The sequence below is a fragment of the Hippopotamus amphibius genome, chromosome 11 (genome assembly GCF_030028045.1).
Source record: "Hippopotamus amphibius kiboko isolate mHipAmp2 chromosome 11, mHipAmp2.hap2, whole genome shotgun sequence".
Taxonomy (NCBI): domain Eukaryota; kingdom Metazoa; phylum Chordata; class Mammalia; order Artiodactyla; family Hippopotamidae; genus Hippopotamus; species Hippopotamus amphibius.
In genome coordinates, this window is record NC_080196.1 from 66871991 (window position 1) to 66944079 (window position 72089).

General features: G+C 41.2%; 1 protein-coding gene across 1 annotated transcript; it reads right to left on the minus strand.

Annotated features, from left to right (window-relative positions):
- Positions 1–223: 223 nt before the first annotated feature.
- On the minus strand, positions 224–48718 carry RNF125 (ring finger protein 125). Its single transcript, XM_057700544.1, has 6 exons — positions 48346–48718; positions 28083–28236; positions 17009–17103; positions 13874–13964; positions 6665–6772; positions 224–4174 (listed from the first exon to the last, which is right to left on the minus strand). The coding sequence occupies exons 1-6, from the start codon at positions 48507–48509 to the stop codon at positions 4088–4090; spliced, it is 699 nt and encodes a 232-aa protein (XP_057556527.1). The 5' UTR covers positions 48510–48718; the 3' UTR covers positions 224–4087.
- Between the last annotated feature and the right edge of the window lie 23371 nt (positions 48719–72089).

Here is a 72089-nt window from a genome sequence, read left to right on the forward strand (position 1 = left end):
CAACCCAAAATATCTTGACATTGTCAAATGTCCCATGGGAGGCAAAACTGCCCCCAATCGAGAACTACTGGCCTAAGTGAAGGTATATTTTCACGACAGATATTGCTGAATAATGACAATTTAAAAAACATATTAGGTTTAAAAACATAAAAAAGGGTATTACATGTAAAAAATTATCAAGATCCATATTTAGGAACAGACACAGTAGACACTTTAAGGAAAGCAATGGTCCAGCCATTCTTTATTTCTCACAATCATACATATTTACAGAAGAAAAAGAATTGTACATTTTAAATTCTGCTCATTATACAGATTTATTTTTTGCAGTTGAATAACAAAAGGATGAATCTCTTAGTGACCTTCTAAAATAACTTCAGTGCCACTTGTAGTTACTAATTATATGTTAAACATGTTCAATAACTGTTGTAAACTCATTTGAAAACAAAAGACACTTAGCACCCAGTAAAAGGAATAAAGTAACATCATTAGAGCAAGGATTTTTTAGAAGAGCTGAGTTGGAACTATCTTGACTATAGATTCCCAATCCAATTTCTCAATATACATTTTAGAAACTTGGGTGAAAAAACACATAAAAGGAAAATCTCCATAGGTTTTTGTAGGATTAGAAGAACTACGCTTTTAAAGAATAATGTGAATCAGCTTTTTCCTCATAAGGCCTTGAAAAATTGGCATCTTGAGGTGCTATTTAAAAAAAGGAGTGAAATTTTTTATTAGTCAACAGGTTCAAATATTGGTGTTTGTTTTTTAAAACAATGAATTATAAATTCCTTTTTATAAAAGGTCAAAGGCACGGTGAAACAATGAATAATGGTTGCACTTCACTATTTTAGAACTCAAAATAATTCAAAAGGCAAAATAATTCAGGCGGCCAGCACCAAATTTGTCCTGTAGGGGGCAAAATTATCATAAGAGGAATCTAGGGACAGGATGTAGAATTGCTGCACAGAGGTTTAGCAGTGGCAGGTGACTTAAAGCTTTACTCAAAATACAGTTTTTAAATTTTGAGGTTTTTTTCAAGTTTTACAGATTTAAAGATGCCTTTTGTATTGCTCAGAATTAGCAAAAAATTATTTCCTGGATAGTGAGTACTAATATTCAGAAATATATTCTTTTATTTTTCCAGGACTAGATTTTCAATCTAATGATTACCTCTTAAAGTTCCTCTCCTTTTGCCCTTGTTGTCCAATAGGTTTTGCTTTATTGGATGAGCCATCCAAAATGCAGGAAGGGAGGTGGTGAAACTAAAATCTGTTGTTACTTGTTAGCAGCTGTGAAAAGCAAGCTTGAAAGCAGTATCTAAAAGGCAGGGAATAAATATCACCCAGCTTTACATTTTCCTAATCACCTTGTGGTGAATGGAAGAACTGTAAGGAAGGCTTTTAAGAAGTAATAGATAATTTACTATAGAAAATTTGGGGGAACATGACTAGGACTACATTTACATGTAAGGAACAAAGAAGTTTATAAACGATTACAATTAAGAAGTTAACCACAACCAAATAATGTTTTATCCTCATGAGTTGAAATCACTGGTCTCCATAGCTTCTTTGCTTGCTTTCAAGATGGAAATATTAATCTATGTCCTGGATTTGTCATTAAAGAGCCAAATATGAAAAACAGAGTCATCAAACAAAGAGTGGTGGCAAGCACTGGATATACAGTTATTTGAAGAACTAAGGCTAAATGGGGGATAGAAGGGAGAGAGTATTGTATGTTACACCAATAGGTTCTGGAAAAAAATCTCTTTTTTGTTCTGGCCATGCTGTGTAGCTTGCAGAATCTTAGTTTCCCCACCAGGGGTCAAACCCAGGCCCTCAGCAGTGAAAGCACAGAGTCTTAATCACTGGAGTGCCAGGGAGTTCCTTGAAAATGTTGATATAGTACAACTTCAAAAAACAGAAGACTGGGGCGAACAAATGAAAAACATTTTTAGTTGTACCAGCTATCATATTGGTGGTGGTTTATTAGTATTATTCTGAGATTGTTGCATGTGTAAAGCAGACGAAGGAAACGAGTAATTGTGGGATATTCCTGTGTCCTTGAAGACCAGGATTCTCAGTAAAGAAAAACAAAAGACACAAATGTAATAGAAAAGATTAAGCAAAAACTCTGTAGTACTTAATTTGATTTGAAAGTATCAAAATAAACTCATGAAGTGTTTTATTTAAAAAAAAAAAAGATATTTCCTAGCTCTCTCCTAGAAACAATGACCAATCTAGCCGCAATGAATTTAACAGTTACAACTATGGTTTTGAAGTGCTATTTCTCACTGAAAGAAACCAGGCTTCTTAAGAGAAATGGCTGATTCCAGGTCTGCTGCAGGAAACATACAAGTTGAGCCTGGAATATCTTGCCATATGAGACTACAAGAAAGCCATTATAAAGACAGCTAGAGCAGTGTCAAAAGGACTCAGAGTCAACTTGATAAAGCTCCCAGTGACCAAAGATAGGACAATTTGAGCTTTAATAAGGCAATATTCGAAATGGATTAAAGCCTATCAAATATGTTTGAATCCATGAGTTCACAACACTTAAAAAAAGTGATCTATAGATGATAGAAAACAAGTTTTGTTTATCTTGAAAACTGGTAAATAAAGGGGAAAATTCAAGTATTTATTCTCCCTTTCCTATATGAACTTGACCACTGGTTAACCAAATAGTAGATGTGGGGAAACACCTCTTTATAAAAATAGTCCAACTAATAAATGAAAAAGAAATGACAGAATATTCTCCAATCCATGACAAATCAAAGGCACTGAGTATCAACTTCAGCTGACAACACAAAAAGAGAGAACCAGACATTCTGGAAGAGTATACCATGATCTATATAGGCTGGCCAAAAGGCTGAACCTGAGTTTGCTCAGATCTCTGGATCCATGTGTCAATAACCAGAGGACAGAAGGACACGCTGAATTGTGCCATGAGTATGCAATTAACAAAATACAGACAGTGAGAAACTTATACGACCAGGTTCTTTAATAGGTAAATTTTAAGGAAAAAAAGAAGAGGGAGCCCATAGATTAAAAAGAGATGTTAAGATATATATCTAATAAAGTAATTTTAAATGGATACGATTAAAAGCTAGTGTGTGGAGATACACACTTGGGGGATAAACTAAGAAAGAAATGCAAGGAAGTGAGTACTATTAAAATCAATGTAGTGGTTACTTTCGTGGGGTTGGGGAAGAGGGTTGTTTACTGTGACAGGACACAGAGGACATTCAAGGTGACTGGCAGAGTTCTAAAAGAGTGTTTCCTTATAAGAATGTAATAAGCTATACATTTTCTGTTTGCTTTTCAGTATTTCGGTTTATTTTATAATTTTCCTAAAAGATAAAATTAAAAAAAAAATCAAAGCCCTTAGGATTTTTCACTAAAACATGGATGTGAATACTTCTACTGTAAATATCAGCTGATGGTTCTTAAGAAGTTGCCTGTATTAAAAATATAATATTAAATTCTTATGTGTGCATAGTTATAAAAAGTCAAAGCATTAAGTATACATTCCTAACATGAAATTTATTTTGTTACAGTTATGCTATACAATTTGGTTAAATGAAGGTTGTTGATTTCCAAAATTTTCCTTTCCTACTGCCATACAAGGTTATTCATGTTATTCCATTGGCAGTTAGAATGTGCGTACTGGAACAGATTTCACATTACCTTGAATGTCCACACATTGTTTCACTCTCCACAGAACAAAGATTAGTTATCTTGTCCAATAATGAGGGTAGTTATCAATATGTAGCATTACACACAATGTCATCCAATTTGCAAACAAAGATCCTTCACCCACATACTCAGCCTTGTTTCTCTTCGATTTACTAATGGCTGATGGAGACTTTTTTGCTGTTAGGTGTCTAAGAAACTCAAGAATGTAAAACAGACCTAAACCATCAAAATGAAAGCAGTTTTAAAATGCAATATAACAATAAACATGGACAAACATAACTGTGTTGTATACTTTTTTGCCCATCAAACATTGACAGTTTCCCTCCAATTCTTCAAGCAGCATCTTAAAAAAACAGTGCAATTGTACGGTCTCCTTCCCTTTTCTTTTAAAATAATTACGTGCTGTTCGAATGATTCACATATTCCAGAAGCGACCGGTCTAAGACCCTTTGAATAAGAGCTTCCTCAATTATATTAAAATCCTACAATAAAGAAAAATAATTAGAAACATACAATCAGAGATGACAGTTTTCAGAAACTGGAGCATGAGAGTTAAGACAATGCCTCATTTTTGCAAAGTAAAGCCCTGAATTTAGTCCACGTTTCCACAAAAACTCATAGAACCCAGGAGTTTTGCTTTGGGCCCTGTGCATTTTCTATTTCATTTTTACTGCCTATCAATTAACTAGCTATTGTCATAGTAAAACAGTCTTGATCTGGAATTTAAAGTTTTTATCTGATCTAACTAGTAGTTTTTAGTCAAAATTACAAATCCTGGTCAGAGTGGTATGCTCCACATAAACATGTAAAGTTAAGACATTCCCATAGGATTCACCAATCCTAGCAGTACTACTGAATATCTAGCTCTGAAAAAAAAATGCTGAAAACAAAACGCTCTTTCTCCTTGCTTCCCAATGGTCAAAATGGAATTTAAAACTTTAGGTCAGCACATTCTATAAATAAAGCAAAAACTATTAAGAGCCCCATCTTCTGCAATCCACCTCCTCTTCGCCAATAAACTAAAAAAATAAAATCTTTATTGGAAGTCCACTCTAAAACATAAAAGCAAATAAATAAAATCCAAAGAAAGCTATAAAGCACAGCAGAGCACAAGATCTGGACTCAATGCTAGGTTGTTCTGAGGCAATTTATTAACATCTGAGCATCAGATAGTTCATAGCTAAGTAAGGATAATGATATAGTACTCACTTCACAGAAGCTGCTTCAAGGAATAAAATGAGATAATTTGCATAAAATGCCTAGCATAGTACTTGGTAGTTTAGGAAGCAAAAAATCAAAACAAAGAACATTGTTTCAACCTCACTTCCACATCCAAGAATATGGTTTTGAGTGGGTAGAAAGTATTCTCATCAAAGTGACTTCTTCCTGACCAGCCCTGGGTCATATTTTTGAACGATCTTGAGAAGAAGGGACTGAACATGAACAGCCAGAACAGGTATGGAATCAACCTGGCTTTTAGAACGTGTATGAAGCTAAGATAAAGAGGAACCCCTCTGTGTTATAAAAAGTGAGAACACGTGGCCTGCTGAGGGCATGTGTGCCTTAGTGGCCAGAAAAAACATTACTTGAGAGATGGAGGAGAGAATATGAAGCCTCTGTAGTGTGGTTTGTTCAATTCTTCGAGTGGTCCTGATATTCCCATTTACCCTCTCTCCCCATCTCCAATTTGCCTGACATCCACGCCCTACCTGTGCAAATCTCTCTTCATGCATTATCTCATTGAATCCCCATGAGAGCTTTTGGAAGCCGTATGTAAATACTTTTCTTTCCTCACTTAAATGAACAGAGGCTCCAGTGTTAAATACCTTGCCCAAGGTCACAGAGCTGTGATAGGACTGTTACTGAAACCCAGGTCAGAACCCAGGTTCCTTGTGCTGACTCTGGATAATCATAGAGGGCAGATCAGAATGCATGGAGAAAAATTTCAAATGACAATCTTCAACAGTTATTAAATTCCAGCTTGAACTTGCATAAAAAGAAAATAGTCAAAATCATGTGAAAATTATATGCAAATTCAAATTTAACCTTTAACATTTCACGTATTTAGATAAACGCAACAATAAAACGTACTATTTCAGAACATGGCTATGAGTAATTCCTCCCCTCCCTCCCATGACAGGCAATACCCCTTTGCTGAAAGGGACTCGGGACAAAGCATTACTCTCACATGGCAATGCATGGACCAAAGTATCAATACAACAAAGGCTGTGTTAACCTTTTGCTTGTCATTATTATTTCTGATAACAGGAACTACAGTCATAAGTATTAGAACTATTCATACTATACCAGATTTTTCTTTCATCTTAAAAAAATTCTTAATATACTGAGATTGGCCATGAGTTGGTAATTATTGATGCGTAGTTAATGGGTATACAGGGTTCATTATATTATCCTGCCTATTTCTGTATACGTTTAAATTTTTTTCATGATAAATTTTTTAAGTTTAAAAAGTTTAATAAACATGAGATTTGTGTTTTACAGAATTTAAATTAAAAATAGAGCCCGTGTGTCTCACTACACTGATAATGTCATATCTGTTATTAGCCATTCAATGTATTATAAAATGAACACAAATTCTCTGAGCCATTTCATTACTGATAATGCTTTTCTCTCAGCTATATGTTTTTTACTTCATAAAAATTATAACTACTAATATATATTGGGAGGCACTAGAGTAGAAGTTAAAATAATTTCAAAGTGAAATCTAGGTCTTTATACAGTGGCTAATTATTTACATCACAGAGAAGAACTTTGTCTAAGGCAGGTAACTACTGTACTATTAACAGTCAATTTATAAAACACTATATTTTTATATGATTTCCTTTAATGTAATATTAATTTCAATACAATTTTACCTTTAATTCTTTTAATGCTGTGTTAAGCTTACCTTTCATAAAGGTAAGCTTAACACAGCATAAAAGCATAATGTAAAAGTAAGAAAATATACTTACAAGGAAATCATCATAAAACAAAGTGTGACTGACTTGCAAATGTCTTATTAAGCTGCCATTGAAGCTGCTTGGATTCTCATTAGGTACTAAACGGCAAAGTGGACAGAACTGGAAATAAACAAGATCAAGAGTTCAAGAAAGAATTTTAAATAATCATTATTGTCAGAATTAAAAAATTAAATAACCATTGCATAAAACGAAATTTTAATTTTATGACTCTATTGGCCATACCTTGGTATTATGTTTTAGAATTATATAAATATTAAAGCAACATAAACAAATAAAATTGCATTTATTTCTTCATATGCATTTCTTGTATATACAAGTATATATTTATCACTTTATTATTTCCACAATATTACAGTCAGTAGGTGTGCCATAATTTAATTAGTTACCTACCTCTAGGAATACTGAAGTTTTCTTAGTATGTGCATATTCTGTTATTACAAATTACATCATCTATACTGTTTACTTTCAAGGGGATTATTTTCTTAGGATACATGGCCATAAATGGAGATTAGAAGGTCAAAGTTATGAACATTCACAGTTCATAATATATAATGCTCTATAGTTTTATATTGCCACCAGCAATATAGATTACAATACACCAGCATCAGGTATTAGTATTTACACATATTTCCTAATTTAATAGCCATTAATGGCTCTCTAAAAAAACTGTTTCATTTCAAAATATTTATAAGCTCACAAGAAATTGCAAAAATAACGCAGAGAGGTACCATGTCACCATCACCCAGCTTCCCCAAATGGTAACTTCTTACATCACTATGGTACATTATTGAAACCAGGAAACTGGCAATTAACTAGACAACATCTGACATAGATTTCACTAGTTTTCATATGAACTCATTTTTTGGGGTGTGTATGTATAGCTCTATGAAATTTTATCACACATATTGATATTCGTATAACTACCAACACAATCAAGATACAAAACTGTTCTCTCACTACAAAGAACTCCCTTATGCTACGCCTTAACTTCTCTCCTGAACCCTGGCAACCACGGATCTCTTCTCCAGAACTTTGGAGACTAGCTTGGGATTCATCCAAACTTTTGTGTGCATCAATAGTTCCTTCCTTTTTACTCCTGAGTAGCATTCCATGGTATGGATGTACCACGGTTTATCCATTTACTTTTGAAGGACATCTGTTGTTTCAGGCTGCTACAAATAAAACTGCAATGAACATTTGTGTATAGGTGTTTTGCATAAACATGTTTTCATTTCTCTAGGATGAATTTCCAGGAGTGTGATTGCTGGGTTAGTGTTATAGTTAACTTTGTAAAAACCTGCCAAACTATTTTGCTTGTAAATGGCTGGACCATTTTATACTCCCACCAGCAAAGGGTGAATTACCTAGCTTTTCCTCATTCTCATCAGCATTAGGCACTGTCAACATTTTTCTATTTTAGTTGTTTTGATAGTTGTTTGATACCACTACAAGTGGTATCTCATCATGGTTTTAATTTACAATTATCAAATGGCTAATATAAATGATTCTTTCTTTTAATATATACTACTTCATTACATCTTAATATAGGTTTTTTTAAATTGTATTTCTTCATGTATTCATTTTTAAAAATATGAAATGCAGAATCATTACTGAGTGCCAAGTATACGTTAGGCAATAAATGAGGTGGTATTCTCATTTGATTTTCATAGAAACCCAGTGAATTATCATCTTTATTTTGTTGATGAACCCAATTTCAGAGAGGAAAAAAATTAGCTTAAATTTACACCATCTGAAGTATCAGAATTGGAATCTAGGCCTCTACTAGACAATCCAATGTCCTTTTCATATTATAACAGTATCTAATTTATCAGCTTGGATGATGCTTTTCTTTAAATTTAAATGAGATCTTTGTATAATTCCTTTCTTTCTTATTTTATGGGGGTCCCAGTTTAAATATGCTCAATTTCTATAAATATAGTCCACATTAAAATTTTGCTCTACTCTATTAATCTTGATGTCTTATTTTAAATAAAACTACATCATTTAAATTATTATTGCTTTACAATAATTAATGATTCCCTAATGTTCTAGCTATCTCAATTAATTGACAACATGGCTATCCCAAAATAGCACTCTATCTACCCTGTGACCCCTACATAGTGAGAACAGAGCTGAGACCAAGAAATATTTTAATAATAGAAACAGCCTAAGTGTCCATCAACAGATGAATGGATAAAGAAGATATGGTATATAAATATAAATACACACACACACACACACACACACACACACACACACAATGGAATACTATTCAGCCATAAAAAAGAAAACTTGCCATTTGCAACAACATAGATGAACTTGGAGGGTATTAAGCTAAGAGAAATAAGTCAGACAAAGAAAGACAAATTCCGTATGATATCACTTTTATGTGGAATCTAAAAAAAATACAACACACTAGCGAATATAACAAAAAAGAAGCAGACTCACAGATACAGAGAACAAACTAGTGGTTACCAGTGGAGGAAGGGAAGGGGTAATATAGGGGTAGGGGATTAAGAGGTAGGGGATTAAGGGGTACAAACTATTATGTATAAAATATGCTACAAGGATATACTTTACAATGCAGGGATTATGGCCAATATTTTATAATAGTTATAAATGGAGTATAACCTTTAAAAATTGCGAATGGCTATATTGTATACCTATACCTGTAACATATAATATAATATTATACATCATCTATATTTCAATTAAAAAAAAAGATGTTGGCCCCACCTCAGTATGGACTTTACATGGCAGTGAATGCAATGGGTATATAATAGCCACCATATTAGAAGCTACCACCAACTTCAACCCTTTGGAACATCTATTACAATGGACACCCAGCTCTATCTGTGGTTTAGATTAACCCCTACTGCAACTCAGCCAATTACAGAACACTTTCTATATAGTGGCAAATACCATTTGGGGAAGAAATTAAAGATAACTGAATTAATACCAAAAGAAGAGAAATGAGACATGCACCAAAAATAATCACAGGCAAATATCCAGCCAAAATTAAGGTACCACATTAAACACCTAATTTAATGGGAGCTTGGAAGCAAATCTAATGAAGATTTTCTTGCTTCCAAAACATTTATGCGTATACACTCACACTGCCCAGTCAAGCCACATGTATTCTGAATACCCACAGAAATAAACTGCTGTGGGGACAAGGATTCAGGCTCTTGCCACCAGTTTTTAATTCCAAACCAACTGAAGTGCTGTCCCTTCCCATAAGGAATGAATCTCAGGATTAAGGCAGAAAATAAAAAACCTCTGAACCTGTATGAAAATATCCTATTTTTCATTTCACTACATCCTACTAGGTGCTAGGTTCTCTGCCAAGAGCTGGGCATGCAGTGTTGAACAAAGAAATTAAGTTCTATGGCTTCATGAACCTAATAGCTTGGAGGGAGAGACAGACAAAAAATAAATACGCAATTAACGAATTGTGATAAATGAGAAAAAAAAGGGGAGAAAAGCAAGAACTGAAATTCAGGTGTCAGGGAAGTGAGATTTAAGCTGAGTTCTAAAGGATAAATAAGAACCAATCAGTGGGGACTTCCCTAGAGGTCCAGTGGTTAGGACCCGCCACTTTCACTGCAGGGGATAGGGGTTCATTCCCTGGTTCAATCTCACAGGCCGAGCACTGCAGCAGAGGCAGGGTGGGGGTAGGGGAGGTTGGGGGGTGGGGTAGGGAATGCACACACGAAAAAGAACCAATCAGTGAAAGAAAATACTGGACAGAGAGAACAGCCAGAAAGTGTGGTTCCTACTGAAACATCTTCCTTTTATATAAAATACTAAATTTCTCTCGCGTGGTCTCATAATTCAATCTGAAGCATGCTGTATGTGTCATTTGCCTTTTTTGACTCCACTCTTCCATAGGTATAATTTTTTAAAAATGGTAGAATATAATCACTGTGTGACAAAAAGGAGCTGTTCTGAAGGCTGCACGTGAGAAAAGTCAGAATTCCTTCATGTTCATAACCTACTACCCTGCTTTGCTTGAGCAACTCAGAAAGAAAAGATTAGTTGCTTGTGGTTTGATCTCTGAATTATCTAATTCTGTGTGGAAGGCAGAATCATTTGCCCAAATCTCTAACTGCCATGAAACTTCTTACATCTGGTAAGTCAGATGATGCCACTGATCTTATCTGCCAGCAAACAAACCCAGCAATTCAGTCCTTTAAAGCAATAATTCCTTGTTAACTTACACACCAATCCGAAAGCAGCCTTGGACTCAGCCCTCCTCACCCAAGGGTTCCACCAGGGTGTTTTCACCTAACGTGTTCCCACTGGGGATCCCTAAGCACGTGACCCCAGCTCTGCCACAGTGTCTGCCTCCAGCCTTTGGGGTTTATCCTGACTTCTAGTGGCACGTGATCCTTCAGAGTGCAGGTGTCTTAAGCTTCTACAACTTAAGCGTGAAACACGAACACAGGAAACCTGAAGGTCTTCTCTCCCAGCGACCACCTTTACACAGCCCTGGTGTATTACAGAACCGTGGGTTTTCTGAACAATCTGCTCCTGGCTCAAGGCCTGGATAGCACCCTGGTCTTGTGGTAAAACTTACTTCAGCTCCTCCAACCCCTTCCAGCTTGGGTTCCCCAACTGTGAGACTACATGGCTTCCTCTGAGAAATCTGCTCTAGCCTTGATCTAACTGCGAAAATGGTAGTAACCCAGCATCATCGCCTGACTCATTTACTAGTACCCTGTGGAGAAGGCATCATCATCATCCTCACCTCCACTTTACAGATGATGAGAAAGAGGCAAAGAGGTTAATGGGATTTTCTGGGATTTGCACCAAAGTTCATCTTCTCCAAAGCCTAGGCTTTTTTTTTTTTTTTTTAATTTTTATGTATTTATTTATTTATTTATTTATTGGCTATGTTGGGTCTTCATTGCTCCACACGGGCTTTCCTCCAGTTGTGGCGAGCTGAGCTACTCTTCATTGTGGTGCACAGGCTCCTCACTGCGGTGGCTTCCTTGTTGTGGAGCATAGGCTCTAGGTGCATGGGCTTCAGCAGTTGCGGCACATAGGCTGAATAGTTGTGGCTCACGGGCTCTAGAGTGCAGGCTCAATAGTTGTGGCGCATGGGCTTAGCTGCTCCATGGCATGTGGGATATTACTGCAGTAGGGATTGAACCCATGTCCCCTGCATTGGCAGGCGAGTTCTTAACCACTGTGCCACCTAGGAAGTCCCAAAGCCTAGGGTTTTTTTTTTTTTAAGAACTTTTATTTAGATACAATTGAAGTTAGGCTTTTTAACTACTAAATTCCATGGGCAATCTGATCCCACCATTCCTGGTTTATTTCTGTCTTTATGTTGGCTTTCTTCAGTGACCTCTATCACCTCTAAATCATAGAAGACCCAACTTCCATGGGCCACCTTCAATCTGATGGCCAAACTGAGCAGCACGTGGACTGGATTTCTGCTGGAGCAGGTACACAGTACTAACAGATGGACAAGTATGGGGCCTGCCCTGGATGGATCCTATAATGCAGCCCAAAGTCCAGAGTGCCTAGTGTTCCTCCAGCCAGAGCAGCACCCTGGGCACTACTGGTCAGGATTCAGGCTGTGTCGATACTATCTCCTTCATAGGGTTGCTAGGAGAAGGCAAAGAGGCACCCAGGACTCAGTGAATGGTAAGTCATTATTATGCCATCCTAATGCTTCCTTCAAGCTTCCTCTAGGAAGGTTCCCCAGGGACCTATCATAAAACACCTCCTTAGCCCAGTTCCTTCCACAGAGTAACCTCAGCAGGAAAAGCCGATGACAATCTCCCCTGCTCCCCCAACACATATCAAGCTTCTAGCTAGCCATTCCAAGAACCAAACCTCTGATCCATTAGGATGAATAACAAATTCTTTTGACTGTGTTGTGGGACTTTTCTCTTGAACTTGCTCGTGGAGCACAGGTGTTTATGCCCCGGAGCTAGACTATTGGGTCCAAATTGTAGCTCTGCTTATTTACCAGCTGTAAGACTTACCTTATAAGACAACCTCTCTGGGCCTTAGTTTATCATTTGTAAAACGGGGGTAAGAATCATATCTATCTCATATGATTGCTGTAGGGCTATCTATCTCTCTATCAATCATCTATCTAATACAGTTATATTTCAACTTCATCCACTTTCCACAAGGATTTTATGAAAAACAAAACAAAACAAACCTTAAAACTCAAATTTAAAAACCCCAAACTCACACACATGTATACATATATACACATGTACACATACATAACATAAAACTAAAATAAAATTCAAAAAACCTTCAAGGTATCATTTTACATCTGTTAAGCCTGGGTAATTTAAAAACAAATGTACCCAGTCTTGGCCAGGTTAAGGTGAAAATGGTTTACTCATAAATTGCTGACACAAATATAAATCGACTCAAAACTTTTCAGAATACATTTCAAGAGTTAATAAAAACTTGCCCTCTTCATCCCAGAAATATCAATCTAAGGAATTTCCTCTTAGGAAAAAGAAGGAAAAGTTTAAATGTACAAGAATGTGAACTCAAATCCTAAAAACTGGCACCAATCCAAACGTTCAAAAATAGTAAAATGGCTAAGTAACTGATGACATATCCATCATCATCCTGCCTTATCTCTCAACTATACAGAAATGAAAATTATAAGAGCCACGCTGCAAAGCGAATGAAAGTGCCAGGTTGCAAAGAAAAAAGGCAGCACTCATAGTGGATCTAGGAAATGAAAAGCAATATGTATATTTGATGTGCGACCCTACTGATGAATATTCACACTATGAAGTAAAGCAATAGATTGATTAATAAAGATGGATGACTTTCTACTTTTCACCTCCAGCGTATTGTCACAATAACCCTATTTGCATGATTGAAAGATGTTTTCCGCTTAGGATGCGACCAGTTACTATACTATAGTTAGATCTTAACTATGCATTTTTGCATCTGCTTAGTTGATTATGCCCACGATTATTTGTAAAAGATAATGTTGTCTAATTTCATAAATGAAAGAGTGATTGCACACTGGTAATTCTTATCAGTTTCAACTCAACACATTCACATGTTAACGGTCACAGAATCATTATAACCTTGGCATAAATTATCCTTTATGATATATCTGTAAATAGATACCCAACCATCAAATGGATTTTCTAATGTGTATGGAATTTAGACACTCCAGACATGTATAGTAACACAAATCCTCACCACAGGTCTCCTTTCTGATCTGTGATGAGTAATGCAATGATCCAGCAAGCTGTCTTCATCCAATTCCTTCTGACAAAATGGACACACGCACCTGCAAATTGCACAGAATACAAACATCACTAAAACTGTGGATAGACAGTAATCACTTGACTAGAGGTAAAAAGTAGAATGTAGGTGGATCTAGTTTCTAGTCCTCATTCTTTCTGATTTGATATTCTTTTCCCTATCCTGATAATAATCTTGGTGCCTAAATTTTTTCTTATGAGAATGTTAATGTGTAACCTCACAGAGACAGGACAGAGACTCAGTTATAGTGCATTGAAGCACTTTATTTTCTTTGGAGGAGAAGTATACAATCTGAGTACCCCATTAACTGAAAAACAGAGGAACAAACCACGCAGCTGGGCCTAGGTTACTTTTTCTTCCCCTTTTACTTCCTCCCTTTCCTAATTCAGGTAACATCTGAATTGGGTGTTACTTTGTTCTCCAACTAGCATAGTTAACAACACTGGCATATATAACTACAGGTGTCAACTCACAGTATTAGAATCCAGTGAAGAATGCAAAACAGCCTGCAACTACCTCATTATATCCTTATGCACATGTAGGGGTATCTGTCCCTCGCATCTCTGCTGTCCAATGGACTAGTCATTAGGTATGTGTCTACTGGCCTAGTCCAAACTGAGATATGATGGAAGTATAAATACACACTGAATTTTGAAGGCTTTATGTATACATAAAAAAGTAAAATATCTCAATAATTTATATGTTGATTACATGTTCAAAGGATAATATTTTGGCTATATTCAGTTAAATAAAATACATTACAAATTAATTTCACTTATTCCTTTTTACTCTTTGAGTATGGCTAGTAGAGAATTTAAAATTGCACATGTGGGGACTTCCCTGGTGGCATGGTGGCTTAAGGATCTGCCTGCCAACGCAGGGGACACGGGTTCGATCCCTGGTCCGGGAAGATCCCACATGCCAAGGAGCAACTAAGCTCGTGCATCACAACTACTGAGCCCATGTGTCGCAACTACTGAAGCCCACGCACCTAGAGTCTGTGTTCTTCAACAAGAGAAGCCACGGCACTGAGAAGGCACACTGCAACAAAGAGTAGCCCCGGCTCACTGTAACTAGAGAAAGCCTGAGCATAGCAATGAAGACCCAACTCAGCCAAACAAACAAACAAACAATGTGTTTTGCATTGTATTTCCACTGCACAATGCTGCCTTAAATTCTTAGGGACAATATGGAGGCTTGGAATTTTTTGCTCACTTTCCATTATAGATATAACTTCCTGTTCCCCAAGACTTGTATTCTGGACAAGCTCCCTGCATAAGAATTCTAAAAATTTGAATGCAAATATTAATCTATCCTATAAGATTGATTAATCAACAAACCCTCTCATTTTCTGTTATTTCAATTCTTTTCCTTTTTGGCTAAGTTGGGTCTTCATTGCTGCGCACCAGCTTTCTCTAGTTGCAGTGAGCAGAGGCTACTCTTCGTTGCAGTCCGTGGGTTTCTCAGCGTGGTGGCTTCTCCTGTTGTGGAGCACAGCACAGGCTCTAGGTGCTCAGGCTTCATTAGTTGCGGCATGTGGGCTTAGTAGTTGTGACACGTGGGCCCTAGAGCGCAGGCTCAGTAGTTGTGGCTCACGAGCTTAGTTGCTCTGCGGCATGTGGGATCTTCCCGGAGCAGGGATCAAACCCGAGTTCCCCGCGTTGGCAGGCGGATTCTTAACCACTGTGTCACCAGGGAAGTCCCTCAATTCTTTATTATTTAATTCTAACTAGCAGGAAAAATTAGTATTTAAATTAGGTTTCATATATTTTAAAATTTTCATAAAGCCTATCAACCTTAAAATCAAACCACACACTTCTTCAACCCATTTGTTATCCTTCCTTCCTATTGGTCCTTGGGGCCAATCTAACAGAATTTATACTCTGCTTAGAGCTAAAATACTCACTTACAGTTTATAACAGTGTGGTATAATTCTATAATAAAAGGTACACTTGCAAAGTAATCTCTAGTAAAATGAGAGGAATGGGGTTATTTAGAATTTTGGGCTAGGAAATTTAAGCTATATTTTGAGTAGTATATATTTTTTTCTTTTTTAAAAAAATTTTATTTAAGCACGTTGATTTATAATATTGTGTTAGTTTCAGGTGTACAGCACAGTGATTCAGTTATATATATATATATATATATATATATATATATATATATATATCTCATACCTACATATTCTTTTTCAGATTATTTTCCCTTAAAGTTATTACAAAATATTGAGTATCTTTCCCTGTGCTACACATAAATATTCTTAAAATAAGTAGAACTAACATTTATCTTCAGGAGAAAAAAAAGAAATTATACTGAATACCTCTTCGGATAGCTGCATTCTTAAGATTTAATGGTTTCAAAACCATCATCCCTATGCAAGAGAACAGACATCATTTCTTTATTTCTTTAGCAGAGGCAGATGCCAAACTTTGTAATTCCTCTGCCCATCAGGACAGTAATAACCCAGGTTTTTTTCTTTTCTTTCTTTCTTTTTTTTTATGAAAATATACTTAATGATCAATATCCGCCATTACACCTACTAGCCACGTCCATCCTTCCTCCAGCCCCACATAAGATTACTTAACAAACAGGTACAGGATTCAGAGTGCCTGCCCCACGCCTGTTCTTTCTTGTTAGCACATATACTAAGAGGTCACTTCATCCCTTCTAAAGAGAAACCAACAAAATGAGAGGGAACGAGCTGGGGAACTGAGCAGAGGTGATGGAAAAGTAAAGACAGTAACCTCTTAACCATTTTCTACTTCAGGGCTCTAACAGCTCTGCTTTCTATTTTTGGATCTTCCTCCACATAAAACTGTCTGAGGAAGTTTCCCCAGTCTCTCCAGTGTTCAGTTGGTTCTCCCCATACAAAGTTTTTAAAGCAGAGAGAGCAAAATTCTTTTGTAATTATTGCTATTAACAAATGATTACCAAAACAGGTATTGTGGTTAGAAGCCAAAACATAACTACATACATATTTTTATGATAAAAACGTTAAGCTTTTCAGCCCATTAAATTCCTTATAAGCATATCAAATTTAGAATTAAACTAAATTATACTGAAACAAACCTTGTTGCTGTCTCTCCGAGTTCTTGTAGTGGTCCATACTTATCTAGGTACTTCTGACATGTTCTTATGTGTGCCCTCATTTCACTGAGGCAAACCTATATAAAAACAGATTAAAATAAGCTCACTGTTGAAAAGGGGCTCACTTCAGTCAATGAAACTTTTGTGACCCAGCTTTATTGCTTTCCTTATTTCAAATAAGGTCACAGTGTGGGGTCGGTCAGTTGATTCAAAAGATGCAGTCATCTAATTTAAGGGATTATCAAGAAAAACTATTTTAAGTAGGGTTTTTTTTTTTTTTTTTTTGGCCGTGCTGTGCAGCATGTGGGATCTTTGTTCCCCAACCAGAGATTGAACCGGCACCCCCTGCATTGGGAACTCAGAGTCTTAACTACTGGACTGGCAGGGACGTCCCAAGAATAACACTATTTAAAATTTTTTTATAGTTAGAAGACCCAAAACCTGAGTTCTTGAATTTGGTTCTTCTAGAAAGTATATGTTTTTTAAAGTGGAAAAATGTATAATTAAATCAAATTTACTTTTTTTGGATATTATTCCCTAAATCAGTGAGGGAAAGAAGAAAGTAAGAAAGAAAAAGGAGAGAGGAAAAAGTGCAAAAGGAAGAAAGGGGGAAAAAATAAAAATAAGTGATAGAAAGAAAAACAAAGTGAGGTAAAAAGAATAAAGAGATGGGTTTTAGAGATGTCCAGAGTAAGTAAAAAGAAACCCTGTGCTTCAGGGAAAGATATAAATACCATGGCTTTATAATACATCCAGTAGTATTACATGAATTCACAATGCACAGTATACTTAATGGCCCCATTAAGAGCAAACATAAAGGACAGCTCTTGCAGTCCATTTTTATCAAGGCAGAATAAAGAACCCTTGTCCTTCCAAATATACATTCAGATTTCCTAACCATGAGGGATCTGTTGCTAAATAACACATAGTCTACTAAATGTGTCATTAGAAACTCTGATAAGATCTTGTGCTAAAGGAAGCTCTGTACAGCTGTGGTAAGGTGGCTGACCCACCCTGCCAAGCTAGGGGAAGTTAAACCTCAGACATGAAATCTACCATGTCAGGAAAACAGTTACAACTGCTTCACAAAAGACAAAAATAAAAGCAAATGGAAAAGTAAGAACAAATCCTTGCCTTTTAAATAACCCTCTAATAAGATGTAAAGCTAGGCACGTCCTACACCCTTTAACATCCAACTTTGCACACCACTGCTCTCTCCTCTCCTTATGACTTTTGTTAAAAGTTTCTTCTTCTTTATATTCCTCCTTGATCAACAAAGAGACACATTCCTCGTATAAATTAGCAATCTGGGGACTATGTTCTGACTAATGAATTGATAAATTCATAGAGTATCTACCTGAGACACAAACTGTGAAAGCCATTGTCAGAGGTGGTAGTGAAGAGGAAAGTTAGAAACTTACATTCAGCTAAAAACAACTCCATGCTTGTTTTGCTTTTGTGAAATATGCTTGCTGTGCTGAGAAAAACAGAAAAACAGGAAAACAGGATGACCTAACAATTCAATGTAACTTTAAGATGTTTTGCTAAAAAATGGAATGTTCTGCACCTGCTCTTGTAAGTTTCTGTTTGGAAACTTCCATGCTCTGTAAACATGTGCACTATAAAAGTAAAGCTCACCCTGAGTTCGGAGCCCAGAACTTTGGAGCATTAGCTCGTCTGATGCCGCTGGCTTAATAAACCTGAGTTTGCCAACCCTCCAAGTGTGCTGCTTGGTTTCTCGATGGATGGATTTCTGCAACATTTCTGGAAGCCCCAGCGAGATTCCAACCACGCTGGCCCCTTAAGCTGCAGGACTGGTGGCTCAGCCAAGTCGGAGTGAAGGAGCTCCAAGACAAACGAGGAGGCGTGCCACCTGACGGTATCCCGGGTTCTCTTTTGGACCGGTACTCTGACTTTCCAGACGGCCGGGCCCCGACCGGACTCATTGGAGGGATGGACCAACTCACCAGGAATGGCCACAGGATCAGGCAAGGCCCTGGGGCACTAAACCCAGTCGGGTCCCGTCTCTGGACAGAAGAGGAACTTCATCATCTCCTACGGTCTTCAGTAAGAAGACCACCAGTTAGGGACCTTCCCAGAGAGGGGAGGCACCCACCAATTAGGGACCTTCCTAAAGGGGGTAGGCACTGTGATAAACTCTGGTGTGAATGTGTGTGTGAGTGAGCACCCTGGTTCATCCTCATTCCAGGGCGATTGTGTGGCTCCATGGCCTTCATGGCTACAGAGTCCGAGTGGGCCCTAACCTGCGGTTCCGTGGTGACCTCATATGGCTCAGGGCGGTGTCTGTCTCTGGGGGACCCAGTCTCTCCCTGCGAGTCAGATTCAAGTCTCAGGATTCTATACCACCCGCCGAAGCTAAGAGGCACCTAAGTTCTCCACAGGGACGTGGCCAGGCAGGCACCTGAATAGTCTCCTCTTCTGAGAGGGCACCCACCCTTGTTTGTTTTTGCAACACCGACACAGGGTGGGATAGATGGGGGATGGGGGGAGACAATTGATTACTGATTTGATTTAGCAATTGTGTATGTCCAAATGGCCCTTTTGCCCTAGGGCCCTCTGCCAAGATTATTTTCTTAAAATTTTACGGCTCACTCTCCCCTTCCATCAGCTGACTCTTTGAGCCGATTTATTGAGAAATTAGGTTTTCCCCGAAAGACTTGCCCCATTTGCCAGACAGATCTGTACCTCCTTCCCTCTTGGTCCCCTGGACCACTCTGTGCAGAGTGGCACGCTCTGATGTGTTCTTGTATACTTTGGGATTCACATTATGAGGCTGCCTTCCTCTGTCACCTTGCCTTCATAATCCCCTGATTCCCCAAGGATTTCAGGCTCTTCACTTAGGCGAGGAGTACGCATACTATGCTCCCACCACCTGCTCAGTGCCCACAAGAGGGTCAACACCCCAGACCCCCTCTGGAGCCCCACCTGAAGTTATTCCTCCGCAAACCCCATTACAACAAAAAAAAAGCCTCCTTTCAGCCCTGTCTCCCTGAGACATTTAACGATCAGGACCATCTTTAAGGAGGCACGAACTCGTGCTGTCTGGGAATACTGGGCTTTCCAGGAGCAGCAACATCAGCACTACCTGGGTTATAAAGCCCTAAGACAAGGCCCTTCCCGTGCTTGCCCCACTCCTCCCTGGTCAAAGAGGTAGATTACACTTGTCAACATGGGGGGAAGTTCCTCTAAGCGGACTGTTTTGGATTGTATGATGAAAAACTTTAAGAAAGGTTTTTCCAGAGACTATGGGGTTAAGATGACCTCAGGAAACCTCCACACCCTGTGTGAGTTAGAATGGTCCACCTTCAGGGTGGGATGGCCCGCGGAGGGTACTCTAGACCTTCCTACAGTTAGAGCTGTGTACCGAGTGGTGACAGGAACCACCGGGCACCCAGACCAGTTTCCATACATAGATTCCTGGCTGCAAATAGCCGTTCAGCTGCCTCCTTGGGTTCGGTTCTGTGCAAATAGGCAGGGACAGTGTAGGATCCTCATGGCCCAACCAGCTCCAAGGACAAGCAAAGAAAAGCTGGCAAAGGGTATCCACCAAGCAGACCCCGAAGAAGAGCCCCCCGTGCCTCCACCCTATATGCCAGCTGCTTCGCCTCAGCTCCCATTCAGCCTCCTCACCCTTTACCAGACAGCCCTCCGCCATCTGTGTCTCCACCGCCTCCAAATCCAGAGCGCCCTCCAAGCCCGCAGCAACTTCGCTTGGCCAACCAACCAGTTCAAAAGCCCGCAGCCCTGCAGATGCCCTCGCGAGAGGCCCGAGACCCACCCCAGGTCAGTGAGGACGGCTCCGTCCAGGCAGGACGCCCGGTCCTTTATTATCAGCCCTTCACCACCACCGATCTTCTCAACTGGAAACACTATTCGGAGAAGCCACAAGCAATGATTGACCTCCTTGAGTCCATTTTATAACACCCACATGACCAGTGTGCCTATTGCAAAGAGACCGGACACTGGAAGAATGAATGTCCCCATCGTAGAGGGACAGCTGAAGGGTCAAAGAAGTTCACTCAACCCAGCAGAGGAAGGTACCAGCCTGAGCCAGCCGTCCAAGACCTTATCAGCCTGGGCAGAGTAGAATCGGGACAGGGAGGACCGGACTCCCTGATCCTGGGCCCCCGGGAGCCTATGGTCGCAATGAGCGTGGGGGGCCAATCAGTGACTGTTACGGTGGACACTGGAGCTGAACACTCTGTGGTGACCACACCTGTGGCTCCCCTCAGAGGTCAAACAGCAACTATCACTGGGGCCACAGGGGACAGGACTGCCCGCTCCTGTCCGTTAGCGGGCCACCTTGTGACTCATGAATTCCTGTACTTACCAGAGTGCCCCATTCCATTGCTGGGCAGAGACTTGCTGACAAAGCTTGGGGCACAGATCACCTTTGTCCCCAGGAAGCCCTCAAGCTTCACCCTGGGGAGCAAACCAGCTCTGATAATGGCTGTGACCGTGCCCAGGGAAGATGAATAGTGTCTCTATTCTTCAGAAAGAGAACAAACGAACCCAACTAGCCTGCTAGAAGAGTTCCCTGCTGTCTGGGCAGAAAAGGGGCCCCCAGGTTTGGCCAAAACCCATGCACCCATCGTGGTGGACCTGAGGCCAGGGGCCACTCCTGTCAGGCGGAGGCAGCATCCAGTACCGCGAGAGTCACGTCTGGGAATTCGGGACCACATCCAACGCCTGCGTGATGCCGGAATTCTGATTGAGTGTCAGTCTCCCTGGAACACTCCGCTCCTACCAGTCAAGAAGCCTGGAGAGAACAACTATTGCACCGTCCAGGACCTCCATGCTGTCAACAATGCAGTGATCACCATCCATCCAGTGGTCCGGAACCCCTACACTCTCCTGAGCCTCTTACCCACCCAAGTGAGCTGATTCACCTGCCTCAATTTCAAGGACCCCTTCTTTTGCCTCCAGCTATCACCAGCTAGCCAGCCCTTGTTTGCCTTTGAATGGGAAGACCCACACACTGGGAGAAAGACACAGCTGACTTGGACCCTACTGCCACAAAAACTCACCTACCTCGTTTGGTGAAGCACTGGCTGCGGATCTTGCTGCCTTCCCCAGAGAAGCCTTGAACGGCACCCTAGTCCAGTATGTAGATGACCTGTTGCTAGCCAGTCCCACCCAAGAGGACTGCTGGAAAGGCACCAAAACCCTATTGGTCCTACTCTTCACCATGGGGAGGTACAAGGTGTCATGGAAAAAGGTGCAGATCTGCAGACAAGAGGTCAAGTACCTTGGGTTCGTCATATCTAGAGAGCACTGGGTGCTCGGACATGAAAGGAAGCAAACCACCTGTTCGAGACCTTGGCTGAGCACCAAGAAAGAGGTCCGTGAGTTCCTCAGAGCTGCCAGATTCTGCCGGATCTGGATACCAGGTTTCTCTGAAACTGCCAAGCTGTTGTACGAGGCCACAGCAGGGTCTGGTAAGGACCCCCTAGAGTGGGGACCTAAACAAGAAAAAGCCTTCAAGGAGATAAAAAGACTCTTAACCAGCGCTTCAGCATTAGGGCTGCCAGATGTGACATGGGACTTTAACCTCTTTGTGCATGAGAAAAATCATACTGCACTGGGGGTCCTCATACAAACAGTTGGGCCATGGCAGCGCCCATCGCATATCTGTCCAAACGACTGGATCCTGTGGCCGTGGGATGGCCGCCACGTCTCCGGGCATTAGCTGCTACAGTGGTCCTGGTCAGAGAAGCAGACAAGCTTACACTGGGACAGGATATAAATGTAAAAGTCCCCCGTGCTGTTACCACGCTGATGAACAGCCAGGGACATAAATGGCTGACCAACACCAGAATGACTCACTCTCAAGGACTGCTCTGCGAAAACCCACGGGTCCGCCTCGAGACTGTGCGGACGCTGAATCCTGCCACCTTCTCACGAACGGAGGTGAGAACCCCTGATCATGACTGTGAAGAGGTCCTAGATGAAATCTACTCAAGCAGGCCAGACCTGATGGACACTCCCCTCCAGAACCCAGAACTGGAACTGTTCACTGACGGAAGCAGTTTCGTCCAGAAAGGACAACGCAAAGCAGGCTATGCGATAACAACAACAGATAAAATAATAAAGGCTGAGGCCTTGCCCCGGGGGTGGTCGGCACAACGGGCTGAGCTGTGGGCGCTCACCCAGGCGCTGAGGCACGCCCAAGGGAAGCAAGTCAACACCTACACAGACTCAAGGTATGCCTTTGCTACTTTGCCATGGAGCATCATGGAGCCATCTATAAAGAAAGGGGACTACTAACAGCAGGGGGGAAAGGGATCAAAACCAGAGAAGAAATCCTTCAGCTGTTAGAGGTAATTTGGAAGCCTTCCCAGGTGGCAGTCATCCATTGCAAAGGCCACCAGAAAGGAACTGATCCAGTCAGCAAAGGAAATTGGTTGGCTGACCAGGCAGCCAAGGAGGCGGCGACCCAACCGAGTCCCACATTGGGTCCGGAGCCAAGTTCTAAGGTCCTCTTGGCACCAGAATTGCCCCCGTCCCCGAGGTATACCAAAGAAGACTATCAATGGGCTTTAGGTGAGGGAGGAACTAAAGGAAAAGAGGGCTGGTGGAAGCTTCCAGACCAAAGACTCTTCGTCCCCAGTGCTACAGCAGTCCAGCTGGTGAAGCAACACCATGAGACAACTCACTTAGGGAAAACTGCACTAGAAAGTCTCCTGAGCTGCTACTATTTCGTTCCTAAGCTCCCAACCCTGTGTGCCCAGATCAGTGCTAGGTGCGTGACTCGTGCACGAAACAATGCCAGCCAAAGACCAAGACCCAGCCCAGGGGTGCAGACAGTTGGGGTATTGCCCTTTGAAGATTTAGAAGTGGACTTTACTGAAGTCAAGCCTTACCGAGGCTATAAGTATTTGCTTGTGATAGTCTGCACCTACTCGGGATGGGCTGAGGCCTACCCCACGCACACTGAACGGGCACGAGAGGTGGCCAAGGCCCTACTAAGAGACATAATCCCCAGATATGGCCTATCCCTCTCCATAGGGTCTGACAGTGGGCTAGCCTTTGTGTCTGAGATAATTCAGATGTTGTCCAAGACACTGGGAGTCAAATGGAAGCTCCACACTGCTTACAGACCACAAAGCTCAGGAAATGTTAAGCGCATGAATCGGACCTTCAAGACTACGTTAGCTAAGCTCTGTCAGGAGACCCAGTTCCCTTGGGTTGACATGCTACCCCTAGCCTTACTTCGAGCCCGATGCACCACGAGGTCCTCAGGCTATTCTCCCTTTGAGATCTCTTACGGGAGACCTCCTCCAGTGATAGGGAAGCTCAAGGGAGACCCTCAGCAACTAGCAGACCTGGAGATATCTCGACACCTCCAGGCCCTGGGCAAGGTCTTCCGCCGTATTACTCGAGAAACCTTAGAAAGGACTCCCATTCCCTTGGGCAATGGGGTTCATCCCTATCAGCCAGGAGATGAGGTATGGGTAAAAGACTGGAGGAAGGAACCACTTCAGCCAGTTTGGACTGGCCCTCATATGGTCGTCCTGGCAACCCCTGCTGCTGTTAAAGTTACAGGAGTCACCCGTGGATCCACCACACCCGGGTGAAGAGAGCAGCACCTCTAGAAGGGCGAGCAACCTGGACTACCAAAGCTCATCCGCACCAGCTGCTTCCGGTGTTCCTACGGAAACAACCGAGTCCCGTCTGAGATCTTCAGCCCTGCTCCAGTCACTCCAGGGCTGACTGGTCTACGCACAGCGGAAGCCTGAGGAATTCAACGAGGGACAGGGTTACGATGACACCCTGCCTTGTAGGGACTGGCTGCACCACTGGCCTTGATGTTAAAACACAAGGGGTCATGTTGGCTATAATCTACCCAAAGGTGATGGAATCCCGGAGAACTATTTGGGGGTTGGTTTTCTTACCTGGGGGATTCAAAACGCTTGTAGGAATAGTCCTACTCCTCCTTGGGACCTGTCTCCTTTTACCTTGCCTCTTGCCCTTATTCATGAGGGTAGTATTCAGCCTAGCTGAGGCCACCGCGGATAGGAGGGCCACCGCACGTCCCCTGGCCCTAAGAGGTTATCATTCCCTGGGCTTAGAAGATCAAGAAGTTGATGCCTTATAAGATTTAAGCAGCATCAAGAGGGAGAATTGAAGAGGAAAGTTAGAAACTTACATTCAGCTAAAAACAACTCCATGCTTGTTTTGCTTTTGTGAAAGATGCTTGCTGTGCTGAGAAAAACAGAAAAACAGGATGACCTAACAATTCAATGTAACTTTAAGATGTTTTGCTAAAAAATGGAATGTTCTGCACCTGCTCTTGTAAGTTTCTGTTTGGAAACTTCCATGCTCTGTAAACATGTGCACTATAAGAGTAAAGCTCACCCTGAGTTCGGGGCCCAGAACTTTGGAGCGTTAGCTCGTCTGGTGCCACCGGCTTAATAAACCTGAGTTCTCCAACCCTCCGAGTATGGTGCTTGGTTTCTCGATGGACTGATTTCTGCAACAGTAGAAGGAGCATAAGCCACTGTGCTTGCGCTAAAGGTACATATCACCTGATGGAGGAAAAACAAACGAACAAAAGATGTGAAGACAAGTAGACAGGAAGCCATCTGATACTGGGGGCTGGAATACTAAAGCCAGGCTCATGGGATGGAGATCTGGCCTGGACTCTGAACAGTAAGTAGAGTTTAAAATGGCTATAGAAGGAATGGCAATATTCTTGGCAAGAGGAAGAGACAGATACAAGAAATACCTCAAAAGAAAGGTCAAAAAACTTGTGACTAATCAGAAATGGGGGGAGGGGGCGAAAAAAGGAAGCGGATCTCCACCGAGGATAATTGAGAGATGGCTCTTGTTTCTGATAGGCACCAAAGATGGGATAAAGAACTAGATGACAGAATAATACGGTGAGTTCAATTTTGTGCATATTGAATTTTAAAAGATGACAAAATATCAAAGTGAAAATAAACAACAACAATTATTAAGAATGTGAAAACCTGCTGGTTTTTGAGCATTTACTATGTCCCACGGCACTAAAACTCACCTATGTTTTGTTGTGTACCTTTACAACCACCCTGTGACACAAACATTTCCCCTCAATTTAAAAGAGTCAAACAGAAACTTAGATTAATGACTTGCCCCACATCACAAAGAGTAAGTGAGAGAATGAATGTTTAATCCCAGGATGTCTGACTCCAAAGACCATGCGTGGATTCCGCAGTCAGGCAGCCATGAATAGATTTTTGAGTCTTACGAAAATATTCAAAAGTGCACTGAGCATTTATTAAGTGCCAGTCACTCTTCAAAGTGCTGGGTATACAGTTGTCAATAAAACAGACACGGACCTCACCCTCATGGAATCTTGTGGGGATAATGGACATTAAATTTAAAAAAATCACAAAAGCGGGACTTCTCTGGTGGTCCAGTGGTAAAGACTTCACCTGCCAATGCAGGGGGTGCAGGTTTGATCCACGGTTGGGGAGCTAAGATCCCACATGCCCCGTGGCCAAAAAACCAAAACATAAAACAAAAGCAATATTGTAACAAATTCAATAAAGACTTTAAAAATGGTCTATATAAAAAAAAAATCTTAAAAAAATAAAAATAAGTAAAAAATCACAAAAGCATAATTACAAATGGTGATAAGTGCTATGAAGAGAGAGCACAGAGCGCTAAGAGAAAGTGTAACAGGCTATAATTTAGATGAACAATCAAGAAAGGTTCTCTGAAGAAATATAGATCTTCAGTATATGATCTCCCTTTTGATCCTAGACTGGTAATATCTAAATATCTCCCCCTTAGCAGTTCAAATTTAATGTATCTAAGACAACTCTGTGGAATCTTCTCCAAATGTGCTCCCCATATTAGCACCTTCACCTACTTATCTCAGAAACTTGGGAGGCATTTCTGACACCTCACTCTCACTCACCTCCACACCCAGTTAATTACCAATTTCCTTCAATCCCTCTCCTGAATACACCCTGAGACAACTCCTTATTCCATACCTAATGCTATTACCCTAACCCAGCTTCCTTATCACCGATCCTAAAAGCCACTAAATTGATTCCACCAATCTGGCTTTTGCCCCCTCCAAACCATTTTCCATGCACATGCTAGAGTGATACCTAAAAAATATAAACCCAATCAAAAGCTTACACTTTTTCCTATGACTCACTATTGCATTCAAGATAAAATCTACAATCTTTGTCATGGCTTCTAAGACCTCACATGATCTAACCAAGCTAGTGTAGTACCGATGGAGAAAAACTGCAACAAGGAGGAAGTGATCAAAAGAAATTAATACTGCGAAGCCCAGGACACTATAGGTGGAATTACGCCACCGGATTTGAAAATAAAGCTGTTCAGGCTTCCCTGGTGGTGCAGTGGTTAAGAATCTGCCTGCCAATGCAGGGGACACGGTTTGATCCCTGGTCCGGGAAGATTCCACATGCCTTGCAGTAACTAAGCCCGTGCGCCACAACTACTGAGCCTGTGCTCTAGAGACTGCAAACCACAACTAATGATGAGCACACGTTCTGCAACTACTGAAGCCTGCGTGCCTTGAGCCTGTGCTCCGCAACAAGAGAAGCCACCGCACTGAGAAGCCTATACACAGCAATGAAGAGTAACCCCTGCTCTCCACAACTACAGAAAGCCCGCGCACAGCAACGAAGACCCAACACAGCCAATAAATTAAAATTAAAAAAATAATAAATTTTTAAAAAAAGAAAGAAAATAGAGCTATTCACTGGGTCAGCTGCAACAGCATAGCTGGAATACAGGCCACATAGTAGGGGGTCACAGGAGTAATCGGAAGAGAGGAAATGCAGGTGGTCAATGAAAGCATTTGTTTGAAAAATTAGGTGATAGTGGGAGTCATGTGACTTCCGTCCAACAGCCCATACATATGAAACTGGAGGAAAAGAGGAGAGGCTGAGACAATAAACTTTGGAAAGTCATGGTAGGATGAGGTCAGAGGCATAGGTGAAATGACTGGCTGCAAAACAATTTTTCTCAGAGGTCTAAGCCAGTAACTATGAGCAAAGGCAGAGTCACATACCAGGGTGTCACACTCGGTGCAATTCTGGAACTCGGATTTCATTTTCTTGGCTACGTCAGTTGCTGGAACTCCTTCGGAAGGAAGATATGCCCGGCAATAAGGACAGGTCCACTTATTGTTCTTTAGACTGGTAGCAATGCAGGAACGGCAGAATCTACAGGACATGAACCAAGAACACATCACTCTCCTTCACAGTATAGAGGAGTCACCACTGGGTGTTCATTTGCGGAAACTGTATTTTAATGACACGTGTACACTAAGAGCTGTTCTGCGAAATGAAAGCTCCATGCGCACCTACACCTGCCAGGGAGTCTCTCACCTTCCCTCTACCACTTCCCTGGGGTCACATGTCCTCACCATGTGAGCTGCATGCATTTAAACAGAAGGTGACAAAGTGGTGAAGCAGCCTTTCTATAAGTAGAGTTAAAACTATAACAAATATCACCCAGCCATAAATAAAGAATGAAATAATGCCATTTGCAGCAACATGGATGGACCTAGAGATTGTCATACTAAGTGAAGTGAGACAGAGAAAGACAAGTATCTTATGATATCATTTTTATGTGGAATCTAAAAAAATGATACAAATAAATTATTTACAAAACAGAAACAGACTCACAGACATAGAAAATAAACTTATGATTACCAAAGGGCAAAGGGGGAGGGAGAGACAAGTTAGGAGTTTGGGATCAGCAGATACACACTACTGTACAGCACAGGGAACTAACTATATACAATATCTTATAATAACCTATAATGGAAAAGAATCTGAAAAAGTATGTATCTATATCTAGTGTGTGTAGGTATAAATGAATCACTTTGCTGTACAGCTGAAACTAACACAAAGCTGTGAATCAACTGCACTTCAAAAAAAAAAAAAATCCTATAACTCAAAGGATATCTAACGTGTTTTCTTTTCTTTGATACTATTTTACCTCAAAATTTGTGGGGTTGGGGAGAATAGGTCTTTGTGGGATTTTATGTATTAGATAAGAAAACAGCAGCAAGTTGAGGAGGTAAAATTACAAGACATAATAAGTCTTCATAAAATAATTTTAAACCCATCCTCAGACGTAGGAAATTAATTAAAATTACCACTTTAGGAATGTCCTCCACATCAAGAAATATATTCTCTGGCTTATTTAAAGATGATCATGATAAAATCTTAACATAATCTACAGAATTCACAGGAAATCTTGACCTATCTATGGGAGCTGCTGAAGGCTATGTGTGTACAGAAGTAAAAGTGAGCATTTCAATAGGTTATACACGTTTGCATGATCTGATAGCTCTTAACTCAGCACATAATATCCATTTGGGAATATTTATAGATGGCAAAAGTTAAGCTTTTTAAGGTTTAAGTAAACTATACACACTGAAAAGTTCACATATCATAGGTATACAGCTCAATGAAATTTCACAAACGAAATTCCTAAGTATATTAGCCATTCCCGATTCTCAAAAGTACTCTCTACTGCCTGTTATAAAATTCTTATTCGCACACAGAGGATGCTCACACCTGCACTGTTCTTGCACCTGCTTGCTGTTTATGCCTGCCCAGCACCCATTTCCCCCTTTTCTTGCCACAGCATCCTGATTTGGCTCTGCAGGAACTACGCCTCTTATATGGGATACTATCTGGTGGGACCTCAATCCAGGTGCCCACAATCCCCTGCTGCAGGCAGAGTGCCTGATGTTGGCCGAAGTAAGTAAACCCTCTCTCTGGGAGATGAATACTAAACAGAGTGACATAAAGATCGATTCAGCAACAACTTGATGGGACTGTCCTGCTCTTTATTTATTGATACAACCCTGGATCTGCTTGGGTTCCTAACCTTTTCTTCCTAGGTGTTTTTGTTATTAATGTCATTTGGTAACTTCATATTTTTATATAATTTCAAATTTGATACACCGCTTTTAAAAAAAATTATTTATTTATTTATTTATTGGCTGTGTTGGGTCTTCGTTGCTGTGTGCGGGCTTTCTCTAGTTGTGGCAAGTGCAGGCTACTCTTCGTTGCGGTGCGCAGGCTTCTCATTGCAGTGGCTTCTCTTGTTGCGCAGCACGGGCTCTGGGCGTGCGGGCTTCAGTAGTTGCGACATGTGGATTCAATAGTTGTGGCTCGCGGGCTCTAGAGTGCAGGCTCAGTAGTTGTGGTGCATGGGCTTAGTTGCTCCTCGGCCTGTGGGATCTTCCGGGACCAGGGCTCAAACCCATTGGTGGGCAGGTTCTTAACCACTGCACCATCAGCAAAGTCCCTTCGCTGTCTTTTTTTATTTACAAAATTTTAAAACACTTCCACATACCTTAATTCATTTAACCTTAAGAAATCCTTAAGAAAGATCATTATTTCCTTTACAGATGAGGAAACCGAGGTACACAGAGTCTAGGTTACTTCAGCAAGGTCACATCTACAGAAAGTGCCTGAACTTTGTTGATCTTAAGCTGGGGTTTTCTGACTCAAAATTCAGTAACCTGTCTTTCCACAACCACAGCTGCCCCAGTTGGAAAGAGCAATACTTTTGGAATCAAAAGACCTGTCCTCTGCTCTATTTTACTTCTATCTGCCTCAAGTGATTAATTGTAAGTTCTAAGGCACATCTGTCCTTGCATTTCTTTGAGTCCCTAAGAACTGGTTCTCCACGTGTAAGCTTTGAAGGGTATTTACTACAAATGGTCCAAATGCTCAACTCATAATTAACATTTCTAATACGACACCTATGGTTCTGACATTTGTTTACATAATTTAGGAGCAAGCATATAACACTGTTTCTTGTCAACTGAAAGTCTTCCCTCCTTTCTCACAACTGATTTGAGTTTTATGCTAATACAAACAGAAGATGAATATTGCTGCCACGCCCTGTGGTGGGCACTGATGTACATTACCTCATTTTACCTCATTTCGCTCTCACAGAAATCCTAAATGCCACTCTTTCTCCTTACCCTAACTGATAGCAAACTGAGGTTCAGAGAGATGTAACAACTTGCCCAAGTCACAAAGCCAGAAGACAGCAGTGTTTTTATCCTCAAACTGTTTTGGGAGAGGCTCAAAGTTTGTAGTCTTTTAAAAGACACTTTAATTCATCCCAGTGACAAGCAGAGGCAGCAAAAAGGTTTGAGATCACTGATTACCTGTATAAGCCTGTGGGCTTTACCTAGGGTGCATTTCTGCTGTTATTTTTTTTTTTTTTGGGGGGGTACACCAGGTTCAATCAACTGTTTTTATACACATATCCCCGTATTCACTCCCTTCCTTGACGCCCCCCCTCGAGTCCCCCCCACCCTCCCCACCCCAGTCCTCTAAGGCATCTTCCATCCTCGAGTTGGACTCCCTTTGTTATACAACTTCCCACTGACTATTTTACAGTTGGTAGTATATATATGTCTGTGCTACTCTCTCGCTTCGTCTCAGTTTCCCCTTCACCCCCCACCCCCTCCCATACCTCGAGTTCTCCAGTCCATTCTCTGTATCTGCGTCCTTGTTCTTGTCACTGAGTTCATCAGTACCATTTTTAGATTCCGTATATGTGAGTTAGCATACAATATTTGTCCTTCTCTTTCTGACTTACTTCACTATGTATGACAGATTGTAGTTCTATCCACCTCATTACATATAGCTCCATCTCATTCTGCTGTTATTTTATAAATACTTCATACATGTTTTTGTAACTATGATTGATAACCACAACAGTGGAAATTCCTCGTAGATGTTCTTGAAAAGCAGCACACTTGAGGCATTTAAAAAAGTTTTTTTATTGGAGTATAGCTGCTTTACAATGTTGTGTTAGTTCCTGCCGTACAGCAAAGTGAATCAGCCACACATATACACATGTCCCCTCTTCCTTGGATTTCCTTTCCATTTAGGTCACCACAGAGCGTTGAGCAGAGTTCCCTGTGCTATACAGTCTGTAATCACTAATTATCTATTTTATACATAGTAGTGTATATAGTCAATTCCAATCTCCCAATCCATCCCACCCCACTCTTACCCCCTTGGTATCCATGTTTGTTCTCTACGTGTTTCTATTTCTACTTTGCAAATAAATTCATCAATACTTTTTTTTCTAGATTCCACATATATGCATTAATATGCAATATTTTTTTTCTTTTTCTGACTTACTTCATTCTTTGAGTCTCTAGGTCCATCCACATCTCTGCAAATGGTATAATTTCGTTCTTTTTTTATGACTGAGTAATATTCCACTGCATATATGTACCACATCTTTTAAAAAATTTTATTTATGTATTTATTTATATCTATATTTTATTTTATTTATTTTGGCTGCATTGGGTCTTTGTTGCTGTGCATGGGCTTTCTCTAGTTGCAGAGAGCAGGGGCTACTCTTCATTGTGGCACGCGGGCTTGTTGCAGAGCACGGGCTCCAGGCGCTTGGACTTCAGTAGCTGTGGCAGGTGGGCTCAGTAGTTGTGGCACATGGGCTTATTTGCTCCTCGGCATGTGGGATCTTCCTGGACCAGGGCTTGAACCCGTGTGCCCTGCGTTGGCAGGCAGATTCTTAACCACTCTGCCACCAGGGAAGCCCTGTACCGCATCTTTATCCATCCCTCTGTTGATGGACATTTAGGTTGCTTCCATGTCCTGGCTACTGTAAACAGGACTTCAATGAACACTAGGATGCATGTATTTTTTGGAATTATGGTTTTCTCTGGGCATATGCCCAGGAGTGGGATTGCTGGGTCATATAGTTCTATTTTTAATTTTTAAGGAACCTCCATATTGTTCTCTATAGTGGCCATATCAATTTATTGAGGCATTTAAAAAATCAAGTCCCTCCCTATAACTGCCCCCTCCCCCTAGTCTGTACAGTGGTGTTACCTGTGGCACGAAACTCTCAGGTGAACGTTATATAGATGTTGTTGCATTATGTGAGAATATTAGTTGCTAATCTGGTAGATTAGTCAACTAACTGTACTCCTTTTAATAGAAGTGATTATGAAGTGGAGAAGACACATCAAGATCAAGGTGTTTCAGAGCAGACTGAACTTACTGATTATGAATATATAAAAACCACAACTTTTAGAAGTGTTACCATGGAAAGGTACTAGATGCTGCTGCAGCTCAAGTCTCATTTTCTGGAGTGCAGAAGCAAGACTGCAGAACTGCTTAGTTCAAAAGATCTGAGGGGAACATTCTCCCCTTAAAGATATAGTTACCAAATTCAAGTCATGAGAGCTGAAGCACCTACCATCGCCACCTTAGTACCTTGGCATGAAAAATATACAAGTGATCAAACATTTTCTGAATTGTCTAATCAGAATCCTCACAGGGCTATTCAGCTTTAGGTAATATATATTATATAAAAGGGCACATAGACATGATAACTCAAAACTAAAACCTCTTAGAAAGCAAAGTGTAGAAGTGTATATAGAGTGTGAGCTTCTTACAGGTTTGTTGATGTATAAAAACATTTAGGGTAAAGAGAATAATATTTACCTACCTGCTGGAGAAATGGGTACTGGAAAGAAAGGGTATGTGGCAGAAGAAGGGTATTTTCACCGTCAAATTTTAAGTGTGAACCATATAATCATATTACCTACACAATAAACAATTCTTTTAAAAAGTCAGGTACTTACAACCACTTGGGATAAATGGTCTGGTAGTTTCTGATAAAACAAAACTTACAGGCACCCCTTGACCCTGTAATACCAAGCCCATGTATTTACAAGAGAAATAAAAAATATATCCATTTGTACAAGAGTATTCAGAAAGAATGTTTTCATAATAGCCCCAAACTGGAAATAACCCAGATATCCATCAACAAGAAACTGAATAAACAACTCGAGGCACATTCCTACAATGGAATACTATACAGAAATAAGAAAGAACCAATTGCGACTTCCCTGGTGGCACAGGGGTTAAGAATGCACCTGCCAATGCAGGGGACATGGGTTCAATCCCTGGTCCAGGAAAATCCCACATGCCCAGGAGCAACTAAGCCCATGCACCACAACTACTGAGCCAGTACTCTAGAGCCTGTGAGCCACAACTACTGAGCCCATGGGCCACAACTACTGAAGCCCATGCACCTAGAGCCTATGCTCCGCAATGAGAAGACACCACAGTGAGAAGCCCGTGCACCACAATGAAGAGTAGCTCCCGCTTGCTGCAGCTAGAGATAAAGCCTACACACAGCAAAGAAAACCCAACACAGCCAAAAAAAAAAAAAAAGAGCAAATTACTGATACAAGCAATAACATGGATGAATCTTAAAGACATACTAAGTAAAGAAGCCAGACACGTGAACTTATCTATGAAACAGAAACAGACTCACAGACATAGAGAACATAGTTGTGGTTGCCAAGGGGGAGGGGATATGGGGAAAGTGGATTGGGAGTTTGGGATTAGCAGATGCAAACTGTTATATATAGAATGAATAAACAACAAAGTCCTACTGTGTAGCACAGGGAACTATATTCAATATTATGTAATAAACCATAATGGAAAAGAATATGAAAAAGTATACATAAATATATATAACTGAATCACTGCTGTACACCAGAAACTAACACAACATTGTAAATCAACTATACGTCAATAAAATAAATTTAAAAAAAAAAGAAACCAGACACAAGAAAGTACATCTTGTGTAATTCCACTTATCTGAAATTCTTGAGTAGGCAAAACTGATCTATGATAGGAAAAAAAATAACACAATGATGATTGCCTATGTGGGTACACAGACAAGGATGGCTGGGAAGGGGCATAAGGGAACCATATGGGGGCAATGAGACTATTCTATATCTTGATAGGGGTTTGGGCTAAACATTGGTCAAAGCTTAGCAAATGTTATACCTAGGAGGTGTGCATTTCACTATATGTGTAATTTACCTTTAAAAAATCCCATAAATGCTGAACTCTGGTTAATATTATGCGTGCTGATATGAGAAGGGGTAGAGTGTGCTGATGTTTGTAACCCACTCTAAAATGCATCAAAAAATAAGATGGATTGATGGATGTACAGGTATGTGATAAAGTGAGAGATAAAAGTAAATATGGCAAAATTAACAACTGCAGAAATAGGTATACATATATGGGTGTTCACTGTACAATTATTTTAGCTGTATGTTTGACATTTTTCATAATAAAATGTTAGGGAAAATTAACCACCTTACTATGACTTAAATTTTCTTTACTTTTCAAAAAAACTTAATCGGAAAACTGGGAAGGGAAATGCTTGGAGGATGAGAGACCTAAAATATTTAATAGAATGTGATTTGAAGAGAAAAACATTTTCTAAAATGATATTTTTATATGACCCAGCAATCCCACTACTGGGCATATACCCTGAGAAAACCATAATTCAAAAAGATACAGGTACCACAATGTTCACTGCAGCATTATTTACAATAGCCAGGACATGGAAGCAACCTAAATGTCCATCGACAGATGAATGGATAAAGAAGATGTGGCACATATACATATGGAATATTACTCAGCCATAAAAAGGAACCAAATTGAGTTATTTGTAGCGAAGTGGATGGACCTAGAGTCTGTCATACAGAGTGAAGTAAGTCAGAAAGAGAAAAACAAATACTGTATGTTAATACATATATGGAATCTAAAAAAAAAGTGGTACTGATGAACTCAGTGGCAGAAGAATAAAGATGCAGATGCAGAGAATGAACTTGAGGACATGGGGAGGTGGGGAAGGAGAAGCTGGGACAAAGTGAAAGAGTAGTAATGATATTTATACACTACCAAATGTAAAATGCATGGCTAGTGGGAAGCTGCTGCATAGCACAGGGAGATCAACTCGATGACTGGTGATGACCTAGAGGGGTGTGATAGGGAGGGTGGGAAGGAGGCTCAAGAGTGATGCGATATGGGGATATATGTATAAATGCAGCTGATTCACTTTGTTGTACAGTGGAAACTGGCATAACAGTGTAGAGCTATTACACTCCAATAAAGATCAAAAGAAAAAAAAAATTTTTAAGAGCATCCAAATTCAGTGTGAGGAAAAGATTACTTTGCCTTTATGATTATTTAAATAAATTTACAGTGCATAGAACAATTTGAAAGATAATAAAAGGCTGAAGGGAGAAAATACAAAACTTAAAAAAAATGAATTTGTGTGGCTTTCAGCAAGAACAGTGATTCCATGGTTATAATGAAGACCTTATAAAATCTGCACAAATCTCCTCAGACCCAACCATATAAGCATGTATTCACTAACGAAGTTTTCAATAATAGCTTGTGGTTGCCAGACGGTGTTTGACATGCCAGAGGTGAAACCACGGCAGTGCCTGAGGCCCCGGCTCTCAGAGTTCTACAAGGAGGAGAGAGGAAATGAGCAGATAAACAAATAGACCGGCAAACAATAAATGCTCTGAGAAAAATAAAACAGTCAACAAAAATAGTGCGGGCAGGGCAGAGGGAGCAGTGAGATGGGTGGTTCCTGAGATGACATTTGAAGGCATCAGTCTTAGGAAGATCTAGGAATGGTTTCCTAAGCTGAAAACAAAAGGTACAAAAAAACAGGGACCATTTTGCTGAGTACAGAAAGCCAGCGTGGTTGAAATGCAGGGGCTATGGGGAAGGGTAATTGGAGATGTGTGGGACAGTAAGGTAGGTAGGAGACCAACGATAAAGCCAGAGCTAAGCTTGATGGGAAGGCATTGCAGGGTTTAAAGTGGGAGAGTGATACAACCTGAATCACATGACACAGATCACTGGCTCCTGTGTGAGGAATGGATTACAGGGGAACGAGAGCCAGAGCTCAGAGTCCAGTGTTAAGTCCATTGTAAGAGTGGATTCAAGAGAGGATGGTGGCTTAGACCAGCAAAGTAGCAGTATAGACAGTGTAAGCGGACATGCAGATTTAGGGTTGATTTGGGAAGCAGAGGCAAAAGGGCTTACAATATACCAAATGACAATAAATATATGCCCCCTTAGGGTAAGTGAAAGACGTCAAATACAAAAGACTATTTACTGTATGACTCCAAAGCTCAGTGACAGAAAGCAGATGGGGTTGCCTGGGGGCCAGGAGTCTGGGGAGTGGATTGACTGCAAAGGATCAAGGGAACTTTATTTTTCTGAGTTTTTAGGTCTTTTTACTTGGCCTTTTTTTTTTTAATTGAAGTATAGGTGATTTACAATGTATTAGTTTCAGGTGTACAGCAAAGTGATTCAGTTATACATATTCTTTTTCAGATTCTTTTCCATTATAGGTTATTACAAGATATTGAATATAGCTCCCTGTGCTATACAGTAGATCCTTATTGTTTGTCTATTGTATATATAATAGTGTATATCTGTTCGAGGGAACTTTTTAAGGTAATGGAACTAACTGTTCTAGATCTTGGTGGTGGTGGTGGTGGTTACAGAGTTGTATACAATTATGTACTGTATGACCTCAATAAAGCTGAAAAACACAACCCAACAAAACAAAAAATGCCCCAGTGACAACAGGTGGGTAACTGCATGAGAATCACAGACATTTACACAGGACAGAACCATTGAGGATCCTGTAGACATCCCTCCCACACAGCCCCAGGCACAGAGCAGCTACTCAGTAAATGGCCCATGGATTGAAATAACTAAATCGGTTATGAGGAGTGGGCCAAGGGAGAATTTTCTGGGCGGGGCCCAATGTTTCCATTAATAGATAAGAGTGTTTGGTCCTTCTGGAAGAACCCAAGGGGTGAAAATGGACACAAACCCAAGGAGATAAGGCATTCCTATTTGCTTGTCCCCTTCTCCTCCTCCATGAGGTGGTTGAGAAGGACAAATCACAGTAGACATGATCAGAAGGAGGAGAATGCAGGTGAAAGATAGAAGCTGGGGATGAAAGTCAACTACGTTTTTTTTAAAAGACCAGTTTAATGTGTTCAAAAATTCTGAATGAGTGTAGTGTCATCACCTTTTTTTCTTTTCTTTTCTTTTTTTTTTTTTGGCCGTGCCTTGCGGCGTTGCCGGATCTTGTTCCCCGACCAGGGATCTGACCCATGTCCCCTGCAGTGGAAGCACAGAGTCTTAACCACTGGACCACCACGGAAGTCCCGAGGTGTCACTGCTTTAAAATCAGATTTCACACACGAATTCAAATTTCTGGCTTCTCTTGACAAGCTAGGTCTCCTGCAACTCTGGACTCAGTTCCCACATGGCCACATGGGTCAGTGCCCCTTCCTGTAGGTACCCACCCTCCTCACTCACTCACACCACTTGCCTCTCCCCTGTTGAGTTTGCAGCTCCTGATGACATCAATCCGGAATGAGATAATGACTCTAAGAATTTTAAAACCAGCTGGAAACTTAATTATTCCACCCCCATTGTTTATTTTATTAACTCCTTTCTGTTTCTCTAATTAAGTGATTAGCAATAAAACTTGTATAACAGAAAGGTCGGCAAGGTATTGGAGGAAAATGGGGAAAGCGTTGCTGAGGACACTGGGTAAAGTTATGTACGCAGTCTTAAGAGGGAAAACTGCACCCTAAGTGTAGGAGAATTAAAGAAGAAAGGGATGTAGTAGGGACTCCATGGGGCCTAGGGCTAGACAGGCAAAATATGTACCCAGAGGTGGTCCCCAAATGTGGTTCTGGAAGAAGCCCTTGGCAACATGTGGTTATTCTGATATTTTCTTTATGTTCTCATCACTGGGCTGCCTCACTGTGGGTAGGCCAATATGAAGCTGAATGAAAATCTTGGGCTCCCTTGGGGAGCTGGAACATATAAACAGAATAAGGGGAGTTGCAACTGTTATTCAAAGAGAGGGTGAGTCTTGGGCTAACATACTCCAACACAGGACAAGAAACACACACACACACACACACACACCCCCGTCTCCCTCTTCAGCAATGATGGATAGATCTCCCTGGACAGGCCCAAGTGCAGCTATTCTTGGAGAACAGGCCCTCAGCCACTGCCCCTCAAGATTTCCTTGGAGGTGTTTATGTATTCAATTAGATTATGCTCAAAGTCCATCCTGGGAATCATTCGGCCTCCAAAAATTGACTCTGCATATCTCTACACTCCATTACGTGTTGATTTTTATACTTAACCCCCTAAAGAAAATTTTATTTCCTTTAATCTACAATCTTAGAGGGGTGCCTCTCTATAACCCTCAAACACTGTCCTCAACTTGCTGTATCTTACTGTCAACCAAAGAGGGTTATCTGAGGCTATGCTTCTTGAACCTTAAAATGGATATAAATCGTATGGGCACTTGGTGAAAATGCAGATTGCGATTCAGCAGATCTGAGTTGGGGGCTGAGATTCTGCAAAGCTGCTAGCCCTAGGACCAGTAGTCAGGTTCTAAAGAGAATCTTGGCATTCAATCTGCTACATTATTTAGGTTCTGTTTGTTGGAGGATATGTAACCTAATAGAATCACTAATATTGAATGTGCCTGTGCCAACGCTCATGTTGCTAAGTAAACACAGAGCAGTCCAATCACCAGATGAGGCAAATTTCAGGCCAGCTTAATTACATCTTTCTAAGATTCTCAGTAATACAGGCACAGATGAGTAACCCCATAAAAGGAAAGGAGTTCAAAACCTAACATGAAACTCCTATCTATCACTCAAACTCCATAGCATCCGTTGGCTGGCACTATGAAGTGGTTGTCCAAAGTGGTACTCACCAAAGTATCCAAATTTTGTCTTAGAGTCATTCATTAATTCAAAATACTTAACACCTACTAAGCATCAGACCTTAAAGGAGTGACAATTTGGAAAGCAGCATTCCTTTATTAGAGCAGTGGCTCTCAAGAGTTTTGGGTCTTGATGATACAAAAGACTCCAATCATTCTATTTCAAGTGATGCTTACCCATGTACGTTAGAAGGAGAAGGCATTCTACATACATTTGTTTTAGCATCACGAGCCTGGATAGTTCATATTTAAACTGCAAAGTTTCATCTTAAAATCAAATCAAAGGTCAACAGGCACATGAAAGGATGCTCAAGATTGCTAATCATCACGGAAATGCAGATCAAAACCACAGTGAGACATCATCTCACACCTGTCAGAATGGCTGTCACCAAAAAGAACACATATATCAAATGTTGGTGAGGAAGTGGAGAAAAGGGAACCCTTGTACACTGTTGGTGAGAATGTAGACTGTTGCAGCTGCTGTGGAAAACGGTACAGAAGTTTCTCAAAAAAACTAAAAATAGAACTACCATATGACCCAGCAATTCCACTCCTGGGTATATATCCAAAAAAAATGAAAACACTACTTCGAGAAGATACACATACCCCAATGTTCATAGCAGCATTACTTACAATTGCCAAGATATGGAAGCAACCTAAGTGTCCATCAACAGATGAATGGATGAAGAAGATGAATGGAACACTACTCAGCCACAAAAAAAAGAACAAAATTTTACCATTTGCAGCAACATGGATGGACTTAGAGGGCATTATGCTAAGTGAAATAAATCAGACAGAGAAAGGCAAATACTGTATGATATCATTTATATGTGCAGTCTAAAAAATACAACAAACTATGGACTATAACAAAAAAGCAGCAGACTCACAGATACAGAGAACAAACTAGTGGTTACCGGTGAGGAAAGGGAAAGGGGGGAGGGGCAGTTTAGGGGTAGGGGATTAAGAGACACAAACTATTCGGTATAAAATAAGCTACAAGGATATATTGTACAACATGGGGAATACAGCCAATATTAATAACTATTAATATTTTATAACTATAAATTTTAAAATTATGAATTACTATATTGTACACCTGTAACATAGGATATTGTACAGCAACTATACTTCAATAAAAAATCAAATCAAGGACTTCCCTGGTGGTGCAGTGGTTAAGACCCTGTGCTCCCAATACAGGGGGCCTGATCAGGCAACTAGATCCCACATGCATACCTCAACTAAGGAGTCCACGTGCCACACTTAAGGAGTCTGTGAGCCAAAACTAGGACCCAGAGCAACCACAAAAAAAAAAAAAAAAAATCAAATCACAGGTCAAATATCATGTGAATGATAATTTGTAATCAGATGGGAAACTTCCATGAACTCCCACGACTTCAATTCAACTACTTGCATCTGTGCCCATTTAATATTCTACATCCTCTTAAATGGATGAACTGTCCATTCTCCTACCTAAGGCCAAGCCCCCCACTGTAAGTCCTAGCTCTGCAATCCTCTCTTCTCTCCTGCGCGTCAAAATTTCCCTCATTATTGGTTCATTTCCATCAGCATACAAAATATCCCATTGTTCTTCTTTTAAAAGAAAATTTTCTTGATCCCACTTTTCTTTCCAGCTATTGCCCCAACCTCTCTCCTCCCTTTACCTCCCAACTCCATGAACGGGTTTTCTGTACTCCCCACCTCTAACTCGCTTCTCTGATCACTTGTGAACAGCTCCAATTAGGCCTCTGAGCCCACATTCTACTGAAACTGCACTTCCAAAGGCCACCAATAGCCTCCACATTACTAAATCCAGTGGTCAATTCTCAGTCTTCATGTATTTGACCTTTAAAGCAGCGCTGGATTCAGTGGGTCCCTCCTCCCTGGAAAATACTTCTTGTACTCACTCAGCCTCCAGGACATCAGGGGGTTTCCTACCTCCTCTTTGGCTGCTGCTTTTTTGGTTTCCATGTCCCAGCTTCTAAATAGTGGTGGGCACCACCGCTCAGTCCTTGGCCCTCTATTTTCTAACTATACTTACTCCTTGATGAGCTCATCCAGGCCCATGGGTTTTTATCAAGTATATGTTTATGCTTCCCAGTTTTATTACTTACAGCCCAGTTCCTCTTCTGAACTCTAGCCTCACACATCCAACCGCCCACTCAATAGTTCCACCCAGTTGTCTGAAACTTGGCTTGTCAGTAACTGGGCTCTTGACTTAACCCTGATCTTCAGCCTGTCCTCTTAGTCTCTCCCATCTCAGTTAGAGCGACTCCAGCCTTCACTAAGGCCAAGCACTTTGCAGCCATCCTTGATTCTTTTTTTCTTTTTTAAAATAAATTTATTTATTTATTTATTTATTTATTTTATTGGCTGTGTTGGGGCTTTTTGGCTGTGTGCCAGCTTTCTTTTTTAGGTGTGGTGAGTGGGGGCTATTCTTCATTGTGGTGTACGGGCTCCTCGTTGCTGTGGCTTCTCTTGTTGTGGAGCACCGGCTCTAGGCGCATGGGCTTCGGTAGTTGCAGCACATGGGCTCAATAGTTGTGGCTCACGGGCTCTAAAGTGCAGCCTCAATAGTTGTGGCACACGGGCTTAGTTGCTCCACGGCATGTGGGATCTTCCTGGAGCAAGGATCGAAGCCATGTCCCCTGCATTGGCAGGCGGATTCTTAACCACTGTGCCACCTAGGAAGCCCCATCCTTGATTCTTCACTCTCTCCCACACTCCAAATCGAATCCATCGTGTGACCAGCACCTTCAAAGATACCTCAAGTCCTACCATTCTCACCACCTCCACTGGTGTCACGCGGCTCCCGTTCTCTCTCCCCTTGATGACTGTGGTAGCCTCTGACTCACCCTCCTCATCTTGCTCCTCCCACTACAGACTGTTCTTAGCAGCCCAAGCGGTCCTTTTCAATCAGCTCAAGCCGTGAATCTGCTCAAAATCCTCACTCAGAGGAAAAGCCAAACTTCTTGTAATAAATGTCCCCACTCCCCATACAAATGCCCCCCACTCACTTGTGTTCTAGTCAAACTAGCTTCCTCACCTCCTGCTTTCCTCTAGACCAAGACTGCACAAAATCAGGCCCTGCTTTTTTTCCCATTTTTTCTTTTGGCCACACTGCGCTACTTGTGGCATCTTACTTCCCCAACCATGGACTGACTCCTGCGCCCTGCAGTGGAAGCACAGAGTCCTAACCACTGGACCACCAGGGAAGTCCCAGGCCCTGTTTATTTACAGTCCATCTTAAGTACAGAGGTTGTGAGAAGCACTCAGAAACTTGTATAGAAATCTGACAGTAATATTATGTCTGTTGAATCTAATAATAATTTTTCAAATGATGGCTTGTATTTATATGTCTTTAGTATTTTTGTGGAGTTTTCTTTTTTAGCCATACTGCACAGCTTGCAGGATATTAGTTCCCCAACCAGGGACTGAACCCAGGGCCACCAGCAGTGAAAACGCTGAGTCTTAACCACTGAACTGTCAGGGAACTCCCTATCTTTGGTATTTTTAAATTTCATTTTTCCATAATACATTTTTTAGTTTATAAAAGTATTGCTCTGTGATGGGCTGGAAATTAAAACGAAACACCTCACTGGTTCTTTACAACTGGTAATTTAAGAAGCACTGCTCTGGGACTTCCTCTGAGGTCCAGTGGTTAAGACTCCCCGCTTCCACTGCAGGGGGCGTGGATTCAATCCCTGGTTGGGGAACTAAGATCCCGCATGGCAGGGCCAAAAAATTAAAAAAAAAAAAAAAAAAAGCGTTGCTCTAAATAACCTAACATTGCAACTTCCCCACATACTTCCCATCTCAGTTTTGTCTTATTTTTTTAACCATAACACCATCAACTATATAACAAACTACATACTTAACACTTGCATCTTCTTTATTGTCCATCTTCCTCCGAAGAATGCAAACTCCAAAAGGATAAGCCTTTGCGTCTGCATGCTCAGCAAAGAGCAGGCCATGTTGGCTGGATCAAAAAATGAATGCACCCCGTGCAATAGCAGATCTAACCAAACAACCCACAGCAAACTAAAATGACAGTGATGAAACTAAATGAACAATGATTTTAATTAAAAGAAAACAAAACTGTGGATTCCTACTGTCTGCTTGAGCAGCATGTAGGTGTGTGCATGGCTGCCCGACAGCCAGACTTCTGAGGAGAATTATGAAGGGTCATCTAGCAAAGCCTGATTATGATCTAATTTTTGGTTTTGATCACCAGGTTGTTGTTTTTTTCTTATAAATTTATTTATTTGTTTATTTATTATTGGCTGCGTTGGGTGTTCGTTGGCTGCGTGTGCTTTCTCTAGCAGTGGCGAGCAGGGGCTACTCTTTGTTGCAGTGCGTGGGCCTCTTATTGCAGTGGCTTTTCTTGTTGCAGAGCACAGGCTCTTAGGTGCGCGGGCTTCAGAAGTTGTGGCACACGGGCCCTAGAGCACAGGCTCAGTGGTTGTGGAACATCGGCTTAGCTGCTCTGTGGCATGTGGGATCCTCCCAGACCAGGGATCGAACCCGTGTCCCCTGCATTGGCAGGTGGATTCTTAACCACTGTGCCAAGTCCCTGATCACCAGATTTTAATAACCCTTAAACACTTGTTGAAAAGATGTGATGGTTAGTCTTATATATCAACTTAGCTAGCCTATAGTACTCAGCTGTTTAACCCAAAACTTAAGTAAGTGTTGTTGTGAAGGTATTTTGTAGTTCTGGTTAACATCTATCATCAGTTAACTTTAAGTAGAGACATTATCCTTAATGTAAATCAATTCCTTAAAATCAAATCTCTCTTTCTCTCCCTCTCCATATATTTATATATATGTATTGCTTGTTTCTCTGGAGAACCCTCACTAATAGAAAACATATAAGTAAGTAATAAATATCTATAATAAATAATAGGATAAATAGCTTTAATCATAGGTTAAAAAAGAAGTATTTAGGATTGCATACCTCCTGTAAGAATGAAAGCACTGTAGGTGCTGGAAGCAGAAAGGGTGAAGGGAGTCAAAAGGTACAAACTTTGAGTTATAAAATAAGTCATGGGATGTAATATACAACAAGGTGACTCAGTTAATAATACCGTATTGCTTATTTGAAAGATGCTAAGAGAGTATATCTTAAAAGTTACCATCACAAGAAAGAAAAATTTTGTAACCATATATTCTGACAGACGTTAACTAGACTTTTGGTGGTGATCATTTTTGCAATATTTACAAAAATCGAATCATTATGCTACACACCTGAAACTAATATAATATGTTAATTATACCTCAACAAAAATTTTTAATATAAAATAAAATATAGTGAAATTAAAAAAAAATGAAAGCACTGATATCTATTTCTGGGTCAGTTTAAAACGCATCAGGAAACCCTCAGACTCTACTCAGAGAACCACAAATTTGATGCTCATACCTGACCACAAATGGAACGTTTTAATCCATTTACTTGAAAGCACTTTAGAATTATCAATAGTTTCATTTAAAAAATTAGACAAATTCTGTGACTTGCAGCAACTCAACCCAATTCAGTTCCATGGCAATGTGGCTCTTCGTGCGGTCCGGTCTGCTCTGGTTTGTACTTAGCTCTCTTAGGCCCATTCTCAACCTCTTGACCCTTTTCAGTAACTCCCTTAGCTCCAGCCTTGACCTCTCTCCTTAAACCCACTTTCCCAGTGCCTTTGGGACATTTCCATTTAGACGTCTCCCTATCAGACTACTGTCCATTCAACAGGCCTAATCATGAGTTCATTAACTTCCTCCTGAGCTAAACTCTGCCCCTGCTTTGCTTTATCTGTCTTCAACTTTTGTCTCCCTCGGTATCTACCATACTACATTTCTTTGAATGTTTCTTTTAAATGTAAATCATATTCCTTTTAGTTTCACTTATACGGTTTCAACTCATCTACTCCCTCCAAATCTATTTTTAACACTGATACAGAGATATAAAAGACACTGAAATGACAGAACATTAAAATGGAACTTCTTAAAGTCCACCAAAGGAAAAAAGAACTAAGCTACAAGTAAGGCTACCTGGGACATCTTGGAAATGTCATAGATCTATCTTTTTGTGGCCCAGTTTTACTCCAAAAGAAATACAGAGATAATAAACAAAGCCTGTTCATGGGTTTTTGTTTGCTTTATGGAACGATTTTGGTGGAAATGCAAACTATGTTTTGACACCTGAAACTAATACAACATTGTAGATCAACTATACTCCAATAAAAGTTAAAAGAAAAAAAAAAAGAAATGTTTTGAACCTATATTATGGGCTATTTTACACTTTAAATACTCATAAAAATTCCATTACCCACTCTACTTTACAAATGAAGAAACTGAGATTCCTAAAGATTAAGCAACTTGATTACACAGCTGGTTAGTGGCAGAGTAGAATTTCAAATTCTGCTCTCCATCAAGCTCACTGTTTTACTGCATCACAATACATATATACATATTCATTCAAGGTATTATTGCCATGTTATACTTGCTTGACTTCGAACTGGTTTATAAACAGAAATTAGCATAAACAACCTAGTTCAGCTAGTTTGGAAATTAGCTTAAGTATGGAATATTCATTTGCATTTCCTCATTTTCCATTTTAAGTTCAATGGAAGACTAATTCATTTAGGAAGTACAAACCGTCTCCAAAGCAGAAGGGACTCAAGTTAACATTTACAAAGGGGAAGAGGCCCAAGTAAATTTGTCAAAAGTAGGTATATGGAAATTCTGCCCACTGCCAGAACAATGGACATAGATTTGTCAAAACAAAGAACAGTAAAATGAGGGAAGGCAATTTCTCCAGCCCTTTTTGTGCTACTTCATGACTATTTTTCCAGTTGCTGGTTTCCTACTCACTCTAACAAAGAGAAAGATTAAACAAAGGATTTAACATTTTGCAAATTTATATTACCCTTTAGCAGAGCAAAACACTGAAAACACCAAGTTATAGCATTCAAAACCCAGTCCAGGGGAAACAATCAGATAGCAATCTCCAATAAGCGAAGCTGCCCAATTCAGTTCTACAAAAGAAAATCTTCAAGACTTGATGCCCACTCTGTGTTTTTAGCACAACCTAAAAGTTGTAATGCTAATACAGACTAAATTTAACTGTAGTTATCCTGAGATTATTACTGCTCTGAACTAATCAATATATTTCATATATAACACAATAACATCTCGGCTTCCATCTGGGCCTTGGGGATTATGTCAGTGAGCTACATCTGGACAGCTGGGAAACAACATCTCTAATCAGACAGGAGGTAAACTACCCTTGAGTTTAAAGTACAAAACTGAACCAACAGGCCCGGAAAATACAGCCACAAAATAATGCCCAGGGGCACTCTTTCTTTAAACCTTGTGTGGGCTGCAGATTTTTCTCCCTGGCTCTCTGCTGGGCTTTTCAGTGTTGAAAACTGCTTCTCAGATACTAGGCTATAGGTGTCAAGGACCATCTAAGTCCTTTTAAAGACGTTCTGTCCACTTGCATTCATAATTTATGATACTTCTTTTTTCCTGGTAAGCCAAAAAGCACTTATTGCCGCGAAGCTTCATCAACCTAGTTAGTCGGCGGTCCAAAAAAGACATTACGTGGGTTTCCACTCATGCTCCATGCAGTCCCCTCCTCCGCCCCCGCCCCCGCCTCACCCTCACACACCCACGTATCCACGGGAAGAAAGCTTTTAAGCAAACAGAGAACACAAACTCACAGATCCAACCCCCACTACTGGTTACTCGGGCACACATTAAGGACGTGCCTATTTTATATAGGGGTTTTGTTTTTAAACTCTTCCTAGAAACTACCACGGCCGTGCGCTAACAGCGAGTTTTAGTTAGTGTGTACGTGCTTTTTAAGACAGTTATTTTTTTATCTCTACTTCCTACCGATGTGGGGAGGCCGTGGGTAAGCAGGTAGTCTGCAACCTCCGTCACTCGGTTGGCTGGGTTTTAAACGGCTGCATTCACGGACTTGGGGGTACCGTTCAAGCACCAGACCCACTCTGGTGGCTTGTTAAACTCCAACGACTACAGAAAGCACTTGGCCGGTCCAGTTTGATAGATCTTTGGGGGAGGGTGTGTGTGTGTGTGTGTCTGTGTTGGGAAAGGGACGTGGGGATGGAAGGACAGTTTGCACAGATCCTTGTTTGCCCAAGAGACCAGCCTCGCGGGCGTTCCCGAACACGTGCACAGAGCCAGCAAAACAAAACGAACCCGGGTTCCGGGCGGAGCGGGAAGCACAGCCCGATTAACCGAGTGGAGCGGTAACTGCGCTCTGCGGGAGCCCCTGCCTCGGGCCCAGGCGGTGCTGCTCCTCCAGCCAAGCGCACCCTCCTCAGCCGGCGAGCCCTGGCTCCCCGCGGCTCCCGCGCCTGGAATCCCCATCCCCGGGGACTCCGCACTGGGCTGCGGGAGGAGGTGGCACTAGAGGGGCTGCAGGGCCCGCTTGTTGGTGTTTTCTCCTCCTGAAATCCAGTGTCATCTTCCGACTGGGCACTTTCCCCATGGCCCGCACTCCACAGGTCTAGGTCCCTCCCTGCATCAGTTTCCAACAAGCGCTGGCTTCTGAACACCCCCCCCTCCCCCATCCCCACGGCTCCGCTAACATCGCCCTCCCCAGGGGGTGGGCGCGCAAACCCAGCCCCCCTGGCACTTACACGTGGCCACAGCGGGTCCGGACGGGGTGGTGCAACACCTCGAGGCAGACGGAGCAGTCGAAGGACGTAACGGGCAGCTCCGGGTCTCCCCTGCGCTCCAGGGCCCGCGGGGTGGCCGAGGCTGGCGCGGATTTTCCGCTATCGCTGCTCAGCACGGAGCCCATCGCTGCGCCTCCCGCCCAGACGGTTGCCAAGAGCCCGGTGCCTGCGGCCGGCTTGTTTTGTTGTCCTGCGGTGGAGGAAGGAAGTCCCGGCCCAGCTGCGATCACCTCCTCCCAGCGCGCCCAGCCAGCGCAGCCCAGAAGCAGCCTCTGCCGCGGGGCACAGCCTCGGTCTGGGGCAGGCCGAGTGCGCGGCCGCGCGTCTGAAGTGAGCCTCCGCTCGCTGTCTCAGTAGAGGTTTGGAGGCGGAGGCGGTCGCCGCACGGTGCACTTTGCGACGTCCCGTGGCCCTGGAGGATTGAAACCTGACACCTCAACTGCAGAGCAGAGGACCTGGGCGAGCGGTGAACCTTCCAAGCAGTCGCACGCCTCCTCCTTCCGATCCACTGTAGCAAGTGAATGAAAGTGCGGGCGTGGTTATGTTTGAAGGGAATCAGAGAACACCCACTTGTAAGGCGATGGTCCTATCGGTCCTGCACAGTGGTAATCGTAATAGGCCACAAAGGCGATCTACGAGCGTCTCCGAAAAAAGTGCTAATCACTACTGCCGTCATCTAATTAACACTCCATAAATGGAGAGGTAGCATGCAGTAGTGGGAAGAGTTCTGGGGCCTGGATTCGAATCCCAGCGCTAGGACAGGGATTCTAGCGCTAAACCCTAGGACCCTCCCCGCCCCCGCCCCGCCCCGCCCAGCTTCCTCACCTTAGAACCTCCTGCTGTTGTTTGTATTCCCCTCTCCATCCTCTTTTGAATATTTATGACCAAATATATCATTTATTAATTATGCATTTAATAAGACTTATTTATGCCCACTGCAGGCCAGACTCCTTTCTGGTGTTTGGGGACACAGTTCCCAACAAGCAAACAAAATCCCAGTTCTCACAGAACTTACTTAAAAAACATTTTTTTGAGATAATTGTAGATTCACGCTCTTATTATTAAAAAATAATCCATAGCAGTACATAATATGTGTATGCAACACACACATACAATAATACATGATAATCCTATAAACTTCACCCAGTTTTCCCCAGACTTTACTTTTAATGAGAAGATGTAGGTAATCAACAAATAAATAAATAAATGAACAAGTTCATTTCAGACAGAAAGGGCCAAGAAGAAGATAAGACAGGGAGTGAGAATGGGGGCGGGGAGGATAAGAAAGTCAGAGAAGACTTTGGATGTGGTGACATTTGAGCAGAGTCATGAATAATGAAAAGGAGTCAGCCACTCAGAGATTTAGCAAGAAGCTTGCTAAGCTATGGGAACAGAACAAGGCAAAAACAACAACAGCAGCAAAAAATAGAAGCAAGTGTGTGGAGCTGGAGCATGGGGGACCAGGCATGTAAATGGGATGAGATGAGGTGGGAGACGGGCCTGATCATACCGAACCTCACAGGGTAAGACCAAGAGTTTGGGTTTTATTCCAGGTGCCATGTTTGATTCACTCCGACTGCTGTGTGGTTTGGAAAAGGCAGGAACAAAATAAGAATGGAAGCAGAGAAACCAGTTAGGAGGCTATGGCCAGAACCAGGGAGTCATCTGGGTAGTAGGTGAGAGATGGACAGGTTTGCGATATATTTAGACAAAGGCCTAAAAGGGCTTGCTAATGAATTGGATATAGGGGTGAAGGAAGGAGAACTCTTGCTCTCTGTAAAAGATAAAACCTCCCTTGATCCTACGTGTCCCTTGGCTCCTGCCCTATGTCTTCAAGGCCAGATTTCTTGACCTGATTCTCTACTTTTTATGCCTTCATTTTTTAATTACCCCCTCCTTATGTGGTCTAACCTGGATTCTGAACTGCCCACTTTATCTCTGTCCAAAAACTGCTTCAACATCCATGTCACCAGGGGAGTGGCTTTTATGTGGATAAATCTAACAGACTCATTTCTGTCCTTTCCTGCTTCACCTCTCAACTACATTTGTCAGTGTTGACCACGCCCTCCTTGTTGAAAAACTCTTTGGCTTTCCTTCTCTCTTTCTGGCTGCTCTTTCTCAGTCTCCTTCGCTGGCCTCCCCTGCTCCATGGAAAAGCTAAAAGTGCTAGAGATCATAGGATTCTGTCTTGGGAGCTTTTTCCTTCTGATCACTCATTTCCTACCTAAGAATCTCAAAAATCACATACATTCTCTTACCATCTAGATTCCAAAGTCTTTAATTTCCCTGTGGGCACTCAAATGCCCAACTGCTTGCTTGATATAACCACCTGGTTGCTTCAGGCACCTTCAGCTCAACACGGCCCATAATGAACTCATTATAGTAACTTCCCACCTGTTGCACTCCAGTTGTTTATTCCTCTTAGTAAACGGCACCATAATCTACCTAGTAGCTCCGTCCAGATACCTAGGAGCCATCTGTGATTTCTTCCTCTTCTTCATTCACATTGAATCAGTCCCAATCATCATCACAATTCTGCCTCCAACACATCTCTCAATAGTTCTTGAATCGTTTCATTTTTCTCTATTCCCATGGCCAGCCATCACTTACTTTAAATCATTTCATTCGCTTGTGTGACCTCTTGCAATAGTTCCTATCTGCTCCCTCTGCATCTGCTATTGCCACTGTCTAATCTTTTATCCACATTGCAACTAAAGTGACCTTTTGAAAAGCAAATGTCTTATGTCACTCCATGCTCAAAAGACTTAAATGGCTCTCTATAACACTTAGGATTACATTTCGAATGCTTAGAATGGTCTACGAAGTTCTACATGCTCTTACTCCTTCAATAAATATCATGAGTAGAATACCCTCGGCAGCAGGGAATTTCAACTACACGTGCCTCAATCAATAAAGATATTTATTATCTAATATATAAATTAGTCCAGAGGGAAACAGTTCTAGAGTTGGCTCAGCAGTAAAAGATGTCCTCAAGGTCTCAGCCCTTTGCCAACCCCAGTGTGTCAGTACTGTCTTCCTCGTGGCATAAAGTTGTGTGGAAGTGCTCCACTAATCACATCTACACACAACAACCTCCAAAAACAGAAAGAAAAAGTAGAGTTTCCTTCTTCTAACTCCTTCTCCTTTTAAGCAAGAGGAAAACATTTCCTAGGGGCCTTCTCCTGCAGACTTCCTCTTATATACTATTTGTCTAAACTGGGCCCCATGATGGTTCTTAAACTAGCCACCAGCAGAGAACAATGAGGGTACTCTAACTGGCTTAAACTCATAATATACTCCATCAGGTTGGCACTTTCGCTTGTGGGAGTTCGTTACTGGAAAAAGAAATAAGGAAATTGGATAGACCAACAACAGGGCCTCCCAGAATACCATTTTGGGCCCCATCTGCTATCACGTTCTCCCTTATTTGCGTGGTCCTAAATTTCTTTACTTCTTATAATTCCTTGACTCTACTAAGCTCTTTCTGACCTCAGCACCTTTATACATGCTTTTTTGCTCTGCTTGAATATTTCCTACCAACACCTGCCACTCTCAGCTCCCTCTAATTCAAATCTCAGGTCTTAGTTTGGTAACTTTCTGCACCACATCCGTCTCATACTGTCTCCTGGATTTTCTCATAGTCTGCTGTACTTGCCTTCCTATTTATCCTGGGGTGGCTACTCTAAGAGTTAGAGGTAATGAATGTAAAGTACCTGGTTTATAGGAGCTGATACACGTATTTATTTTTATATATGTAATTCAGTACTAATTTCACGAGGTAGATATTATTTGTTCCTGTTTTATAGGCTCTGAGAATTCAACTTAGCAAATGTCACATGACAAATACATGTCAGATCCATATTTTAATTCCAGGTCCTTTATTTTAAAATCCATGTGCTTTTCACTAAGGCGCTTGTGTAGAGAAGAAAACTACTAATAATCTTAGAAAAGAACAAGGCAAAATTTGATAAATTAAGACAAGAAATTGGGACCTTTAATAGATAAAAATTAAACATTTGACATTACTTATAAAGCTCTTAATAAACGTATAAAATTGACAGTAATGATGATGATTATGATGATAACAGAACCAGCCAGAATAAATTTACAATCCAGACTCCAGGCCCTGAAAGGAGTCGGAAGTGTTGGTTAGTACAAAAGAAATTTGAAAGCCCTATAATTAGCATCTCTGGTATCAAGAAGGCTGATCTCTCAGTAAACCAAAAGGAGAATACAATATCCCGAAAAAAATACGTACTTTACTTACTTAGTTCCTTCCAGGAGTAATGAAAATAAATGAATTTACAATTTTTAAGTAGTGTTGAAGAAATGAATGACATCTCTATATTCTTTAAAGTTTATTGTTCATACCAGAAACTTAGAGGAAACCTAAATGTCCATAATAGGAAAATGTTTTTGTAAAGTGGTAAATTCACTTAACAAGCAGATAAAGCAACATTTTAAAATGTACAGCTTGCCATTTTTAGGCCCATTTGTAGTATTTCATTTAAATTATGCTAGCGTGGGACTTCCCTGGTGGTGCAGTGGTTAAGAATCCACCTGCCAATGCAGGGGACACAGGTTCAAGCCCTGGTCCGCAAAGATCCCACATTACGCGGAGCAACTGTGCACCACAACTGCTGAGTCTGTGCTCTAGAGCCGGTGAGCCACAACTATTGAAGCCTGTGCGCCTAGAGCCTCTGTTCTGCAACAAGAGAAGCCACTGCAATGAGAAGCCTGCACACCGCAATGAAGAGCAGCCCCCACTCCCTGCAACTAGAGAAAGTCTGGGTGTAGCAAGAAGACCCAATGCTGCCAAAAATAAATAAATAAAATAAACTAATAAATTTATTTAAAAATAAAATAAAATAAAAAATGCTCGTGGGTGAAATGACATGGATGTTTATTATAGTATTGTTTGTAATAGTAAAATATTAGAAATACTTTGAATGTCTACCAATACAACTGATTAAATACATTATGGTACATCTTTACAATGGAATACTATGTAGTCCTTAAAAAAGAAAAGCAACTCTGTAACTCTCCTCAAAGGAGGCTCCCCAACATACATTACTGTGTGAAAAAGGCTTTAGGAGCACAACTGTATGTATTGAATACTATTATTTATATTTTTTAAAAGCCTATATGCACGCATCCACACATACATACATATACACACATATATATACTGGTATATGCATATTAATATCCTTAAAAATATACACAAGGAATGAATAAGTGTGGTTGCCTCATGGGAGGGGAACTAGTTGGTTGCTGGGGAACAGGAATGGGAATAAGTAATTTTATTGCATGATTTTTTTGCACATTTTGATATTTGTGCTGTGTATGCAGTATAACAGATAAAAATTAATTTTAACATACATATACCCTTTAACACAATAATTCTAATCCTTGAACTAATGGAGGTATCTCTAAGACACTGTTAACTAAACAGAGGTATTATTGAAAAAAGGGATGGTATACTTCTTATGGAGAAAAAACATTATATATTTCTCACTGGGGGAAATCAGTGCAGTACATGTTCAAGGTCCCAGCTGTTTCTCTTGCTGAGTGACCTTGGTAAGTTCTTTGGTTTTCGTTTCCCCATTTCAAAAACATGGATAATGTTTACTTGTAGAACTGTTGTGAGAGGTCAAATGCAATAACGTTGAAACCCTTGCTCATTGCCTGGCAGGTAGTGTTAAATAAATGTTAGTTCTCTCCAGCTTCGTTCATCCAGCAAATATCAAAGGAGAGCCTACCATGTGTCAAGCTTCTCACTAGACTCTGGGGACACAATCAGGAGCTAGACTCAATGGAGTGGAAGCCATTGTTTTTGTCTGCTAAGCATCTCTTCACCTTTTTTAGTAAGAGCACCACATCCTCTTCCTTTGGAGGAACTGACTTTTCATCACCTCACACGTCCTCGGTGAGAGTGAGGCCAATCGTATGTCTCCTTTGTAGCCCTCATTGCCCTCTCCTGGCCTGAGCAGGAGTTCCTATTGCTGGGATCTGCAGCTTGCCTGGTGTCTGTCTTCCTAAGTATAGTTGACACACTTCCTTTTTATCTCCTAGCTATGCAGTATCTTACCGATGCTTCCTCTTTTTTCTTGATTAATTTATTCAGAATTGAGTTCTGTTGCTTGCAGCAAAACTCACTTACATATTTATCCTGTGTTCTCAAGGCCTTTCATGGCCAAGTAGGTAAGATGGACAGAAAAATAGCATTACATTTATTATTCAATATGTAGGACCAATCTATACAGAGAAACGTCATTATGGGTGCTGACTTAGCAAAGGTGGAGTGTAATGAAGGGGAGGGGAAAGGAAGAGAATTCCAAATAGAGGGAATCTGGAATGAAAGAAAGAAGGGCAGAACATTCTAGACAGAGGACCTAGTGAACACAGAGAAGGAGGCAAGAAGCAGCATGCTTGGTTCACATCTACAAGAAAGGCTTTGTTGCTGCAATTTTAAATACACAGGCAGTGGTAATGAGAGAAGAAAACCAGAGACCTAGGAAGAGATGAGATCATGAAAGCTGTATCTGACAGGTGAAAAAATTTCAGCTTGCTTCTGTGGCTTGGTGGAGCCAATTAGGAGTTTAGGTAGAAGAGTGACATGGCCATACTGTGATTTTGACAAGTCACTCTGTTCATGTCAAGGGTTCTCAAACTTTATGTAGCATTAGAATCACCCAAGGAGTTTATTAAAATGGCCTCATTCCAAGATATTTCAATTCAGGGAGCCAGGAGTGAGCTATGGAAACTTCGTTTTTAACAGTCCCCCAGTTGGTTCTGATGCAGGGGTCAATGGTCCATTCCTTGAGAAATGTGCTTCTATGTGATGGGCAAGCAGCAGATCCTTCGGGTTACTTTGACAACAGCAGAGGTGTCAGTTTCAAGGAGAGAGTTATTTACATGCATGCCTAATGCAATCTGTCCACCACCATGACCATGCCTCCTCGATACTGGATGAGATTGGCACCGAACATACGTATCTCTGTATTTGGCACCGAAACATACGTATCTCTGTATTTACAAAGACAATTTGAAAATTCCTATCTATAAACCTATCAAGAGTAATAGAGATTCACAGTGTTCAACAGAAATACGAGCATCTGACATGTGCTCTTGAATGGTGTTAGCACACTTCCACAATCTGAAGTGCCACCTGATGGTAAAATGAGGCACTATTCTCTTCTTAAAGGGAGAAGAACGTCATCACAAATGAAGTTCTGCTCAATGCAAGACTTATGAGTGCCCCCCCCCGCCCCCCGCCACGGTAGGGACCTGAATCTTCAGCTCTGGTTTCAGCATAATTGGTTTTTCACACTTGAATACTGTCCTCAGTTTTCCTGCTAAGCAATCTCACTGCTTTGTTGCTAGTTTTCCCAGGTAGCATGTTAGGGGCAGCTGTCCCTGTGCCATTCTGACCATTGCTGTTTTCTGCAACCATGGACAGTCACATTACAGCACATCCTGAAAACATGCTGTCTGACTCCAGGAATAACTCAGTGAAATATTTCTGTAACTTTCAGTGGGCAGCACAACTGGGTAATGTTTGAACCAAATCCACATTTGAGGTGCTCTACTTCAATGAACATGAAATCCTGGCATGTCTAGAATGGGAAAGGACCAGTTCTCTCATTTTTCAGATTAGTAAGCTGATTCCCAGTGAAGTGAAAGCAGTCACATTGCATCCTTCAACATTTCAAATGGACACATTTGAAAGAAAAATGAAGTCATTAAGGACTTGGAAAGCACTGGCGTATTTACAAGCCACACAGTCTATTTGGAGAGGCAAGATCGCAGATGATGAAAAGTAATAAGAAATGATTTAAATAGTAGTTTAAAACAAAATTAGAAGCAATTCTAACAAAGTACGTGTAGTCCATGATTAATTACATACAAATACAAAATCTCTTTTTAATTTTGCAAAACACTAACAATTATATAAGGAATTTGCCAAGAGATGTTCTTCTATTACCTACACAACTATCCGTCTTTTATCACAAAATAATGTCAGTGCTTCAGGCTTTAATTCCAAAAATGTAATTGCTTTCTGTGCTGCCATTATAAGCAAATAATATAGTTAAATTATGTCTTTTCACCTGGGGAAGGTGAAAATATACTTTATTGGTACATATGAGTGTATGTAAATATGCTCCCATTATGGAAGTCTTCTTTAAGCTAGCAGATAATAAAAATAACAACAGATACTATTTTGATTGATTATTACAAATTGTGTACAATGTTTAATGCCAAATAGGTATATGGATGTATGTATATATCAGTATTATGACAAGCCATGTATATATTCATATACATACATGTGTATTTATATACATATGTGTGTGTATAGTTGAATGTTTACAATGACGCATTACTTTCTGATCCCCTTTTCAAAATTTAGGCTAAAAGAGTAACTTGTTAAAAGTTGAATGATCCGCACGTGGTAGAGCCAGAGTTTGACACCACAGAGTTCAGCCTCCTCGTCTCTGTTTCTGGCTACTACGCAAGCATACAGGTCGACGGTATCAATTTTTTCCCCATTATACTATCAGGTAGGACTGAGTCTGTTCTGTTTATGCCGCTTGTTTCCTTTAATGTGTTAAACGGTTAGCACTCTGAGTTCCCAAGTCCATAAAATAATATAGGATATGGTCAAAACAGGTGGATTTGATTTTTTTAAGACATAACAGAAAATATCTTATAGTATTAGATGTCCCTAGAATAAAGCGGATGTAAACTTTATTATTCCCATTTTACATATGGAAAATTCAAGCACACAAATAGGCCTAACACAGCATTTATTTCTAGCCTATGCCCTCACAATTTGAAAGGTAGGTCAGTTGAAAAATAGACACACAGAAATGATAGAGGTTAAGTTCCAATGATCTGTAGCAGAAACAACAGCTAGTGTATGAATTTTATGCAGAAATTTCTGGGGAAATTAATGGTAAGAGCTCTTTTTCTGTGCCTCACACTAAAAGAACAACTTCTCCTCTTTCTTAAAGCACAGCAGCAGCAAGGGATGTGGGTGTCATTTTTTTGACATTCTATCCACATCCGTATCAATTGCACCACGCGAAAGAGCTGTGGTGTCCTCAGATGTTGAAGTAAACAGCTACTGCCTATAAGAAAGACTGCCTAGAATAAAGACGTTTTGTGCAGTGTTTGTGTTCATCTTTTCCCTCCTCCGTTTCTATTTGGTCTTCTGATCCTTTGTACAAGTAATAGGAAAAGTGGGACAGGGTGGAGAGACATGGTCCACCTGGGAGTTAGGTGCATACCCCTGGGCCAGGATGATGACATGCTGTGAAGCAGCCCTGCAGATGCCTTTGCTAGATACACAGAGCCTTTCCCAGCTGGTGCCCGGCCAGATTAGGTGAGGTGCTGCCTGGGTGGGGTCACCCTGCGTCCCTTTACAATTAGCAGCAGATGTTGAAAGAAGAGATGCTGTGGATCAATGGACACTGGAGTAAGTTTATCAATTTTAAAACTTCAACTGGGATTATTAAAAGTGTAGCAGTTCTCCAACTTCAGTTGGAGTATACCAAAATAACATATCATCACTGTAAATGGAAGTTCATTAAAAGCACAATATCCAAGATTTATATAAAAGATCATACAAAGAGAATTAATTTAAATCCATAAATCCTTCTTCAGGACACCAGGCAATTGGATCCAGCCACAGTGTTTTATTGTTTTGCAGTAAATGAATTGTATTGGCCCATTTTCTACTTTTATTGGTCCCAATATGAAACTGGCTTCCCTTCCAATACATTAAACCAGTTACTATTAAAATGCCAACCAGGGTCTAGTGAGCAATTTTTTTTTTCTTTTTAGGGAGCAATTTTGTGATCAGAAACATATCAATCATATAATATTGCTTATATGTGGAATCTAAAAAAAATGGTACAGGGCTTCCCTGGTGGCACAGTGGTTAAGAATCTGCCTGCCAATGGAGGGGACATGGATTCAAGCACTGGTCTGGGAAGATCCCACATTGCTGCAGAGCAACTAACCCCATGTGCCACAACTACTGAAGCCCGTGCGCCTAGAGCCTGTGCTCTAGAAGAGAAGCTACTGTAATGAGAAGCCCTCACACCACAACAAAGAGTAGCCCCCGCTCACCACAGCTAGAGAAAGCCTGCGCACAGCAACGAAGACCCAACACAGCCAAAAATTAAATAAATAAATAAATAAATAAATTTATAAAAAAATAAAAAATGGTACAAATGAATATATTTACAAAACAGAAAGAGAGTCAGATGTAGAAAACAAACTTATGGGGTGAAAGGGGAAAAGAGGGATAAAGTGGGAGACTGGGATTGATATATACACATTACAATATATAAAATAGTTAACTAATAAGGACCTACTGTATAGCATAGGGAACTCAATGCTCTGTAATGACCTATATGGGAAAAGAATCTAAAAAAGAGTGGATATATGTATATGTATAACTGATTCACTTTGCTGTACACCTGAAACTAACACAATATTGTAAGTCAACTATACTCCAGTAAAAATTAATTTAAAAAAAGAAACACATCAATACAGTTTGTCAATTTTTAAAATTAATTTTTAAAATAGATTTATTTATTTATTGGCTGCTTTGGGTCTTCATTGCTGTGCGTGTGCTTTCTCTAGTTGTGGCAAGCGGGGGCTACTCCTCGTTGCAGTGCTCTAGCTTCTCAGTGTGGTGGCTTCTCTTCTTGTGGACCACAGGCTCTAGGCACATGGGCTTCAGTAGTTGTGGCACATGGGCTCAGTAGTTGTGGCTCACGGGCTTAGTTGCTCCGCTTCATGTGGGATCTTCCCGGAACAGGGATCAAACCCGTGTCCCCTGCATTGGCAGGCAGATTCTTAACCACTGTGCCACCAGGGAAGTCCCTTAAAATTAATTTTTAATTTACATATGAGGCTAATCAAAGATAATTCCACTTTCAAAAAAAAAAGAAATAAGCAGCTCTACGTTTGCCTTATATTTAAACTTTGTATTTACAATTGGTAACCATAATATATAAACTGACACAATCAAAAGAGTTAATGGAAATACTGCTTTATTAGATTTGCTTCATAGAATCATCTGGAACTCCACTGTCAAATGAGAATGAATAGCCAAAAGACTGGTCAAAAACTGAAGTTACCAATAGTGATGGTAGAGTAACAGTAATACAAAGGACAAGCAAACTTTAAATGGAAAATTTTTATGTTAGAATATTATAAAATTAATTATGAGTTAATTCTATCCTATACATAAAACTTACTGGAATATAAACTAAACATGAATTGTAACCAGAACCACTGCACCCCTGGCCTAGCTCAGAGATAATGGCCTTTTCTATGATATAGTGGTGGCCTCTTTCTAGCTTGTCTCCATGTCAAAGTGACTAGAGAAAATCAGGTGGTTCTAGTCAGCAGTTGCAGAAGTAAGAGAAGGATCAGTGTTTCCTTCACTTTCAGGCTCTAGAGAGCCCTCCTTCAGGCAACAGTGGAAAAATCAATGCCAGATGGTTCTCAAGGAGATGCTGCTAATGGTTCTGCTATTGTCAAATCCCCTGTGGAAAACTTCCGATCCAGCAGGGCAGGGCTGCAGGCTTCATATCTCCCGAACCGCTGACCTCCAAGGTAGAGGAAGCTGCCGGCGGAATGTCACCCACAGACCTTAGCAAAGACCATTTCTCCCAGTACCAATGAGTTATGACTTCGTTCTCAGACAAAAAGGAGAAATTTCCTCCCCTTTCCACTACTGATTTGTATTGAAATGGTATTTTAATCAGTTAAAGAAAATTCATAAATAACATTAGCTACTACTTATAAGGCACTTACTGTGTGCCATTAAAGTGCGAAGTGCATTACATAGGTTAGCTTATTTCATCCTTAACTCAAACTGATATTATCACGTCCATTTGTAGTTAAATAACTGGCACAAGGCCATGCAGCTTATAAGTGGTGGAGGTGGAATGTAGACGTGTGTCTATATGACAATGAAGTTTCGGTTTTAATCGCTGCTGTTTTCTGTTCTAAAGTATAGAATTTAAAAGAATAACTTCATAAATAATCCCATAGCCCTGGTAAAACTGCTTTCATTTTCTCGTATTCCCTTTCATTATTCATAGGAATATTGCTGGGAACTTCTTTTCCGTTTATTGTTCTCTCCACCTACTCTACCCTTTCAGTTCAGCAAGAGTAACCACCTTCCTAGAAATGACCTTGCACTCAACGCCCAGCCCCCAGCCACCCGCCACTGTTTATTAGCTCAGGGATGGCTACCTGACCCAAGCTGGGCGGAGAAGTCTGTTCTGTAGGCATTTCGAAATTCAAGCAGGGAGATTTCAAAATACAGAGAAGGGAGGGAGAAAGGGAAGGAGGGAGGGAGGGAGGAGGTTCCCTCCCTTCTCTTCATTGGCTGTAACTTGTAAAATTCTGAAGCTTTGTGTCATGGACTGCAAAATAGAGAAAGTCTTTAGCAGTAAAAGAAAAGGCAGAAGCACTGGAGAGACATGGAGAATGAGGATGACCTTGGATTCTCTACAGTGCTTCAGGCTTTAGTTTACTCCTGACACCCGGTGGGGACTCAGTCCTTGGATTCTGTGACATGTCCTGATTTTCCAGAAAGTTCTTTCTTTTGCATAAAATAGCTAAAATTTGCTTTTATCACTTGCAACCAAAAGAGTCTGAACTAATACTTTATAAAAAATAAATGCTTTAAGGAGCTTCCCAATTGTCTGTCTCATGAGAACATCTATAAGTCTGGAGGGGTGGTGGTATGAGTGAAGTCTGGCGATTTCCCTGCTATCAGCTGCAGGCAAAGACAGTCCAACTCACACTGACTTAACCAGCAAGGAGGACTTACTGGCTTCTGCAGCTACAAGCCCAGAGGAAACGCAGGCTTCTGGCCTGACTTAATCTGGGTGCATCAGCACCATTTCCTTTTATCTTGCAACCTCCATGCCCACCTCCTTCTTAGGCAAGTGGTGAGGTAACCACCTATGAGTTCAAGGAAATGTTCCTAATGTCCCTAACACATTTCACATTAATTCTTGCTACAATCCTTGTGGCCAGGGCAATGTAATGTGCTGAGGTGAGGCTCAAGCTCCTGAACTGACATCTGGAAGGCAGGATGGAGATTTATCAAGGTTCCCTTCCTGAAGAACATGACTGCATATGATCCAGCAATCCCATTCCTGGGTATATATCTGGAGAAAACCATGGTTCGAAAGGATACATGCACCCTGATGTTCATGGCAGCACTGTGTACAATAGCCAGGACACGGAAACAACCTAACTGTCCATCAACAGATGAATGGATAAAGAATATATGGCACAATGGCACATATATACAATGGAATATTAATCAGCCATAAAAAGGTTTAAATAATATCATTTGCAGCAACATAGGTGGACCTGGAGATTATCATACTAAGTGAAGTAAGTCAGAAAAGACCAATATCATATCATATCGCTTATATGCGGAATCTACAAAAATGATACAAATGAAGTTATTTACAAAACAGAAACACTCACAGACTTAGAACACGGAACTTATGGTTACCAGGGGGAAAGGGAAGGGGGAAGGGATGGATTGGGAGTTTGGGATCGACATGTACACATTGCTCTATTTAAAATAGATAACCAACAAGGACCTACAGTATAGCACAGGGAACTAGGCTCAATATTCTGCAATAACCTAAATGGGAAAAGAATTTGAAAAAGAATGGATAGTTGTATGGGTATAACTGAATCACTTTGCCATACACCTGTAACTAACACATCATTGTTAATCAACTATACTCCAATATAACATAAAAATTAAAAAAAAAAAGAACATGGTTGCTACTGTAGGGTGGGGGTAGAACAGATGTGGGAGTCCACGCTAGCCCCACTTTGAGCTCACTAGCATCCTTACAGGTGCCCCTTCTTCCTGCTTGCTGAGAAACGACAGGTATAGTATGAACAGCACTGGCTGTGGAGCCAGGCTGCCTGAGATTTTTCAGATTCTTGGCTTCCCTCTGAGTCTTCTTGTCCTCAGTGGCCACTGGCCCTGTCATATTCCTTGCTTCAGGAAGGCACTGTAGTCTTTAATCTGCACTGAGGAGCCTTTGCTCTCTGGTCCCTCAATATAGCTGATGACTGCTCCTTCTGAGAGCAGGGAGCAGGGATGGTCCCAGGGAGGCCAGGAATGATCCAGGGATATCTGAGAGTGGATGAGATCACCACCAAAATTTATAAGGACTGCAGCTGCTTCTTGTGGCAACAATATTTTTCTTGGCCCTGAATTTCTCAGCAGTGATACTGGGTGTAGAAGTGGTCGGCACATAGTGTTTAAGAGGCAGCCCAGTTAAGAGCACAGAACTCTCAAAACAGAATACCTAAGCTTAGATCCTGGCTTTGGCACTTAACAGCTGTGTGACCTTGGATAGCTTGCTTAACCTCTCTGTGCTTCATTTGCTTCATCTGTAAAACAAGGTTAGTAACGGCACCTACGACATGGGCTTGTGGGAATTAAGTGAGTTGATATATGTGAAACACTTTGAAGAGTGGCTGGTATGTCATGAGTCCTCGCTAAGTATTTCCTAAAATTATTATCATTTATTATCTCAGTTTGAATTTCCAGGAAATAGACTCCGAGATAGAAATTTTGGTGTAGGAAAGTTATTGGGTAGTACTCTTGGGATCAACCCCTGTGAGTGAGGTTAGGATTGGGCAGAGGGAGAAGTTGAACTGTGATGCTGTTGTAACAGAGCCCGTGGGGCGAGGTGGGCAAAGAGCTGTCCTTCATTGAGGCCTTTGTACCACCCCTTACTCCACACCCCTGCCTCTCTGTGAGTAATGTTGGATGCAGACATCCCCTGAGGACAGGTCTAATGCAGAGGTAGAACAATTTCTAGGGTGGGACTTGGTTGTGCAGACATCACTCGGGGAAGCTGGTGGGGGAGGAGTGCCTTGGTCGCGGAGTGGAGATCCGGGTGGTACACTGAGCATCCAGTACACATAACTTCATGCACGACCCCACTCACGTGAGATGCATTCACTCAGGAGTCACCCAAAGACATCCAACTGTGGTCTTAGTAAGACGTTCAGCAATCTGGGCATTATGGTGTCATCCTTATCAAGTCTAGCTATCGCTCCTCAGGGGGCCTAAGTCTGAATATTAAATAATCTCCAATACCCCAGTAATCAAAGAACAAGATAACTGATTAAAGAGTTGGAAAATGGGAGGCTGGGCAACAACATACAGTTCCAAACACATATCATCTCCTGTTAGACAGGAACAGTGAGCTCTCTATGCCACGCAGAGGGGTGAGGTCCTTCGTTAACCACACGGGCAGTCTGAGTTGCATCCTGAGAGGATCACCCTTTCTCTTGCCCTTATTGAGCCCTAGTTCTATCCTCTGGGATGATCTCTTTTATTCAATGTCCTCTTTGGCCATATCTGGGGTGAGAATCAGCACAGAATCCTGTCCTAAGGGCTACGTCTATTACGCAACCTATTTCCTGATGATAGGCTTTCCAGGTCATGGGATTACGTGAGGATTGAATAGTCATCAGGTGTTCAAAGGGAGGGTATTTCCAAGAAGTCCTTAACAAACTTCCCTTATTGGCCTGAATTAAGTCATGCCCATTCTCAAAATAAGAATTGTTTCCATAACTTAAGCCTGGGATCCTGAAGTAATAATTGGGGAAGGGGGTGATTTTATCAGGCTGGGGAATACCCCCATAGCTGTCATCAGTTTCTCAACTGCTTGATAATGGGAAATGAAGTAACTGATGTTGGGAAGTGATGCATATATTGCCCTGTCAGTAATTCAATGGGGTCGACTGGATGAGTAGACAAGATATATAAAGCACTGATGAATTCTGAAAATTTTCCAGACAAATCTCTTCCAATCACACTCAATACTTTCACACTATACTTTCAGCCTAGAGAATTGCCTGAGGGAAATGATCTATTCTAGAATATAATTGAGGTAAAAATTTAACAGGGGGCCTTTCACCTTCTGAGGTGGCCTATACTCTGCCTATGGAGTGCGTCTCTCTAAATAAATCTACTTCTTACCTATCACTTTGTCTCTCACTGAATTCTTTCTGCGATGAGACATCCAAACCTGAGCTTTATTAAGTCCTGAGACCAGGTGTGTGATCTCAGTTAAAAGACCATGGGTTCAGGACTTCCCTGGTGCTGCAGTGGTTAAAACTCTGCACCCCCAATGCAGGGGGCCTGGGTTCAATCCCTGGTCAGGGAACTAGATCCTACATGCATACTGCAACTAGGAGTTTGCAAGCCATAACTAAGGAGCCCACTCACCACAACTAAGACCCAGCACAACCAAATAAATAAATATTTTAAAATCAAATAAAAGACTGTGGTTCAAGTCCCAGTCTTGGTTTTGGCTGGGTTCAAGTCCCAGCACCTGGGTTCAAGTCCCAATCAGAGGTGCATGGTTTCAATCGGCAAGCCAACAAAGGAACAGCGACTTTTCCAAGGCTATATCTGTTTGTATATATACAAACAGATACACAAACATATATCTATGTTTGTAACACATATATATTTCCATTTATTCTATATATGTATATTTAGAATATATTTTTGTATGTATATATATAGATATATATTTTTCATTTATATTTTGGCTGCCTTGGGTCTTCTTTATTGCATGCTGGCTTTCTCTAGTTGTGGCGAGTGGGGGCTACTCTTCATTACAGTGCGTGGGCTTCTCATTGCAGTGGCTTCTCTTGTTGGGGATCACAGGCTCTGGGTGCATGGGCTTCAATAGTTGCAGCATGTGGGCTTCAGTAGTTGTGGCACGAGGGCCCAGTAGTTGTGGTGCACAGGCTCTAGAGCACAGGCTCAGTAGTTGTGGCGCATGGGCTTAGTTAATCCGTGGCATGGGGGATCTTCCCGGCCCAAGGATCGAACCTGTGTCCCCTGTATTGGCAGGCAGATTCTTAACTACTACGCCACCAGGGAAGTCAGTCATCATTTAAATATCAGTGATTCTAAGCCCCACAATCATTGAAGCAGGACTTCTACTTTCTTCCGGTTTGATGGCAAGTATATCTGGGAGTTATCAAGAGGTATCCCACATATGCTTGCAAAGGAGTCCTTTCCCATTGTGCATTGTCACTGCTCTATGATAACTCCTTCATCAGATTCCATCACTCTTTGCTGGGTGCTGCTGCAGACCCTTGCAGGGCTGCCCTGATTCTCTGCCTAACACAGGATTGTTTGCCTGCTCCCCCTACAGTTTTGATAGACACCACTGTCTCTGTTGGTTACTACCATTGATAGGAGTATCTTTCCATATTAATAAATATAATTATATAAAGTATTTTTGCTGACTCATATTGTTATTTATTTGTACACATCAGAATTTATATGATTTACCATATATTTTAATGGCATTTTGTGCATTGTGCCATAATTGATTTAAGCCAATCCCCAATTATTGGACATTTGGTTATTTGTTTTTCACTATTATAAATAATGTTGAAATGAACATCCTTGCAGTCAAAACTTGCACATTTCCTTAATCTTTGCTTTAGGATCATAATAGGTAATTTGATGTTTTACATGCTTCTTAAAAGCAAGGAAATGATTTCATAAGCAGTTCAAGGACTGAAGAGTTTTCAGAATTTAGAAGAGCAACTGATAAAAATAGAAAACTCTAACAATCATACCATGTATACCAACTTAATTGCCAGCTACAACAATTCAAGGAAGAACTGTCCAGTGGCCTAGAGCAACGATCTTCCTGGCTACGCTGGTTTTGTTTAGAAACTGCTCACCATCAAGTAAACAATGTGGTTTTGGAATAATTTTCAGACATTTTAATTGTTTTGCTTTAAATATGTAATTAAGTCATTTGAATCCAAAGAAGAGTACAGCAAAATGAGAACTAAATGAGCTCCTTTAATTTTACAATTTTTTACCTGTTTAAGTAGTATAAGCATTTAAACAAGGAAGTAGAGTTTATGTAAGAGTACATTCCAGAGAAATTAATAATGAGATCTCAAATGAGGGCAAGAAAAGGACCTAAGACGTTTCTAAAGCAGTGCTGACTGATATGCTAGGACCGTAAGGAAAACTCCTAGCTGAAAAATGGAAATTAGGAAGGAGACTGCAGTTCTCAACATTTACATCAGTTCTGCTTTGTTTCTTCGGCTGGTTTCTTCACTGTCAAACAGAATCTAAATCTGGTTTTCCAGGGGCAAATCCCAGGTCAATTCTGTACCTCTTATTCTAGTCTTTCTTTCTCAGAGACTGTTTCTGCTCATCATAACCCTTACTCGCTGATAGGAAATTTCTCTACATCCAGATAGATCACCCAGTCATGATCACTATATTGAGTGACTTACAAATCAGTCACCTGCCTGAAATAATAATAGCTATCATTTATATGTACCACAAACTGGAGTAAGCTCATTACTTTCGTTATTTGATTTTATCCTCCAATAACCCTCAGTTGCTGTAATCTGCAAGGAATGGAAACTGAACTCAGTACTGCTTAAACAGTAAGAACTTGTACTGACTCGTAGAATGTGAAGAACAAACATAGTGTGGGCTTCAGGCAAGGTTTCCTCAGGATTCTGGCTGCATTTTCTTACAATTCTGTTCAATTCTGTATGTCAGCTGTGTTCTGAAGCTGAATTTCCAGGTGGTGTGGCATGGGTGCTGGTGGCATTTGGGGCTACTTGTGTGATTTTTATTGTATGGAGTGAAAAAGAGATTGCCTGTCCCTCCACTAGCACAGCAAGGAAAATCTTTCCTAGAAGCCTCCATTAAGTCCTTTGTATTAGTCAGAGTGGGGTGCCATAACTAAATATCATAGACAGAGTGGCTTAAAGAAAAGAAATATATTTTTTCACAGTTTGGAGGCTGGAAGTCTAAGATCATAGTGCCACCATGGTCAGGTTCTGGTGAGTGCTTTCTTCCTGGCTTGTAGACTGCTACCTTTTCTCAACGTCCTCACATGGCAGAGAGAAAAAGAGAGAGAGAATGGGAAAGAGAGAAAGAGAGAGTGTGTGCTAGCTGTCTCGTGTTTCTTCTAATAAAGGCACTAATTCCATCTTGAGGCCCCACCCTCATGACCTCATCTAACCCGAATTACCTTCCAAAGGCCCCACCTCCAAATACAAATACCACAGCCTTGAGGGTTAGGGCTTCAACAAATTTTGTGGGGATACAATTCAGTCCATAGTGTCCTTCCTTATATCTCTCTAGCCATCCTGGTCCAATCATTTGCTTGGAGAATGAAACTCTTGTGATTGGCTTGGATGGATCAGCTGAGGTGAAAAGAATCTGGGGGAGTCAAGCACAAAGTCTATGGTTAGGTAGATACACTTCACAAATCAGAAGACTGAATCTGAGAGATGTTAAGCAACCAGCCAAGGTCATGCATATAATGAGTGGAAGAGCCAAGATTTAAACTCAACTGATTCCAAAGCCCTTGTTCCGTGCACTACATGATGTGTCACTTGTTTGCTTTTCTAGTGTGCAGCTTATCTGTCCCTTCTAGTTTTTTTTTCTTTAAGAAATTTTATTGAGATACAATTGACATACAATAAACTGCATATATTTAAAGTGTACAATTTGATATTTTTTTTCTTATTAGTAATGTATATATGGCCATCCCAATCTTCCAATTCATCCCACCCCAACCCCCTCTGCTTTCCCCACTTGGTGTCCATATGTTTGTTTTCTACATCTGTGTCTCTATTTTTGCCTTGCTGTCCCTTCTAGTTTTAGGCTGTCTTCTCTTTTGATAGTAGATACCGTGCCCTGGCCCTTGCAGCCTGCATGGACCATCTAGTACCTTGAGTTCCAAGCCCCATCTTGGGCTCCAGGCATGGAGGGCCAGGCCCAAAATTAAATAGTTCCTCACTGCTCTTTGGACTTCGACTTAAGGCCTTTTTACAAAGTCCTTACTTTTTAAAGGTCTTTAAAAAACCTTACTTTACTCCTTACTTCCTTGGTGGAATGCCAACCTTCTAATTCCTGAAATCTCCACTCTCGTCAAATCCAGCCGCTTGTAGAACTCCAAAGAGAACTTCCATTGTTAGATTTCCCTGCACTTGTTCACACTGTTCCACCGGACTGGAGGCCTCTGACTGGATTTTGTGACCCTCCCGGTGGAAAAAATAGAAACTTTGAAGTAAGACCTTGTGATTTATAATAAGAAATATATATTTGGTCTTAATCCCTGTTTCTGTTTCACAGAACTCCAAAAACTCTTGGAATTCCCTAAATGATAAGAGCACTGGGAGGATCTTTTGTTACAGAATTTGGTCTTTTATCTTTGGTTCCTGAAATAGCTCCAGAGACATAAAGGTGAAAGAAATGTCTTATTATTCATAACTAGTCTCTTTCAACCACACCTGAGTTTATTACTTTTGGAAAGCCCCTTAGGATGGGGGCTGGTTGCCAGAGGAACCAATGGTGATTAGAGGGTTGGAACTTTCAGTCTCACTCCCCCAATCTTTAGGAAGGGGAGAGGGGCTGGAGGTTGAATCAGTCACCAACTGGCAATGATTTAATCAATTGTGCCTATGCAAAATGAAGTCTCCACAAAACCCCGAAACGATGGGGTTCAGAGAGCTTCCGGGTTGGTCAACATGTGGAGTTGCTGGGAGAGTGACATACCCAGAACAGGCATGGAAACATCGAGCCCCTTCCCACATACCTTGCCTTATGCATCTTTTCCATCTGGCTGTTCTTGAGGTATATCCTTTTATGATAAGCTGGTAATTTAATAAGTAAACTGTTCTTCCGAGTTCTAAGAGCCACTCTGACAAATTAAGCAAACCTGAGGAGGAGGCTGTGGGAACCTCCAACTTATAGCCAGTCAGTCAGCAGCACGGGTGACAACCTGGCGTCTCCATTCGTGCGTGAAGCATGGGGGGGGTCGGGGCAGGGCGGTCTTGTGGGACTGAGCCCTGTCGAAATAAATTTCTAGGACCAAGATGGAGCTGCTCTTGCCCAAGGTACCACATCAGCGAACCAAAAGTTAGATAAGTTTCATGTCCCTGTAAATGCTCTGCTTGATCACAACTGCAGTATATCCAGCCAGCCAATCTCCAACTGCCAAGAATCTGTAATGATTTCATTGTGCTAAATAAGGTCAGATATGCAATCTCAGCCAATCAATTTAAGTCTAATACTTTTTCCTTATTCCCGGATTGACCTGCTAGCCTTAAAAGGCAATCCCCAAGCTCCTAGCCAATCGTGCCCTGTTTCCATGTTGCCTCTTCTAACATTCTATAAAACTCGCTCTTGCCCAAAAGCCCCTTGGGAAGAGGGCTCCACTGCTTGTGAGGTACTGTACTCTCTGTGGGTTGTTGTCCCATGAATGAAGGACATCCTACTCATTATTAAATTATGTCATTTGACAGTACTTAACTTGTGGGACCTGATGCTATCGCCAGGAAGATAGTGTCAGAATTGGGTACAACTGTAGGACACTCAGCTGGTGTCCCAGAATCCATTGGTGTGAAGAAAACCCACATATCTGGTGTCAGAAATGAGGTAATATTACCATAGAGTATTGAGAGCAGGGGAGATACACAAAGGGAGTGTGTTTCTTTCTTTACAGATCCATTTGGGTTTAAGCTTTTTTGCTATTTCCTGGCTGAGTGACTTAAAACAAGTTGCTAAAACCTTCTGAACCTCAGTCTCCTCCTTAGAGGACCATGGATACTAATGACTATTTCATAGGTTTATTCTGAAAGATCAGAATCTGTATGTGCAGACTTCCCTGGTGGTGCAGTGGTTAAGAATTTGCCTGTCAGTGTAGGGGACATGGGTTCAATCCCTGGTCCACAAAGATCCCACATGCCATGGAGCAACTAAGCCCATGTGCACAACTATTGAGCCTGTGCGCCACATCTGCTGAAGCCCACATGCTCTACGGCCCATGTGCCGCAACTACTGAGCCTGCGTGCTGCAACTAATGAAGCTCGTGCAGCTAGAGCCCATGCTCCGCAACAAGAGAAGCCCATGCACCACGATGAAGAGTAGCCCCCTGCTCACCACAAATAGAGAAAGCCAGCATGTAGCAACAAAGACCCAACGCAGCCAATAAATAAATAAATAAAATCCTTTATAAAAAAAAAAAATCTACATGTGCAAATGCCTGACAAGTAACAAGTACTTAATAAATGGGAAGTCCTTCAAGACCAGAAGTCCTGCTTCCTTCATGAATTTTCTTTCAACTTCCCAACCTGAAGTGGTTCCTCTTTCTTTGAACTGTCATAAAAATCACAGCTAACACGACTTGTTTGACTATTAACCAGGCCTATGTTGTGGTAACTCTTTTGTTGCTGTCTTGGATTACTATTTAAAATTCGTAACTATTTAACTTTCCAGTTAGATTATAAGTAACTTGCAATCTCTGCATTATATAGCACAGTGTCTTGCCCATGTATTTGGAAAGCATACCCAGTACAGAACTTTCTCTTCTTCAGGCATAGTTAACACTGCTTTAATATGCTCAATAAATAGCAGTCATTCCCAACTAGGAGGCTGACAACAGAAACATGACATAGGAAGACTATATCCCCCCTACATTAGGAAGGATTGCAGGAGTCATTGTGACTAAGGACACAGACATTTATTGCTACTCTGATGTGGATATGTCTGGTTCTCACTCTCAGATTCCCAGTAACTGCAAGGGCAGCTTTCTTACCATCCTCCTCCCCCCAGTGGTCCTGGGTCATGGTTCCTATTTTAAGCCCCTCTTGGCCCAATTTATAAAGATGGCTTCTGTCCCTGTTCCTGGTCCAAAAGTTGTTTTTCTGGTGTTACAAGCATCCCATACCAAGCATGCCATGATTGTTCATTTTAAGCAGGACTCTGTTGAGAATGTAAGGGGATGCTATTTATACTTATATCAAGACAACAGGAATCACTCAGTACTATCCAGGCCAGTTATCCATACTTCTCCTGGTACCAGATCTTTGCCTTGCAATTTCCTGTCCTCTCCTTGAGGACCAAAACCCTGTCCCTGAAACCCAGCAATAGATCTCCCAGACACGGATTGCCTTAACCTGAGGACACTGTCCTTTGCCCTCCTGGCTAGACTTCTGTTGTCAGCTGAGTCAGACCCTCCCACCCTCTTCCTAGGGGAGTGAGTTTGGCCAAGTTCCAAGATTAGTGCCTGTTTTACTCTGAGAAAAGAGCCGTGTTTCCTGTGATTGGGCAAGTGCTGTTGTTAATCCAGTTACCTGGTTAAAGTACAAACAGTCCTCAAATAAGGCCACATAGACATAGGGAGCTTGCACTAACAGGCCTCTGCCAATTCCACTTCTGCTAGAATCTACAACACTTCCAGCCCTCCTAAAGTAGGTCATTAGGTCAGCATGCTTTGCAGAGTTCCAGCAGACCACATTGTCACCTTGGCTGTGACCCCCAAGCAGATTCCTTCCTCCCAGCTTTCCTTCTGGGGGTCTCTCCATCTTTCTGCCAAGTCATAGACGTGGGTTTCTCTGACTCCTAGTTTTAGGCACCACTTGACACTAAAATACTTCCCAAGACAGCTCTATCATTGTAATTTCTCTTTTAATTAGAAGCACTTTCCTTGGAAAACCATGTTAAAAATGCACATTGACTTGAAGTGAAAGAATGTCAATCATGACACATAGGATGTCATTGCTTTGGAGCTTTTAGAATACTGATACTTCAACATACAGATGGC

Bases quoted from the DNA above. Each gene is read 5' to 3' on its own strand.
- RNF125 (XM_057700544.1), bottom strand. From the start codon at position 48,509: ATGGGCTCCGTGCTGAGCAGCGATAGCGGAAAATCCGCGCCAGCCTCG. The intron at 28,237-48,345 runs GTAAGTGCCAGG...CATGTCCTGTAG, and splicing joins CGGACCCGCTGTGGCCACGT to ATTCTGCCGTTCCTGCATTG. The intron at 13,965-17,008 runs GTTTGTTTCAGT...TGCAATTTGCAG, and splicing joins CTCGGAGAGACAGCAACAAG to GTGCGTGTGTCCATTTTGTC.